This window comes from Rhinoraja longicauda, chromosome 23 (assembly GCF_053455715.1).
Source record: "Rhinoraja longicauda isolate Sanriku21f chromosome 23, sRhiLon1.1, whole genome shotgun sequence".
Classification (NCBI taxonomy): domain Eukaryota; kingdom Metazoa; phylum Chordata; class Chondrichthyes; order Rajiformes; family Arhynchobatidae; genus Rhinoraja; species Rhinoraja longicauda.
The window spans coordinates 37,279,077-37,350,672 of record NC_135975.1 but is presented as its reverse complement, the minus strand read 5'-3'; the positions used below and the strand labels follow the sequence as shown (position 1 = coordinate 37,350,672).

General features: G+C 49.7%; 2 protein-coding genes across 2 annotated transcripts in view; one reads left to right on the top strand and one right to left on the bottom strand.

Moving 5' to 3' along the window:
* Window positions 1-8,982, bottom strand: part of LOC144605047 (putative G-protein coupled receptor 139) — a 29,911-nt gene extending 20,929 nt beyond the window's left edge. Inside the window, exon 1 of the mRNA XM_078420089.1 lies at window positions 8,825-8,982. Coding sequence (XP_078276215.1) covers window positions 8,825-8,982 — 158 coding nt within the window. The remainder of the gene's footprint in view (window positions 1-8,824) is intronic.
* A 6,808-nt stretch (window positions 8,983-15,790) lies between these two features.
* Window positions 15,791-64,997, top strand: dld (deltaD). Its single transcript, XM_078420068.1, has 14 exons — window positions 15,791-15,898; window positions 19,083-19,155; window positions 25,037-25,116; window positions 28,795-28,863; window positions 31,015-31,084; window positions 34,041-34,141; window positions 40,909-41,052; window positions 42,686-42,787; window positions 45,408-45,598; window positions 51,924-52,094; window positions 58,048-58,237; window positions 62,109-62,246; window positions 62,333-62,422; window positions 64,741-64,997. The coding sequence occupies exons 1-14, from the start codon at window positions 15,878-15,880 to the stop codon at window positions 64,804-64,806; spliced, it is 1,506 nt and encodes a 501-aa protein (XP_078276194.1). The 5' UTR covers window positions 15,791-15,877; the 3' UTR covers window positions 64,807-64,997.
* The last annotated feature ends 6,599 nt before the right edge of the window (window positions 64,998-71,596 follow it).

Below are 71,596 nucleotides of genomic sequence, written 5' to 3'. Positions count from 1 at the left end.
TCTAGATACACTACATCCACTGGCTCCCCTTTCATCCATTTTACTTGTCACATCCTCGCTATTACCTCTTTAATAATTGACTCCAGCATCTTCCCCACCACCGAAGTCAGATTAACTGGTCTGTAATTCCCCATTTTCTCTCTCGCTCCTTTCTTGAAAAGTGGGATAACATTAGCTATCCTCCAATCCACGGGAACTGATCCTGAATCTATTGAACATTGGAAAATGATCACCAATGTGTCAACTATTTCTAGAGCCACCTCCCTGAGGACCCTGGGATGCAGACCATCAGGCCCAGGGGATTTATCATCCTTCAGTCCCATTAGTCTACCCAATACTATTTCTCGCCTAATGAAAATTTCTTTCAGTTCCTCTACCCCCCTAGATCCTCTGTCCTCCAATACATCTGGGAGATTGTTTGTGTCTTCCTTAGTGAAGACAGATCCGAAGTACCTGTTCAACTCTTCTGCCATTTCCTTGTTACCCATAATAATTTCACCCGTGTCTGCCTTCAAGGGACCCACATTTGATTTTGCTACTCTTTTTCTCTTAACATATCTAAAGAAGCTTTTACTGTCCTTCTTTATATTCTTGGCCAGCTTCCCCTCGTACTTCATCTTTTCAGTCCCTATTGCCCGTTTTGTTACCTTCCGGATTATGCCCAGAAATTCCTGCCATTGCTGTTGCACCGTCATTCCTGCTAGGATCCCTTCCCAGTCGACCTTGGCCAGCTCCTCTCTCATGCCTTCATAGTCCCCTTTGTTCAACTGGAACACTGACACTTCCAATTTAACCTTCTCCTTCTCAAGTTGCAGATTAGAACTAATCATATTATGGTCACTACCTCCAAGCGGTTCCTTTACCTTGAGTTCACTTATCAAATCTGGATCATTGGACAACAGTAAATCCAGAATTGCCTTTTCTCTGGTAGGCTCCATTTCAAGCTGCTCCAAGAATCCATCTCGGAGGCACTCTACAAACTCTCTTTCTTGGGGTCCAGAACCAACCCGATTTTCCCAGTCTACCTGCATATTGAAATCCCCCATCACCACATTCTTACATGCCAGTTTTAACTCCTGCTGCAACTTACACCCTATATCCGGGCTACTATTTGGTGGTCTGTAGATAACACCAATTAGTGTCTTCTTGCCTTTACAATTCCTCAACTCAATCCACAGTGCCTCTACCTCGTCAGTCACTATGTCTTCCCTCACAAGGGACTGAATTTCATCCCTCACCAGCAGAACTACCCCACCGCCTCTGCCCACCTGCCTGTCCTTTCTATAGGATGTATAACCTTGAATATTAAGTTCCCAGGCCCGATCCTCCTGCAGCCACGTCTCTGTAATCCCCACAATGTCGTATCTACCAACCTCTAACTGAGCCTCAAGCTCATCTACTTTACTTCTTATACTTCACGCATTCATATACAATACTTTCAATTCCTTACTCATCTCACCCTTCACATCGATCCCTATTACACTTGGCCAAACTCTCCTATCCGTTTGTGACCTTTCTTTCCCGTTAATTCTGGGGTCATTAACTATCCCTTTACTCTCTTTCTCTTTAACTCCATCCTTGACTATCCCACTTGACACCCCCCTCATATTTAGTTTAAAACCACCCGTGTAGCAGTGGCAAACCTGCCTGCCAGAATGCTGGTCCCTTTTGTACAATTCCCCCTTACCCCAAAACAGATCCCAGTGATCTAAGAATCTAAATTCCTGCCCCCTGCACCAGTTCCTCAGTCACGCATTCAGGTCCTGTATCTTGTAGCGACCATAGGGATTGGTCCTGAGAGTCGAACCCTCGGATTGGCCAGCAAGGTCACGTGGTGGTTTTGGCGCCCAAAACCAGTCAGCGGGAAGAGAACTTCAATGTGAATAGTTTGAGTTAATGGTCGTCTCGCATCTCGGTTGTTATCCTTTGTAATTGAATATTGCTACCGCAATAAACTTCTTTAACAAAGAACAAGCCTTCAGACTCGCCATATTGGTGACCCCGACGTGATCTAGCCGATCACCTACCATGCAGGGACAAGACGCCCCTGCTCCGGTTCCAACGCCCGGCGTACCGCAGCTAAACGCGGTCAGCTTTCATCTTCCTCCGTTTTGGGCGCATCAACCACACCTTTGGTTTGCCCATGCTGAACTGAAGCGCAGTTCCATCTGAGAGGCATCTCGGTGGATGAGACGAAGTATTATTACCTGGTTAGTGCCCTACCGCCTGAGACGTCCGCGCGGGTGATGCAGTTCATCACCTCCCCTCCAGCAGATGGCAAGTACGAGGCGCTGAAGGTAATCATGCTTCGAACCTTCGGATTCAGTAGGCATGAGCGAGCCGAGAGGCTTATGCATCTACCAGATCTCGGAGATCGGCTGCCGTCCGTCCCCATGGCCGAAATGTTGGCGCTGGCAGGCGGGCACAAGGATTGCCTCATGTTTGAGCAGGCATTCCGGGAGCAACTTCCAGAAAACGTTAGGCTTATGCTCACGGATTGTTCTTTCAAGGACCCCGTGGCATACGCGGAGAAAGCCGATGCCCTCATGGCGTCGAAATCGCGAAAGTACAGTTCCATCAACAGAGTCTCGGCACCATTAGGCAGCCCGCCGCGACACCAAGATGGCGCCGCGACTCCCTCCATTTCTCCGAAACCCCGCCAAAAGGATCCTCACAAGCGCGGCTGGTGTTATTATCATCTGCGATGGGGTGGAGAAGCCCGCAACTGCCGCTCACCTTGCACTTCCTCGGGAAATGCCTCGGCCGATCGTACATAGAGGCAGTTGCGATTGGCCAGAACCGACGCCTCTACGTTGTGGATCGATTCACATACACAGAGTTCTTAGTCGATACAGGAGCCATAGTCAGCATCGTGCCGCCGACCGATCTCGAAGCTCGATCGGGTAAGAGAGGGCCTACCCTCATCGCGGTCAACGGTAGCCCCAACCGCACGTCTGGTACGCGGGCAATGTCTCTGGCTTTCGGCACCTGCACGTACGAATGGTCGTTTATCATCGCGGAAGTCGTTCAGGTGATCCTGGGCGCAGATTTCCTCTGGGCCTTTTCACTTGTAGCCGATGTCTGAGGTAAAGGCCTTCGACCCTCCGCTAGCAGCGATGAGCCCGCTGCTCCACCGCCGGCCCGTATGCTGCGGTCCTGGCTGAGTTTCCGGAGCTGCTCATTCAGCGTTTTGACGCTCCTTCTGCAAAGCACGGAGTTGTCCATTACATTTCCACCGAGGGCCCCCCCCCCATTTTCGCTCGGGCCGGAGGTTGCCGCCGGACAAACTGATGGTAGCGCGTGAAGAATTTCAGAAGATGGAACGAATGGGCATTGTCCGTCGTTCCGACAGCCCGTGGGCCTCTCCGTTGCATATGGTCTCCAAAGCATCTGGGGGGTGGAGACCATGTGGAGATTACCGGGGCCTTAACGCCGTCACCACTGCAGACCGCTACCCCATACCGCACATCCAGGACTTCTCGTCTGGGCTGGAAGGTGCTATGGTATTCTCCAAAATTGATTTGGTGCGGGGCTACCACCAGATTCCTGTGCATCCAGAAGACGTGCCAAAGACTGCCACGATCACTCCGTTCGGGTTGTTCGAATGGTTGCGTATGCCTTTCGGTTTGAAAAACGCGGCGCAGGCTTTCCAGAGGCTTATGGACCATGTTGGTCGGGAATTGTCTTTTGTTTTTATTTATTTGGATGATATCCTGGTCGCCAGTCGCTCGGAGCAAGAACATCTGGTCCATTTACGGACCGTGTTCCAGCGGCTTCAAAACCACGGGCCAATCATTCACCCCTCAAAGTGTCAATTTGGTCTCTCCTTTATTGATTTCCTAGGTCACCGGATCACCTCGGCCGGTGCCACCCCTTTTCCGGACAAAGTGGAAGCAGTTCGTGCCTTTCCGCGGCCCACCACGGTGAAGGGGTTGCAGGAGTTTGTAGGGATGGTGAATTTCTACCACAGGTTCGTGCCGGCAGCAGCACGGATCATGCGTCCGCTCTTCCAGTGTCTTGCGGGCAAACCTGTCGAGTTAGAGTGGTCCGCTGCAGCCGAGACGGCCTTTGAGGCAGCTAAAGTGGCTCTGGCAGATGCCACCATGCTCGTCCACCCGAGCTCCTCCGCCCCCACGGCCCTGACGGTCGATACGTTGGACGTGGCGGTGGGAGGGGTCTTGGAACAGCATGTTGATAGCAGTTGGCAGCCCTTGGCGTTTTTCAGCCGACAGCTTAATCCGGCTGAGCTGAAATATAGCGCCTTTGACCGGGAGCTTCTGGCTCTCTGTTTAGCTGTCCGCCACTTTAGGTATTTCCTAGAAGGCTGCCCATTCGTGGTCTTTACTGATCACAAACCGCCGATTTTTGCTTTTTCAAAAGTGTCGGACCCATGGTCAGCCCGCCAGCAGCGGCACCTGACTGCCATCTCCGAGTTTACTACCGAAGTCCGCCACGTCGCGGGTAAGCTTAATGCAATTGCTGATGCCCTGTCCAGGCCAGCCGTTTCCCCAATTTCAGCGGTGGAATGCGAGGTGGATTTCCAGGAGCTTGCGGAGGCACAGCGCCTGGCAGACACTGCCTCAGCATACCAGTCCACCACTTCGGGGTTGAAGTTGGCCCAGGTGGCTTGTGGGCCCTTGGGTACAAAAGTCTGGTGTGATGTTTCCCTTCCCCGCCCTAGGCCGGTGGTGCCGGCCGCCCTTCAGCGCCGGGTGTTTGATGCCATTCATGGGCTGGCGCACCCGTCCATTCGCTCCACCTCTGCCTTAGTAGCCGCTAGGTTTGTGTGGCATGGCCTGCGGAAGCAAGTAGCCGCTTGGGCCCGTTCCTGTGTTCCCTGCCAGACCTCTAAAGTTCACCAGCATGTCCAACCTCTGGTGCAGGAGTTTGCGGTCCCTGCAGTCCGATTTTTCCATATTCATGTTGATTTAGTTGGGCCTTTACCTTCCTCTAGGGGCTACACTCACCTACTCACGGTGGTTGACCGATTTACCCGTTGGCCGGAGGCCTTCCCGTTGTCCGACACCTCCGCCGCCTCTTGTGCCCGGGCCCTGGTCCTGCATTGGGTGGCCCGTTTCGGTGTTCCGTCCGTCATTATCACCGACCGGGGGTCCCAGTTCACCTCTATCCTTTGGGCTACGCTAGCGGAGCTGTACGGTTCCAGGTTGCAGCAGACCACGGCGTATCATCCACAGGCTAATGGGCTCGTGGAGAGGTTTCACAGGCAACTTAAGGCTGCCCTCAGTGCGCGGCTGGACGGCCCTGATTGGGTGGGTCAGCTGCCCTGGGTCCTTTTGGGCATCCGTACTGCTCCTAAGCAGGATCTCGGAACTTCGTCCGCGGAGCTGGTATATGGTTCGCCACTCAGAGTGCCCGGGGATTTCCTGCCGGAGCCCTCTGGTCAGCAGCCCTCGGTTCCGTCGGTTTTAGCATCACTCCGGGCGCGAGTGGGTTCCCTAGCTCTGGTTCCTACTTCACGTCACGGGTGTTCCATGGTGCATGAACCGCCTGCCTTGAAGGACTGTGAATTTGTGTTTCTGCGTAGGGATGCCCATCGTTCCCCGTTGCAGAGGGTCTATGATGCGTAAAGGAACGGTCACTTCCTTGATGCATGTTGCGTAAAGGAACGGTCACTTTCACCTTAGATGTTGGGGGCAGGAGTGAGCTCGTCTCTGTGTCCAGACTCAAACCTGCCCACTTGGATCAGGACCGCCCTGTCCTGGTCGGTCAACCCCCTCGACGGGGCCGTCCTCCTGCAATTCCCTCCGACCCGGGGGTTCCTGCTCTTGTGGTTCCTGCAGCCCCTCTCCTTACTCGTTCTGGTCCCTAAATCCGGCTCCCTGCTAGATTCCGTACCTCGGGTTCTGGGGGGGTCATGTAGCGACCATAGGGATTGGTCCTGAGAGTCGAACCCTCGGATTGGCCAGCAAGGTCACGTGGTGGTTTTGGCGCCCAAAACCAGTCAGTGGGAAGAGAACTTCGATGTGAATAGTTTGAGTTAATGGTCGTCTGCGATCTCGGTTGTTATCCTTTGTAATTGAATATTGCTGCCGCAATAAACTTCTTTAACAAAGTACAAGCCTTCAGATTCACCATAATCTCCCTGTTCCTGCTCTCACCAGCACGAGGAACTGGAAGCAAACCGGAGATAACCACCCTGGAGGTCCTGCTTTTCAGCATTTTTCCGAGCTCTCTAAAGTCACGTTGCAAAATATTCATCCCCTTTTATCCAACATCGTTTGTGCCAACATGCACCACCACTTCCATCTGTTCACCTTCGCCCTTGAGGATTTCCTGCACTCTGTCCATGATATCCTGGCACCAGGGAGGCAGCACACCATCCTCGAATTCCGCCTGTTGCTGCAGAAACCCCTGTCCGTACCTCTCACAATGGAGTCTCCTACTACCATGGCGTTCCTGACGTCGGCCTCTTTGGTTTTGGCTCAACAGCACTTTTTACTTCGCAAGCCAGTCTGCCGCTCAGTGTGGCAACGTCTTCTTCCCTGACAGCTTCCAAGTGGGTGAATCTGTTCTCAAGAGGTACAACACCCAGGGACCTTTGCATTGCATGTTTCCTTCCCTTTCTCACCGTCACCCACCTTCTCTCTTCCAGTACCTTCGGTGTAACAATCTCACTGTAGGACTTGTCGTGGAACGATTCAGTTTCTCGGACGAACCTGAGGTCGTCCACTTGCTTCTCCAGTTCCCCAACACGGTCCTTCAGGATCTGTACCTGGATACACTTCTCACACTTGTAGCAGCCAGAGGCACCAACAGTGTCCTTAACCTCCCACATCCTGCAAGCATCACACTGAATCAACCTGCATGACATTTTGTTCTTGCGTCTCGCCCTCTCCAGCGTTTGGTGTGGCGTCCTCCCTGAAGACTCACAGCCAAAGATTCGCACTTTACTCACTCCTGACCTTCCTTTCTCTGATGAGCTTGAAGGTATGTGCTTTGCCAGACCTCCACTCAAAGACTGCTAACCTGCTGTTTGCCCTCTTTTTAAACCTGCACTCAAGACTCACCAAGTCCAGCCAATGGCCATTCTCGCTGCTGCTTTGCCTGACCTGCACTCAAAGACCTCTCTCTCTCTCTTTCTTCCTTCTTCACTCATTCTCTCCTGCTTCTTCTTTTTCCCTTCTCCGCTCTGGCTGCAATGCCTGGGTTTATAAGGAGGTGCAAGTGGGTCAATCTGATGTTAGCTACTTAGACCCGGCTGTTACTCGTGATGCTGGGGTTTGGCCTCTCCTGGGCTGTCAGCCAGTGATGGGGATCAGAGCAGCATCTGAGAGTGGGGGTTGCTATCACATTCCCCTCCCTCCCCCCCCCCCCCCCCCCATATCTTTAGCGCCAATCCCAGGACATGAGAGAAAAAAAACGTCAGTGCACATTTACAACAACATTTGCCTAGTTAGTTAAACATCTTTAGTTTAGTTTAGTTTAGAGACACCACATGTGAACGGGCTCGTAGGCCCACCGAGTCCACGAGACCAGCGATCCCCCCCATACCTATGGTGGTGCAGCGGTAGAGTTACTGCCTCACAGCGCCAGAGACCCGGGTTCGATCCCGACTACAGGTGCTGTCTGTACGGAGTTTGTACGTTCTCCCCGTGACCTGCGTGGGTGTTCTCAGAGATCTTCAGTTTCCTCCCACGCTCCAAAGACATACAGGTTTGTAGGTTAACTGGCTTGGGTTTGTGTACGTGGTACAAGTGTAAATTTTCCCTCGTGTGTGTGTAGGCTTGTGTTGATGTGCAGGGATCACTGGTCAGTGCAGACCTAACATTATCCTACGCACACAAGGAACAATTTACAATTATACCAAGCCAATTAACCTACAAACCTGTATGTCTTTGGAGCATGGGAGGAAACCGGAGCACCCGGAAAAAACCCCACACTAGTCACAGGTAGAACGTATAAATACCGTACAGACAGCACCCGTAATCAGGATTGAACCTGAGTCTCTGGCGCTGTAAGGCAGCAACTCTACCGCTGCACCACCGTGCCTCTCTAAAAGCAAAAACGATTACATGGAGACCTGTGAAGATGCACCTGTGGGCGGCACGGTAGCGCAGCGGTAGAGTTGCTGCTTTACAGCGAATGCAGCGCCGGAGACTCAGGTTCGATCCTGACTACGGGTGCTGCACTGTAAGGAGTTTGTACGTTCTCCCCGTGACCTGCGTGGGTTTACTCCGAGATCTTCGGTTTCCTCCCACACTCCAAAGACGTACAGGTATGTAGGTTAATTGGCTGGGTAAATGTAAAAATTGTCCCTAGTGGGTGTAGGATAGTGTTAATGTATGGGGATCACTGGGCGGCACGGACTTGGAGGGCCGAAAAGGCCTGTTTCCGGCTGTATGTATATGATATGATATGATATGATGCAGAGTTCTACTGTACGCAGCCATGGTAGTGCACTTGCTCAGCGGTAGAAAGGTGGTGTCATTCAGTCTCAGTGATTTAATGTCCAGTTTTTCTTTTCAAGAGAAGTCCTTCTGAATGATGCTCCGGCTACAAGATGAGGGAAGGTGTACGGAGTGGCTCATCCAGAAGAAGGAGCCCAATCCATATCAACAAAAGTTTGGGAACAGTAGCAATCCTCCATTTAGATTTCTTCTCCATGGTGTGAGTAGCCAGTGTGGTCTTGCCACTGATGGCTGTACGGAAGAAGCTGTTCCTGAACTTGGGCATAACAGTGGTGTCAGGGTCAATGCTGGGTTGGGCAGTGCCCGCACCCACATTCAGAGTAGGATGAACTCAGGTGATATTTTATTTACAGTGGTCAGAAAGTCCAGGACCACATGGGGGCGCTGTCCCTCACCGTCGCGGTGCATTGGTGGGGTCGCTGGTAATCTTGGGCTTGTCCCAGCAGCTCAGTCCTGGTCTCAAAGGAGAAGGTGTGGTGATCTCAGACTTCTCCCTGCAGTTCACCCTCACCTTGAGAGGAGGCGCTGGCGGTCTCTGGATTATCCTGGTCATCTCAAGAGACAGTGTTTTATCACCATATGTCCCAGATTGAACAATGAAATTCTTACTTGCAGCAGCACAACAGAATATGTAAACACAGTACACTGTAAACAATAAATTATTTTTAGGTTGTAGTGTTTAATAGCCTGATGGATGTGGGCAGTGGGCAGGTTTCATAGACCTGCACCGGAAGGTAAACACTACCGCCCCCACGAGTTTCAGACAGATGAGGCTCGTCTGCCTGGGGAGGCAGTCCATCTAGGAGAGGGAAAACTCTGATCTAAAACCTCCACTGCCTTGTGGCCATATCCAGTCATGGAAAAGGCTCCAGGAGTAAACCTCAAGAAAATCCGGAGTCGGAGTCCCGAAGGCAGTTGGTCGTTGTCTACAACCTCGTTCTGGCAGCTCCTGCGACGGTGCTGGTGCCAAACTGTAACGGCTCTGCTGTTCCTTTGGATCAATCAGTGACGTGGAGAGGGGGACGTACTGCATGGGCAACAGCCTGTCCTTCATGTGACATTGCCCAGGCTTGCATCCGACCACACATCACTGCAACCTACACCTACAACCTGGAGAGGACACTCCAGCTTTGCCTGCGGTGTCGACACAACACGGGGAGCAACAGTTACCAGTTATAAGTCATCGCTAGATCGGTGTAAAGCGAGGTGCCAGGGGTTGCTCCCGACGGTGGGAGGGATTTTCAGATCTCACTGGACAGCTACCGCCTGCCTCAAGCTGGGCAGCCCCCAGCCAATAAGGTGCTGTCGTGCCATGGTCTGCTATCCTCACTGGGTGCACGGGGATTAGGAACCATCCGAACAGCACATTGCAACCATCGCACCTGCAAACAAAAGAACACATCAAAAGAGACCAGCTCTTAAACTGGGAACTTGGAATGTCCGGACAATGATGACCGTCCTCTCTGGAAACCCACAGGACATCAGCGATTCCAGGAAAACAGCTGTCATAAACAACGAGCTCAAGAGACTCAACGTAGACATAGCCACCCTTCAGGAAACAAGGCTGGCAGACTCGGGCACATTGAAGGAGAAGGACTACACGTTCTACTGGCAGGGGAAGGACTCTGACGAGCCCAGATAGCACGGAGTAGGCTTTGCAGTAAGGAACAGCCTGCTGAACATGGTGGAACGACTCCTGAGTCTCCGCCTCAACACCACCGCAGGCCCGGTCACCCTTGTCAGCGTGTATGCCCCGACACTGTCCTCCACATCAGACACAAAGGACCAGTTCTACGAGAACCTCGCTGTAGGGAAGAAGCTGTTCCTGAACCTGGCCGTTACAATTTTCAGGCTCCTGTACCTTTTTCCCAATGGCAGGGGTGTGTGGCCAGGATGGTGTGGGTCTCTGATACTGGCTGCCTTGTTGTGTTTCATCCTGGCGGTCTCAGGTTTACCCTGGCAGCTCAGCTTTGGACTTGAATCCCGACGGTCTCTGGATTATCCTGTCGGCTCAGTCTTTGCCTCTGTGTGTGGGCACAGCCCATCATTGTCCGTGTGCAGGAAGAGGCACTGGCTTCCATCGACTCAGTATTAGGAGGTGCAAGTGAACCTCTGACCAACCTGAAAGGACTGTTGAGGTCCCTGGACAGAGTCGAGGGAGGAGGTATAGGGACAGGTGTTACATCTTCTGCGGTTGCAGGGGAAGATACCTGGGGAGGGGGTGGTTTGCGTGGAGCAGGATGAGTTAACCAAGGAGTTGCGGAGGGAATGGTCTCAGTGGAAGGCGGAAAGGGATGGAGATGGGAAAATGTGACTAGTGTTAGGGTCCCGTTGGAGGTGGCAGAAATTTCAGAGGATTATGTGTTGTATGTGACGGCTGATGGGGTGGAAGGTAAGGACTAGGGGGACTCTGTCCCTGTTGTGATTAGGGGGAGGGGTCTCCCACAACTATCTCGATGACACTTTTTCCCACCCTGCTTCCTGTAAAGACTATCACCTACTCCCAATTCCTCTGTCTACTCAGCATCTGTGCCCAAGATGAGGTGTTCCATACCAAGAGATCCGAGATGCCCTCATTCTTTAGGGAAAGGGGGTTTACCTCTCCCATCATAGATGAGGCCCTCACTCGTGTCTCCTCAGTACCCGCCCCTAGTCTGTCCATCCCTCCCCCACCCAAGGAGGATGAGAGGAGATCTTAATAATAATAATAATAATAATATTCATTTATTGTCATTGCAATGAGTACAACAAAATTAAAAAATAGCCAATCCTGACGGTGCGTAAAAACATATATGCAATAAATGCAAAAACAAATAAATACAATTATATTAAGTACAAAAGATTTTTTAACAGTGTTGCCTATTGCAGAAGGTAGTGTTCAGTTCTCGTATGGCCCTGCCGTAAAAACTGTTCTTAAGTCTGTTTGTTCGGGATTTGATCAACCTGAAACGTCGACCAGAGGGCAGATGAACAAACAGACGGTGGCCGGGGTGGGATGGATCTTTTATTATTTTGCCTGCTCTACTGAAGCAGCGTAGGCTGAACAGGTGCTCCAGGGAGGGCAGTGAGCAGCCGATGATCTTCTGGGCCGTCGTGATGACCCTCTGAATGGCCTTCCTGTCCTTTTCTGAGCAGCTGGCATACCATGTGGTTATACAGTATGCCAGCACACTCTCGATGGAGCAGCGATAGAAGGACATCATGAGCTTCTCCTGCAGGTTGGTTTTCCTGAGGATCCTCAGGAAGGAGTCTCTGCTGTGCCTTCTTCACTGTGGTGATGGTGTTGGTAGACCAGGTAAGATCCTCTGCGATGTGCGTACCCAGGAACCTGAAAGCGGGTACCCTTTCCACACAGACCCCATTGATGTAGAGTGGGTCGTATTCTACACTGGTTTTCCTGAAGTCAATTATAAGTTCCTTTGTTTTGGAGGAGTTCAGGACAAGATTGTTCACTGAACACCATGCTGCCAGCCTTTGCATTTCATCCCTGTAGGCTGTCTCATCTCCTCCTGAGATGAGTCCAACCACAGTCGTGTCATCCGCGAACTTGATGATGGTGTTGGTGGGATGGGTGGGGGCGCAGTCGTGAGTGTAGAGGGAGTAAAGGATGGGGCTCAACACACAGCCCTGTGGTGAGCCGGTGCTCAGTGTAATGGTGGAGGAGAGGTGAGGGCCTATTTTGACGGTCTGGGGGCGGTTGGTCAGGAAGTCCTTGTTCCATTGGCAGATGGTTTGGGAAAATCCAAGGTCAGAAAGTTTGGTGACCAGTCTGCTCGGGATGACCGTGTTAAAGGCAGAGCTGAAGTCGAGGAAGAGCATCCTCACATAGCTCCCCTGGTGTTCAAGGTGGGTCAGTGCAGTGTGAAGAGCAGTGTCGATGGCATCCCCTGTAGACCTATTTGCTCTGTAGGCAAACTGGTATGGGTCGAAGGTGGGTGGGAGGCTGGCTTTGATGTGCTGCAGGACCAGTCTCTCGAAGCACTTTGTGAATGCTACCGGACGGTAGTCGTTAAGGCCGCTGATGACAGACTTTTTCGGCAGTGGGATGATTGTGGCGGACTTCAGGCAGGGAGGGATGGTGGATTTTAAAAGGGACAGGTTGAAGATTTTTGTGAAGACCTCAGATAATTGGTCTGCACATTCCCTCAGCACTCTGCCCGTCACACCATCGGGGCCTGCAGCTTTCCTGGGATTCACTGCTCTGAGCACGCGCTTAACATCATACTCCTGCACAGTGAAGGTGTTGCTGTCAGGTGCTGGAGAGGGTGTTATGTCTGCTACTGCAGCTTTCACCTCGAAACGAGCAAAGAAACAGTTAGGTTCCTCTGCCAGCGAGGCGTCGCCGTCGGCAGTCGTGCGGTTGCTGGTCTTGTAGTTGGTGATGTGCTGGATGCCTTGCAATACCCGCCGTGGGTCATTGTTGGTAAAGTGGTCCTCAATCTTCCTCTTGTAGGAGGCTTTGGCATCCTTGATGCCTCTCTTCAGGTTGGTTCTAGCAGCACTGTATAGAGCTCTATCACTAGACCTGAAGGCGGTGTTACGGTCCTTGAGGAGAGACCTGACATCCTTTGTCATCCAGGGCTTCTGATTGGGATACAACCGGATACGTTTGTCGACGGTGACATTGTCAACACAGTTTTGGATGTAGCAGAGTACAGTTGATGTATACTCCTCCAAGTCCTGATCCTCAAAAATATCCCAGTTGGTCCTTTCGAAGCAATCCTGCAGCTGCGAGGAAGCTCCTTCAGGCCATGTCTTAACAGTCTTTATGGTGACTGGAGCTTTCCTCCTGAGTGGGGTGTATGCTGGAGTTAAGAATATGGACAGGTGATCTGACTGCCCCAGGTGTGGTAGTGGTGCTGACCTGAAACCCTTCTTAATATTTGAATAAACCTTGTCTAGTGTGTTTTTCCCCCTGGTAACACATCTTATGTGTTGTTCAAGTTTCGGGAGAACTGACTTTAGGTCTGCATGATTGAAGTCCCCGGCTATGATGTGGGCTGCTTCTGGATATGTGCTCTGTTGTGAGTTTATTGCAACGAGCAGGTAGCCTAAAGCTGTGCTAGCATTAGCATTCGGTGGGATGTAGACTGCTGTTACTATAACCCCTGTAAATTCACGAGGAAGGTAAAAAGGCCTGCATTTAACTGTCAGGAACTCCAGATCAGGAGAACAATGGCTATCCATGATTTGGATGTTAGTGCACCAGTTGTTGTGCACGTAAATGCATAACCCCCCCCCCCCCCCCCCCTGCTCTTACCGGAGTCGATGTTTCTGTCCCAGCGAAACGCTGTACGCCCGGCTAGCTCAATGGCTCCGTCTGGGATAAGTGGATGAAGCCATGTCTCTGTTACTAAGAGAATGCAACAGTCCTCCACGAGTTTGTTTGCTGATATCTGTAGTTTTAATTCGTCCATTTTGTTGATGATGGATCTGGCGTTGGTGAGAAACATGCTAGGTAGCAGTGGTTTGTGTGGCTGTCTCTTTAGCTTGGCAAGTATACCGGACCGGCGTCCTCGCTTTTGCTTCCTGTTTCTGCGACGCCTGCGACGCCTGTTCGCGCCGACAACTATCCACGGAGAGCCCGGTGTCCTGGCTATCTCTTCCGGTATATTTCATGGGTGTAGCAATTCGCTCGTAAGGTCCCGATTGCACTGGAATCCTATGATCAGAAGATCCTTGCGGTTGTAAGTAGGATTTGCCTGATTTGCATGACTAAAATTGACTAACAGACATAACACAGATAACACACTTAAAAAGCACCGAAAGGGAGAGCGGTGAGCCGCTGCGTCCGTGCGCGCCGCCATCGAAACGTATAAGATTATTAAGGGGTTGGACACGCTAGAGGCAGGAAACATGTTCCCAATGTTGGGGGAGTCCAGAACAAGGGGCCACAATCTAAGAATAAGGGGTAGGCCATTTAGAACTGAGATGAGGAAAAACTTTTTCAGTGAGAGAGTTGTGAATCTGTGGAATTCTCTGCCGCAGAAGGCAGTGGAGGCCAATTCTCTGAATGCATTCAAGAGAGAGCTAGATAGAGCTCTTAAGGATAGTGGAGTCAGGGGGTATGGGGAGAGGCAGGAACGGGGTACTGATTGTGGATGATCAGCCATGATCATATTGAATGGCGGTGCTGGCTCGAAGGGCCTCCTCCTGCACCTATTGTCTATTGTCTCTTGTCTATAAGTCGCACCAGCTTCTCGTTTTCACCCAATAAACCACTTGTTTCCTTTATTATCGTTACTTTTTTGAATATCTTTTATTCATTGTTCTCTATCTTTCCACATCACCATCTAAATTTCTCATTTCCCTTCTCCCTAACCAGTCTGAAGAAGGGTCTCAACCCGAAACATCACCCATTCCTTCTCTCCACAGATGCTGCCTGACCCGCTGAGTTACTCCAGCGCAGCTGCGGCTTGCCTGCAGTCCGTTGTCTTTTGTGTTTTTTGTTGTTTTTGTCTTAATTGTAGTTTAAATATGAAGTAGTGTTTGCGGTTGTGTGTTATGTGGGGGGGGGGTGGGAACTGTAAAAGTCTCTTCCGAACGGAGACGCGACCTTTGTTTCTGTGTCGTGTCTCCGTTCCCGCTGCGGCCTACCACCGGCCATGCACCTGGAGCTGGCGGCCTCCGGCTGGGACCACCTGGGCTCTGGTTCACAGAGCCCGCGGCCCGGACTCACCACTTGCGGCGCTGGCTGCCTTCGGATGCTGCGGGAGCGGCTGCGATTCGTCTCCGGAGGCACCGGCGCAGGCTGCCTGGACGTCGGAAGCCCGCAGGCCCCTGGGTGGGGGCCAACATCGGGAGCTCCGGCAGCAGCAGAGGCAGCGTGTTCGCCCGCCCCGAATCGCGGGGCTTGGGTCGGCCTGCCGCGGACCTTTCACCATCCGGCGCGGTCTGAAATAGGCCACGGGATTTTCTCCGCCCGGCGGGGGCTTCAATGTCGGGAGTCCCGACCGCCCCGACGTGGCAACTCCAACAGCCTGACGGCAGGGAAGAGAAAGAGACATTCTGGCCTTCCATCACGGTGAGGAGGTGACTGGAGGAGACTCACTGTGATGGATGTTTCTTTTGTTTGGTGTTGGTTTATGATTGTATGTGTTATTGCATTTTTATTGATTATTCTTATTGGTCTTATTGTTGAACTGCGGGTAATTTTTCATTTCACTGCACATTTATGTGTATGTGACAAATATATGACTATTGACACTTTGTGTCCATGAGAGGGAAGTGTCCACTTGCGGCAGTGACATCATTCTTGTTGCTGGGTGACGCGCCTCAACCACGTGATGCACGCTTTTTCCCCCCACGTCACGCACGCCCCTCCCCATCCAAGTGACGTACGCTCCTCCCCCTCACGCACGCCTCTCCCCCTCCACGTGACGGGCGCGGTGACGTAACCGCCTGCGCAGCGCGCTGAGGTGGTGCCGAGGTAGAGCCGGGCGGCCGCGATGATCCACAGCTTGTTCAAGGTCAGCGGGCCCGGGGACAGGCCATCGGTCCAGGGAGCGGACGGACGGCCGGCCGGCGGGCGGGCGGGCGGGCGGACGCTGCACGGCGGGGTGTGGGTGTCGTCGGGCCGCACCCGCTCCTGCAGCCTCTTCCCTTCACAGGCCCCGGCCCCGGCCCGCGGCTCCAGGCCGAGCCGCCGCCGCCGCCGCCGCCGCACCACACCCGCTCCCCCCATACCCGCTCCCCCCATACCCGCTCCCCCCATACCCGCTCCCCCCATACCCGCTCCCACACCCTCTCCGTCCCCTGTCCGTACCCCCTCCCCCCCATACCCGCTCCCCCCATAACCGCTCCCCCCATACCCGCTCCCCCCCCATACCCGCTCCCCCCATACCCGCTCCCCCCCCATACCCGCTCCCCCCCCACACCCGCTCCCCCCCATACCCGCTCCCCCCCCATACCCGCTCCCACACCCTCTCCGTCCCCTGTCCGTACCCCCTCCCCCCCATACCCGCTCCCCCCATACCCGCTCCCCCCATACCCGCTCCCCCCATACCCGCTCCCCCCCCATACCCGCTCCCCCCCATACCCGCTCCCACACCCTCTCCGTCCCCTGTCCGTACCCCCTCCCCCCCATACCCGCTCCCCGCTCCCCCCCCATACCCGCTCCCCCCCCATACCCGCTCCCACACCCGCTCCCACACCCTCTCCGTCCCCTGTCCGTACCCCCTCCCCCCCATACCCGCTCCCCCCATACCCGCTCCCCCTATACCCGCTCCCACACCCTCTCCGTCCCCTGTCCGTACCCCCCCCCATACCCGCTCCCCCCATACCCGCTCCCCCCATACCCGCTCCCCCCATACCCGCTCCCCCCCCATACCCGCTCCCCCCATACCCGCTCCCCCCCCCATACCCGCTCCCCCCCATACCCGCTCCCCCCCCATACCCGCTCCCCCCCCATACCCGCTCCCCCCCCATACCCGCTCCCCCCATACCCGCTCCCCCCATACCCGCTCCCCCCCCATACCCGCTCCCCCCATACCCGCTCCCCCCCCATACCCGCTCCCACACCCGCTCCCACACCCTCTCCGTCCCCTGTCCGTACCCCCTCCCCCCCATACCCGCTCCCCCCCCATACCCGCTCCCCCTATACCCGCTCCCACACCCTCTCCGTCCTCTGTCCGTACCCCCCCCCATACCCGCTCCCCCCATACCCGCTCCCCCCCCATACCCGCTCCCCCTATACCCGCTCCCACACCCTCTCCGTCCCCTGTCCGTACCCCCCCCCATACCCGCTCCCCCCATACCCGCTCCCCCCCCTACCCGCTCCCCCCCTATACCCGCTCCCACACCCTCTCCGTCCCCTGTCCGTACCCCCCCCATACCCGCTCCCCCCATACCCGCTCCCCCCATACCCGCTCCCCCTATACCCGCTCCCACACCCTCTCCGTCCCCTGTCCGTACCCCCCCCATACCCGCACCACACCCGCTCCCACACCCGCTCCGTCCCCTGTCCGTACCCCCCCCCCATACCCGCACCACACCCGCTCCGTCCCCGTCCGCTCCTCCTGTACCCCCCCCCATACCCGCTCCCCCAATATCCGTTCCATATCCTCTCCATACGCTCCTCCTTTACCCGCTCCATACGCTCCTGTACCCCCCCCCATACCCGCTCCCCCTATTCCCGCTCCATACCCTCCCTATACCCTCTCCATACGCTCCTCCTTTACCCGCACCACACGCTCCTCCTGTACCCCCCCCATACCCGCTCCCCCAATATCCGTTCCATATCCTCTCCATACGCTCCTCCTTTACCCGCTCCATACGCTCCTGTACCCCCCCCATACCCGCTCCCCCTATACCCGCTCCATACCCTCCCTATACCCTCTCCATACCCGCTCCTCCTTTACCCGTTCCATACCCGCTCCCCCTATATCCGCTCCATACCCTCCCTATACCCTCTGTATACCCTCCCTATACCCTCTCCATACCCTCCCTATACCCTCTCCATACCCTCCCTTTACCCGCTCCATACGCTCCTGTGTCCTCTCCATACCCGCTCTTCCTATACCCTCTCCTTGTACACCATATCTGTTTCCTGTACCACCTCCTCTACCCTTTCCTAAACCTGCACGCCGGCCTCCTCTCCCACATCTGACTTGCATGGTTTTGCTCTGTCCTGCCAAGTGACCCCAGACCTTGCTCAGAAGGTCATGCGTTCATAAGTGATAGGAGCAGAATTAGGCCATTCGGCCCATCTAGTCTACTGTGCCATTCAATCATGGCTGATCTATCTTTCCCTAACTCCAGCCTTCTCCCCATAACCCCTGACACCTTGCCCTTGCTTCTTTTCTCCCTCCTGTAATTATAAAGTGATACAGTGTGGCAACAGGCCCTTTGGCCGAATTTCTCCACACCAGCCAACATGCCCCAGCTACACTCGTCCCACCTGCCTGTGCCTGATCTATATCCCTCCAAACCAGTCCTATCCATGTACCTGTCCAACTGCTTCTTAAACTGTGGGATAGTCCCAGCCTCCATTACCTCTGGCAGCTTCATCCATACAAAAAGTTTCCCTTTGGATTCTAAATATTTCCTATGTCCTCTGGTCCTCGATTCCCCTACTCTGGGCAAGAGACTCTATGCATCTACCCGATCTATTCCTCTCATGATTTTGTACACCTCTATAAGATCACCCCTCATCCTCCTGCGCTCCAAGGAACCAGCCTATTCAACCTCTCCATGTAGCTCACACCCTATAGTCCTGGCAACATCCTGCCAGCTCATAGTTCTCTGTCCATTTTGTCTCTTCCTTTTGTGCAAGGTTTGTGTCAGTTTCCTACAATGGGACACTGATGGATTACTGTCTTTGATTTTATATAGTCCGCAAATATTCAACAATTATAAATTTCTCCATTGTGCAATATTATCGTATCTGGTATGTGCCCTCAGAAAGGTTTAAACAATCATCTTCTGACTGCTTCTGGTTTAAAAAGTCTGAGCTGCTGCAGGGATTTTGCACCACAGCAGTGACTGCAGCTTGAGTACTGTCTGTCCAATGAGGGTCGGCAGTGGTTCAGTGGATTTAAACAGCACTTGTGCAAGAGGCAGTCTCCTCCATCCTGGGTGGTATTTTGAGGAGTCTATCAGAGCTCTGAATAGATATGTGTAATACATTGTTTCTAATTGTGTTCTGTTATGCAGAGTGGAAATGTTTGCCGCAGATTCCAGGGTCTTCCAGCTGTCAGGTTGCGGACGTATACAGATGCCGCACCAGGTATGGAACGTACCCTCGGAGCCAGGCCGCACGTGTTTAACCATTGCTATTTCAAGTGCTGATTATGTACCCGAGACTTGGTGGGCTGAGGAATGGTTGATGCAATTTAATACAGATAAATGTGAGGTGATGCATTTTGGGATGTCTAACCTACACAGGGCCTACACAGTGAATGGTGGGCCTCTGGGAAGTGTAGAGCAGAGGGATCTAGTAGTGCAGGTGCATGGTTCTTTGAAGGTCGAGTCGCGGGTAGGTCACAAAGGCTTTTGGCACATTGGCCTTCATCAGTCAGAGTATTGAGTATAGAAATTGGGAGTATTTAGAGTATTGTGTTCATTTCTGGGCACCAAGTTATAGGAAAGATATTATCAAGCTTGAAAGAGTCCAGAGAAGATTTACGAGGATGTTGCCAGGACTAGAGGTTGAGTAGGTTGGGTCTCTATTCCTTTTTCACACAAAGGGACAAGCTGCCAGAGGAAACATAGAAAATATGTGCAGGAGTAGGCCATTCGGCCCTTCGAGCCAGCACCGCCATTCAATATGATCATGGCTGATCATCCAGCTCAGTAGCCTGTACCTGCCTTCTCTCCATACCCCCTGATCCCTTTAGCCACAAGGGCCACATCTAACTCCCTCTTAAATATAGCCAATGAACTGGCCTCAACTACCTTCTGTGGCAGAGAATTCCACAGACTCACCACTCTCTGTGTGAAGAAATGTTTTCTCATCTCGGTCCTAAAAGACTTCCCCCTTATCCTTAAGCTGTGACCCCTGGTTCTGGACTTCCCCAACGTTGGGAACAATCTTCCCGCATCTAGCCTCTCCAACCCCTTAAGAATTTTATATGTTTCTATAAGATCCCCCCTCAGTCTTCTAAATTCCAGCGAGTATAAGCCTAGTCTATCCAGTCTTTCTTCATATGAAAGTCCTGCCATCCCAGGGATCAATCTGGTGAACCTTCTCTGTACTCACTCTAAGGCTAGAATGTCTTTCCTCAGATTAGGAGACCAAAACTGTACACAATACTCCAGGTGCGGTCTCACCAAGGCCCTGTACAACTGCAGCAGAACCTCCCTGCTCCTATACTCAAATCCTCTTGCTATGAATGCTAACATACCATTCGCTTTCTTCACTGCCTGCTGCACCTGCACGCGTGCTTTCAATGACTGGTGCACCAGGTCACGTTGCATCTCCCCTTTTCCTAATCGGTCACCATTCAGGTAATACTCTGCTTTCCTGTTCTTGCTGCCAAAGTGGATAACCTTACATTTATCCACATTATATTGCATCTGCCATGCATTTGCCCACTCGCCTAATCTATCCAAGTCACTGCAGCCTCCTAGCATCCTCCTCGCAGCTAACACTGCCACCCAGCTTCATGTCATCCGTAAACTTAGAGATGTTGCATTCAATTCCCTCGTCCAAATCATTAATATATATTGTAAATAACTGGGGTCCCAGCACTGAGCCTTGCGGTACCCCACTAGTCACTGCCTGCCATTCCGAAAAGGACCCGTTTATTCCTACTCTTTGCTTCCTGTCCGCCAACGAATTCTCTATCCACCTCAACACTGAATCCCCCAATACCGTGTGCTTTACGTTTGTACACCAATCTCCTAAGTGGGACCTTGTCGAAGGCCTTCTGAAAGTCCAGATATAACATAACATAACATAACAACACTTTATTGTCACTCGGCACAACACCGAACGAAATTTCAGCAGTCACAGCAAAAAAAGAAAAGAACACAGGACACACGACCCCAACACAAACATCCATCACAGTGACTCCAAACACCCCCTCACTGTGATGGAGGCAACAAAACTTCCCCTCTCCTCCCCCCGCACCCACGGACAGACAACTCGACCCCTACCGAGGCAACCGACACGCACAGCCCCCGCAAGGGGATGGAAGACCCCCCCGGCCGAGCCGCCCCGGGCACCGAAACGTCCCGCGGCCGCACCGGGCGATGTTAAGTCCAGCGGCCGAGCCGCGCCGGGCACTGAAACGTCCCGCAGCCGAGCCGCGCCGGGCACTGAAACGTCCCGCAGCCGAGCCACGCCGGCGATGTTAAGTCCCGCAGCCGAGCCGCACCGGGCACTGAAACGTCCCGCAGCCGAGCCGCACCGGGCACTGAAACGTCCTGCGGCCGAGCCGCACGGGCACTGAAACGTCCCGCAGCCGAGCCGCGCCGGCGATGTTAAGTCCAGCGGCCAAGCCGCGCCGGGCGATGGAAGGCCCCGCGGGCGAGCTGCGCCCCGGGGAAGAGACCTAATAAAAGAAAGGTTTCCCCCGCCCCACCCGCCCCCAACACATCCACCCCCCCAACACACCCACCCCCCCCCCCCCCCCACACATACACAGCCAAAAACAGAAACAAAAACCATCCCAGCACCGACACAAACAAAAAAAAAAGAAAAAAAGACAAACAGACTGCCAGAGAGCCGCAGCCGTTAGGCGCAGCCAACTCCTCCCATCGACTGGTTCTCCCTTATCCGCTCTACTAGTTACATCCTCGAAAAATTCTATATGATTCGTCAGACATGATTTGCCTTTCATAAATCCATGCTGACTTTGTCCGATGATTTCACCACTTTCCAAATGTGATGCTATCCCATCTTTAATAACTGACTCTAGCATTTTCCCCACTACCGATGTTAGACTAACTGGTCTATAGTTCCCCGTTTTCTCTCTCCCTCCCTTTTTAAAAAGTGGGGTTACATTAGCTACCCTCCAATCCTCAGGAACTACTCCAGAATCTAAAGAGTTTTGAAATATTATCACTAATGCAGCCACTATTTCTGGGGCTACTTCCTTAAGCACTCTGGGATGCAGCCTAACTGGCCCTGGGATTTATCTGCCTTTATTCCATTTAATTTACCTAACACTACTTCCCGACTAACCTGGATTTCCCTCAGTTCCTCCATCTCATTAGACCCCCGGTCCCCTGCTATTTCCGGCAGATTGTTTATGTCTTCCTTAGTGAAGACAGAACCAAAGTAGTTGTTCAATTGGTCTGCCATCTCCTTGTTCCCTATGATCAATTCACCTGTTTCCGACTGCAAGGGACCTACATTTGTCTTAACTAGTCTTTTTCTCTTCACATATCTATAAAAGCTTTTGCAGTCAGTTTTTATGTTCCCTACCAGTTTTCTCTCATAATCTATTTTCCCTTTCCTAATTAAGCCCTTTGTCCTCCTCTGCTGGACTCTGAATTTCTCCCAGTCCTTTGGTATGCTACTTTTTCTGGCTAATTTATATGCTTCATCTTTTGTTTTAATACTATCCTTGATTTCCCTTGTTAGCCACGGATGCACTACCTTTCCTGGTTTGTTCTTTTGCCAAACTGGGATGAACAATTGTTGTAGTTCATCCATGCGATCTTTAAATACCTTCCATTGCATGTCCACCATCAACCCTTTAAGTATCAATTGCCAGTCTATCTTGGACAATTCACGTCTCATACCCTCAAAGTTACCTTTCTTTAAGTTCAGAACACTTGTTTCTGAATTGACTTTGTCACTCTCCATCCTAATGAAGAACTCCACCATATTATGGTCACTCTTGCCCAAGGGGCCTCGCACAACAAGACTTCTAACTAACCCTTCCTCATTACTCAATACCCAGTCTAGAATGGCCTGCTCTCTCGTTAGTTCCTCGACATGTTGGTTTAGAAAACCATCTCGCAAACATTCCAAGAAATCCTCTTCTTCAGCACCCCTGCCAATTTGGTTCACCCAATCTATATGTAGATTGAAGCCTTTGGTGCACGCATTTCTAATTTCCTGTTGAGGCAGCGACTATCCCAACGATTACGAAACAGTTAGACAGGTACATGGATAGGATATGTTTGGAGGGATATGGATCAAACGCACGCAGGTGGGACTAGTGTAGCTGGAACATGTTGGCCGGTGTGCGCGAGATGTCCACACTGTATCACTCAATGACTATTTACAGAGGATCTGTGGTAGCTTTTTCACCCAGAGACTGGTGAGCGCCTGGAACATGAGAGTTTTGGAAGCAAGAGTTGTTGACAGCATTTTTTCAGAAGTGTTTGGATGAGCACTTAAATCACCTAGTTGTAGAAGGTCATCGGCCAAGCGCTGGAGGGCTGGTTAATGCGGGTGGGTGATTACGGGTGGCATGGATGTGGTGGGCCTGTTTCCATGCTGTGTGACTCTCAAGTATTTTAATTATCGATTAAGCAAACTTTGTGTTTACATTTGAAATGAAAAATATGATTGGTTTGGTGAAAAGTAATTTTTGTTATGAATTTGCATTCAACAGAACAGATTTAAAATCAGATCCTAGTTCACTTATTAAACATTTTTTTGTTCATTGTGTTACAAAGTTCCTACTTGTGTGCTGGATCCCACATTCCCTCTGACAATGTCTCCTTTTATCCTTTGGCCTTGACATTCTACTGGAGCTACAGATTGGTTTTGCAGGAGAAGGACATTTGGTGCATCATACCTTTCTACCAGACAACTGTTCAGTTTAGTTTAGAGAAACAGCTAGGAAACAGGCTCACGGTCCAACGAGTCCACGCCGACTAGCGATCCCTGCACACTAACGCTATCCTTCACACGCTAGGGGCAATTTTTCAATTAAACCAAGCCAATTAGCCTACAAACCTGCATGTCTTTGTAGTGTGGAAGGAAACTGGAGATCCCGGAGAAAGCCCACGCAGGGAAAAACCCATGGGGAGAACGTGCATGGGTTCTCACAGACAGCACCCGTAGTCAGGATGGAACCCAGGTCTCTGGCGCTGTAAGGCAACGACTCTACCGCAGCGTCACCGTGCTGCCACTCTGTAGTTCCAACTCCTAGCCCATTCCACGGGGCCTTGCCACTATATTTCCTCACTATATATTTATATAGTTTCTTCAAGGCCACAATGGAATCTACCTCCACCACATTCCACAGGCATTGCACACCAGATTCCAAACATGCTGCTTTGAAGCAAAAAGTTGCCCCACAACTCATTTTTAATTCTCTTTTGTCTGAAGGGTCCCGACCCAAAACATCGCCTGTCCGTTCCTTCCACAGGTGCTCGCTCATGTTCGTCCAGCACTTTGTGCTGAGTCCTCTTCCCTGCCTTATTTTTGTACCTCTAGAGCTGGCGACCTCCACCAACAGGGATTTCTAGTCTCTATCACAGAAACCTTTTAGACTTTGGAATACAGCAGGGAAACAGGCCCACCCAGTCCGCGCTGACCAGCGATCACCCATGCACTATCCGACATACTAGGGACAATTTACAATTTAACCAAAGCTAATTAACCTACAAACCTGCACGTCTTAGGAGTGTGGATGGAAACCACAGCATCCGGAGCGAACCCACGCACGCGGTCACGGGGAGAACGTACAAACTCCGTACAGACAGCACCCATAGTCAGGATGGAACTCGGGTCTCTGGCGCTGTGAGGCAACAACTCTACCGCTGGGGTGCTGCTCCACTGCGTGTTTGTGGAAACCTTTTCTGGGTCATCTGTAATGCCTTCATGTCATTCCTATAATGAAGCAAACCATAAATGAACCGTTTTCCAGTTGAGGTCAGACAGTTTCCGTATAATATTCCTGTGTTTATATTCTGTTGATAGAGCCCGGAATTGTGCATGTTTCAACTGGAGCTTTCCAACCTGCCCATCCCCTTTTTATAATTTGTGCACATGTATTCTTGGGTCTTTCTCCGCCTTCCCTGCTTTTGTATCGCATCTCTTCAGTCTGTTATGGAAATGCACCAACTCGCGTTTGTCTGCACTGACTGCTATTTCTCAAACACTCTGCCCTGTATTTTTTGCTCCCGATAATGTGATAACTTTCCTTCAAAAATGGTTGTGATGCAGACTTACTTTAAGGGTATTTTCTTTTTTGTTACAGTTGATGCAGATGTCACAGTTGTGGGCTCAGGCCCTGGCGGTTATGTTGCTGCTATTAAGGCTGCACAGTTGGGGTTTAAGGTAGGTAAGAGATTGTCTAATTCTAAGTTGACATCACGTTTATAGAGAGCCACGTACCCATGTTTTCCTATGACATAGATGTGCAGTGTTGAGATATTTGTAGATGTGAATGGGTGAAGTGATCAGAATTGTGGCACAACAAAAAAGATTTTCACTGTACTTCGGTACTAGTATGTACTGGGGCAGCACAGTGGCGCAGCAGTAGAGTTGCTGCCTTACAGCGCCAGAGACCTGGGTTGCAATAGACAATAGACAATAGACAATAGGTGCAGGAGTAGGCCATTCAGCCCTTCGAGCCAGCACCACCATTCAATGCGATCATGGCTGATCACTCTCAATCAGTACCCCGTTCCTGCCTTCTCCCCATACCCCCTCAGTCCGCTATCCTTAAGAGCTCTATCCAGCTCTCTCTTGAAAGCATCCAACGAACTGGCCTCCACTGCCTTCTGAGGCAGAGAATTCCACACCTTCACCACTCTCTGACTGAAAAAGTTCTTCCTCATCTCTGTTCTAAATGGCCTACCCCTTATTCTTAAACTGTGGCCCCTTGTTCTGGACTCCCCCAACATTGGGAACATGTTTCCTGCCTCTAATGTGTCCAATCCCCTAATTATCTTATATGTTTCAATAAGATCCCCCCTCATCCTTCTAAATTCCAGTGTATACAAGCCCAATCGCTCCAGCCTTTCAACATACGACAGTCCCGCCATTCCGGGAATTAACCTAGTGAACCTACGCTGCACGCCCTCCATAGCAAGAATATCCTTCCTCAAATTTGAAGACCAAAACTGCACACAGTACTCCAGGTGCGGTCTCATCAGGGTCCGGTACAACTGTAGAAGGACCTCTTTGCTCCTATACTCAACTCCTCTTGTTACGAAGGCCAACATTCCATTGGCTTTCTTCACTGCCTGCTGTACCTGCATGCTTCCTTTCATTGACTGATGCACTAGGACACCCAGATCTCGTTGAACTCCCCCTCCTCCTAACTTGACACCATTCAGATAATAATCTGCCTTTCTATTCTTACTTCCAAAGTGAATAACCTCACACTTATCTACATTAAACTGCATCTCCCATGTATCCATCCGCCCACTCACACAACCTGTCCAAGTCATCCTGCAGCCTTATTGCATCTTCCTCACAATTTACACTACCCCCCAGCTTAGTATCATCTGCAAATTTGCTAATGGTACTTTTAATCCCTTCGTCTAAGTCATTAATGTATATCGTAAATAGCTGGGGTCCCAGCACCGAACCTTGCGGTACCCCACTGGTCACTGCCTGCCATTCCGAAAGGGACCCATTTATCCCCACTCTTTGTGGGTCTGTCAACCAATTTTCTATCCATGTCAGTACCCTACCCCCAATACCATGTGCCCTAATTTTGCCCACTAATCTCCTATGTGGGACCTTGTCGAAGGCTTTCTGAAAGTCGAGGTACACCACATCCACTGACTCTCCCCTGTCCATTTTCCTAGTTACATCCTCAAAAAATTCCAGTAGATTTGTCGAGCATGATTTCCCCTTCGTAAATCCATGCTGACTCGGAATGATCCCGTTACTGCTATCCAAATGCTCAGCAATTTCGTCTTTTATAATTGACTCCAGCATCTTCCCCACCACTGATGTCAGACTAACTGGTCTATAGTTACCCGTTTTCTCTCTCCCTCCTTTCTTAAAAAGTGGGATAACATTTGCTATCCTCCAATCCACAGGAACTGATCCTGAATCTATAGAACATTGAAAAATGATCTCCAATGCTTCCACGATTTCTAGAGCCACCTCCTTAAGTACCCTGGGATGCAGACCATCAGGCCCTGGGGATTTATCAGCCTTCAGTCCCATCAGTCTACCCAAAACCATTTCCTGCCTAATGTGGATTTCCTTCAGTTCCTCCATCACCCTAGGTTCTCCGGCCCCTAGAACATTTGGGAGATTGTGTGTATCTTCCTCAGTGAAGACAGATCCAAAGTAACGGTTTAACTCGTCTGCCATTTCTTTGTTCCCCATAATAAATTCCCCTGCTTCTGTCTTCAAGGGACCCACATTTGCCTTGACTATTTTTTTCCTCTTCACGTACCTAAAAAAACTTTTGCTATCCTCCTTTATATTATTGGCTAGTTTACCCTCGTACCTCATCTTTTCTCCCCGTATATGCATCCTGACCTGTCCATACCGTCCATCCTCGCCTGTGCCCTCTTCCCTCCCCGCCTGTGCCCTCTCCCTCCCCGCCTGTGCCCTCTCCCTCCCCGCTTGCATCCTCTCCCTCCCCGCCTGCACCCTCTCCCTCCCCGCTTGCATCCTCTCCCTCCCCGCCTGCATCCTCTCCCTCCCTGCCTGTGCCCTCTCCCTCCCCGCCTGCATCCTCTCCATCCCTGCCTGTGCCCTCTCCCTCCCCGCTTCCATCCTCTCCCTCCCCGCCTGACCCTCCCTCCCCGCCTGACCCTCTCTCCCCGCCTGATCCTCCCTCCCGCCTGCGCCCTCTCCCTCACCGCCTGCGCCCCCTCCCTCCCGCCTGCGCCCCCTCCCCCTCCCTCCTGCCTGTGCCCCTCCCCCCCGCCTGTACCCCTCCCCGCTTGTCCCTCCCTCTTCCACCCCACCTGTACACCCCCCTCCCCGCCTGCGCCCCTCCCCGCCCGCGCCCCTCCCCCTCCCTGCCCGCGCCCCTCGACGCCCGCCTGCGCCCTCTCTCTGCACTCCCCCTGCAAACCCTGCAGCGCCCCTCCCTGCTGCCGCCCCTCCCACAACCCTCCCAGCCGCCGCGTCCCCCTGCAGCATGCCCCACACCCTACTCCTACATTAACTTCCCAAGATGAATCACTTCATCCTATTTCCATCTGTCATTTCATGGCTCATTTTCAGTTGTGACCTTCAGTAACCTTTTTCATTGCCTGCTCTGCCAACAAAATTTGGAGTCATGTGCAAACATACTAACCCAGCTAACTAAATTCTCATCCAAATTGTTAATATAGTTATTAATATAGTTGTCAATTATTAATTGGTAATATGTCCATATAGATAACGAACAACAGTGGGCACACCATTGACCCATGTGACACATGGCAGGCCACAGCCCTGTCCCAAAAAAGTATCTCCTGTTATCCAATCTACCAGTGGTTCAGCGGTAGAGTTGCTGCCTCACAGTGCCAGAGACCCACCTGGGTTCCATCCTGACTACGGGTGCTGTCTGTAAGAAGTTTGTTCTTCTCTTTCCCTGACCTGCGTGGGGTTTCTCCGGGTGCTCCTGTTTCCTCCCACATTCCAAAGACGTTGGTTAATTGGCTTGGTAAAATTGTAAATTTTCCCTAGTGTGTTGGATGGTGTTAGTGTGCAAGGATAGCTGGCCAGCGCAACCTCGCAGGGCCGAAGGGCCTGTTTCCGTGCTGTATCTCTAAACTAAAACGAACATGGCAGGACCACCGTACCCGAGCATCTCTCGGCTCTCCACCCAGCCATGGTGAAGTAGTTGTGCGGTGATATTTGAAGTACGAACACCATCCAATATGATGGAATTACAGCATTTTATTTCAACCTTAATAACTGTCAAAAACAACAATATCAATCAAAAAAAGGGAATGGTCATCAAAATATTTTCCACATATTGCAGGTGTGTGATAATCCAGCTGACCTTTTTAAACCATGTAAAATATGTTGCTTCATTTTAAAATCCCTCAGGCCGTCTGTGTGGAAAAGAATGAAACATTGGGTGGGACATGTTTGAACGTGGGCTGTATCCCATCCAAAGTAAGTACGCGTTCAATGTGCATCCATGCATAATTTTTATTCACTGTGTGATTGGATTGCAGCACATATTGATGCTTTGTTATATAAGTCTGTACATTAACATGTTGTAATGGTCCATGTATACTGTGCAGGTCTGTGTGTGGATATGCAGTTGCTGTTGATTTGCCTTTGTGTTAGCTTGTGTGAAGAGAAATTGAACCAGTAGGAACATCTTCATGTGATTGTAGATCCTCTTGACATTGGGCAGGTTAGACACAGGAATAAGGGGGGGAAGTCCAGGGAGGTCTAAGGATAAGGGATAAGCAATTTAAGACCGAGATAAACATTTTCTTCTCCCAGCAAGGTGTGCAAGATCATGAGAGGAATAGATTGGTAAATGTACAGAACCTCTTGTCGGAAGTAGGGGAACTGAGAACCAAAGGAGTTAGGTTTAGGTTGAGTGGGGAAACATTTAATAGAAACCTGAAGGGCTAGATTTTTTACACAGTGGGTGGTAGGTACAGTGCTCTCCATAATGTTTGAGACCCATCATTTGTTTATTTGCCTCGGTACTCCACAATTTGAGATTTGTAATAGAAAAAAATCACATGTGGTTAAAGTGCACACTCAGATTTTGTTAAAAGCCATTTTTATATATTTTGGTTTCATCATATAGAAATTACAGCCGTGTTTATACATAGTCCCCCCATTTCAGGGCACCATAATGCTTAGGACACATGGCTTCACAGGTGTTTGTATTTGCTCAGGTGCGTAATAATTGCCTCCTTAATGCAGGTATAAGAGAGCTCTCAGCACCTAGTCTTTCCTCCAGTCTTTCCATCACCGTTGGAAATTTTTATTGCTGTTTATCAACATGAGGACCTAAGTTGTATCAATGAAAGTTAAAGAAGCCATTATGAGACTGAGAAACAAGAATAAAACTGTTAGAGACATCAGCCAAACCTTAGGTTTACAAAAATCAACTGTTTGGGACATCCTTAAGAAGAAAGAGAGCACTGATGAGCTAACTAACCGCAAAGGGACTGGCAGACCAAGGAAGACCTCCACAGCTGATGACAGATTTCTCCCTATAATAAAGAAAAATCCCCAAACACCTGTCCGACAGATCAGAAACACTCTTCAGGAGTCACGTGCAGATTTGTCAATGACCACTGTCTGCCATGTATCCTAAACATTATGGTGCCCTGAAATGGGGGGACTATGTGTAAACACAGCTGTAATTTCTATATGATGAAACCAAAATATATAAAAATGGCCTTTAACAAAATCTGACAATGTGCACTTTAACCACATGTGATTTTTTTCTATTACAAATCTCAAATTGTGGAGTACAGAGGCAAATAAATAAATGATGGGTCTCAAACATTATGGAGGGCACTGTATATGAAAATATGGAATATGGGGAGAAAGCAGGAACGGAGTACTGGTTTTGGATGATCAGCCATGATCATATTGAATGGTAGTGCTGGCTTGAAGGGCAGATGGCCTACTCCTGCACCTGTTTTCTATGTTTCTATGAAAGAGCTGCCGGAGGTGGTAGTTGAGGCAGGTACCATCATAACATTTCAGAGATATTTGGACAGGTACATGTATAGGACAGGTTTAGAGGGTTATGGGCCAAGCGCGAGGCTGGTGGGACTTGTGTAGTTGGGGCATGTTGGCTGGCGTGGGCAAATTAGGTCGACGGGCCTGGTTCCACGCTGTATGAATCTGACTAAAGAGTTAGATATAGGACTGAGGGTTAAAGGGATTAAGGAATATGGGGCGGAAAACTGGAAAAAGAGTGCATTAAATTGAGGTGATCAACTCTGAATATATTGAATGGTGACGGCTGGAAAAGTCGAATGGTCTAACCCTGTGTTAATGTTACTCTGTTCCAATACACTTTTATAGACAATAGGTGTAGGAGTAGGCCATTCGGCCCTTCGAGCCAGCACCGCCATTCAATGTGATCATCCACAATCAGTACCCTGTTCCTGCCCTCTCCCCATACCCCTGACTCCGCTATCATTAAGAGCTATATCTAACTCTCTCTTGATAGCATCCAAAGAATTGACCTCCACTGCCTTCTGAGGCAGAGAATTCCACAGGGTTTTAAAGTTTAATGCATTGCCTGTAAACTGTAATCCGAGTGGTGGTTATTGTTCTCAGGCTTTGTTGAACAACTCCTATCTCTATCACCTAGCCCATGGAAAAGACTTTGCTAGCAGGGGAATTGAAAGTAAGTAGATCTTCAATTTGTCTTTCCCTCATTGTGTGAAGTTTTACAACAAGATTTGACTAATAATTGAAAAAGAATAGATGGAATTTAACATTCTCAGATGTTTCTCTTTTCACATTAACGTGTTCTATGAGGAGGAAAAAAATGAATAAACCGATTTTTACAAGAAAGCCAATTTTATTTTGTGACTGTATATAGAGATTTTCATTCATAGAGCCTAAAACAGCACAAGAACAGGCCCTTTGGCCCACAATGCCCATGTTGAACATGATGCCAAGATCATCTCTTACCTACATGCGCATGATCCATATACCACCATTCCTTGCATATCCATATGCCTGTCCAAAGGCCTAAATGCTACTCGTGTATCTGCCTCAACCACCAACCCAGGCTCTCTCACTCACCACTATCTGTGTATGTAAGAACTTGCCCCACACATCTCCTTTAAACTTTGCCCCTCTTGACTTAATGCTATGCCCTCTAGTATTTGATTTTTCCATCCTGGGAGTAAGGTTCAAACTATTTACCCCATCTATGCCCCTCATAGCTTTATATACTTGGAGTATTGTGTGGCTCAACAGTAGAGTTGCTGCCTTGCAATGCCAGAGACTCGGGTTTGATCCTGACTACAGATGATATTTGTACCTTCTACCTGTGACCATGTGGGTTTTCTCTGGGTTTCCTCCCACGTTCCAAAGATGTGCAGGTTTGTAGGTTAATCAGTTTTAACCTGTGAGCCTAACATCAGCAGTAGCAAAGTCACCAGAAAACATTCTGAAGGACAGGACCGTACTAATGATCCCTCGTTGTAGGATAGATTTAGTATATGGGAGATTGCTGGTCGGTTCAGGTGAGGTTGATTGGCAAATAAAAGTTAGATGGGGGAGAGGAAAGGTTGAGGTAAAGAATGGAAGACAAAAACTCATACCTGCAACATCCACATCCAAATCACAAACAACAGGAGTCCTAGTACCAATCCCAGTGGAGCACCAGTCCCAGGCAATTAATTATAAAAAGACCCTGCTAAAATGTTGTCATCAATACACTCTTTTGCTTCCTCAAAAAATTCAGTTGGATTGGTAGACAAGATCTATCGCTGGCAAAGCAATACTGGCTAACACTGATCAATCACAGTCTTTCTAAATGAACATTAGTAAGGTCCTGCCCTTCAGAATGTTTTCTGGTGACTTTGCTACTGCTGATGTTAGGCTCACGGGTTAGAAGTTTCCTTGATTTTCCCTGCTGCCCTTCTTGAGAAGGGGCGCCACATTTACCATCCTGTTGCCACCTCATTTATGACCAGTGAAGATTTAATAATCTCACAGAAATCTCTGATCTGGCCTTCCATAGCTGTCTGAGATCAATCTCATCTGGTCCTGGGGATTTGTCCAGATTTAGGTCCATTAAGCATTGGTCATAAGTGATCAGAGCAAAATTAGACCATTCGGCCCACCAATACTACGTCATTCAATCATGGCTGATCTATCCCTCCCCTCTAAACCCATTCTCCTGCCTTCTCCCCATAATCCCTTACACCAGATGTACAGCCTCCTCTTTAGTTGAGTACCACATACTCATTTGCTGAATCATCCAACTACAACTATAGTATTTTAGAATACTGATCAAAATCATTATTTTAGGACCTCACATTCCTTTTGGCTCCATGCGCAAATTGCCTTCTGGTCCAGAATTGATTCCATTCTTTCCCTGGTTATTTTTTTCACCTTTAAAATGTCATCCTTAATCCTGCCAGTGATATTTTATGACCCCCTCTTTGCCTTCCTAATTTTCCTTTTTCAGTGTCTCAACATTTTTTTGACTGGGCTCCCATGTTTTTTGTTCTCTGTACTTACTACATGCTTCCCTCTGTATCTGACCCTTGATATCCCTCGACATCCCTCTGCATGTTATTGCTGGTTTTCATTCTTGCAGGAATATGTTAGCCCGATACGCTCGCTATTTCTCCTTTGAACACTTAAGTTCATAAGTGATAGGAGCAGAAGTGGGCCATTCAGCCCATCAAGTCTACTCTGCCATTCAAACCATGGCTAATCTATCTTTCCCTCCTAACCCCATTCTCCTGCCTTTTCCCCATAACCTCTGACACCTGTACTAATCAAGAATCTCACTATCTCTGCCTTAAAAATATTATTGACGGCCTCCACAGCCTTCTGTGGCAATGAATTCCACAGATTCACCACCCTCTGATGAAAGAAATTCCTCCTCATCCATCTTCCTTTAATTACCTCTGGTCCTAGACTCTCCCATTAGTGGAAACATCCTTTCCACATGCACTCTATCCAAGCCTTGCACTATTCAGTAACTTTCAGTAACCCCTCTTATCCTTCTAAACTCCAGTAAGTAGAGGTCCAGTGCTGTCAAAAGCTCATCATATGTTAATGCACTCATTCCTGGGATCATACTCGTAAAACCTCTGGATCTCTCCAGTGCTAGCACATACTTCCTCGGATATGGGGCCCAAAATTATTCTCAATACTCCAAATTTACTTACTTGATCTGTCTCCATGATAACCCAGACTATGCTTTCCTAACTGTACAATTGCTGCATAAAACACTGTTGGATCCTTTGCTAAACACTTCCATTTCATATTCTTTGGATCTTGACCATCGGCAGTTTGCCAGTGAGTACAGTTTCCCTCTTGGCCACATTCTTCCTAATTTTAAGTATTGCTATATTCAAGTGATTTAGCCTGATGCACCACTCTACCATCCTCTTGACCATTTGCCATTGCTTCATTTTCAATCCTTTTCTCTTTATCCAATACAGCAGATACAGACATTTGCCTCCCTTAAAAATAATAATTCATGAGTGAAATAAAGAATGGCTCGCTACTACAATTATGTGACATAAACTATGAGAAGAAAATAATTGCTCAGTGCTGAAGGTATGAGAAAAATATCTCCATCTTTTAAATGACTAAATGTTATTCTAAAGTCACAGGAATGAATCTTAATCTGGAGAAGATGATGGAACAAAAGAGCAGTGCAGTGAAGTCGTTGACTGGTGGAATTGCCCATTTATTTAAGCAAAATAAGGTTGGTTTTGTATATTGATATAGGTCCTTGAACTGATGAGGGCTATTGCAGATGCTATGCACAAAATGCTGGAGTATCTCAGCAGGACAGACAGCATCTCTCGGGAGTAGGAATAGTTGGTGTTTTTGGTTCCTAAGAAGGGTCTCAACCCGAAACGTCACCCATTCCTTCTTTCCAGAGATGCTGCCTGTCCCTCTGAGTCACTGCAGCATTTTGTGTCTATCTTCAGTGTAAGCCAGCACCTGCAGTTCCTTCCTACATTTTACAGATGCTGTTGGGGTGAGAGATCACACTGTTTTATCTCTTGGTTGGGTAATATAGACAATAGACAATAGGTGCAGGAGTAGGCCATTCAGCCCTTCGAGCCAGCACCGCCATTCAATGCGATCATGGCTGATCACTATCAATCAGTACCCCGTTCCTGCCTTCTCCCCATACCCCCTCACTCCGCTATCCTTAAGAGCTCTATCCAGCTCTCTCTTGAAAGCATCCAACGAACTGGCCTCCACTGCCTTCTGAGGCAGAGAATTCCACACCTTCACCACCCTCTGACTGAAAAAGTTCTTCCTCATCTCCGTTCTAAATGGCCTACCCCTTATTCTCAAACTGTGGCCCCTTGTTCTGGACTCCCCCAACATTGGGAACATGTTATCTGCCTCTAATGTGTCCAATCCCCTAATTATCTTATATGTTTCAATAAGATCCCCCCTCATCCTTCTAAATTCCAGTGTATACAAGCCCAATCGCTCCAGCCTTTCAACATACGACAGTCCCGCCATTCCGGGAATTAATCTAGTGAACCTACGCTGCACGCCCTCCATAGCAAGAATATCCTTCCTCAAATTTGGAGACCAAAACTGCACACAGTACTCCAGGTGCGGTCTCACCAGGGCCCGGTACAACTGTAGAAGGACCTCTTTGCTCCTATACTCAACTCCTCTTGTTACGAAGGCCAACATTCCATTGGCTTTCTTCACTGCCTGCTGAACCTGCATGCTTCCTTTCATTGACTGATGCACTAGGACACCCAGATCTCGTTGAACGCCCCCTCCTCCTAACTTGACACCATTCAGATAATAATCTGCCTTTCTATTCTTACTTCCAAAGTGAATAACCTCACACTTATCTACATTAAACTGCATCTGCCATGTATCCGCCCACTCACACAACCTGTCCAGGTCACCCTGCAGCCTTATTGCATCTTCCTCACAATTCACACTACCCCCCAACTTAGTATCATCTGCAAATTTGCTAATGGTACTTTTAATCCCTTCGTCTAAGTCATTAATGTATATCGTAAATAGCTGGGGTCCCAGCACCGAACCTTGCGGTACCCCACTGGTCACTGCCTGCCATTCCGAAAGGGACCCATTTATCCCCACTCTTTGCTTTCTGTCTGTTAACCAATTTTCTATCCATGTCAGTACCCTACCCCCAATACCATGTGCCCTAATTTTGCCCACTAATCTCCTATGTGGGACCTTGTCGAAGGCTTTCTGAAAGTCGAGGTACACCACATCCACTGACTCTCCCTTGTCAATTTTCCTAGTTACATCCTCAAAAAATTCCAGTAGATTTGTCAAGCATGATTTCCCCTTCGTAAATCCATGCTGACTCGGAACGATCCCGTTACTGCTATCCAAATGCTCAGCAATTTCGTCTTTTATAATTGACTCCAGCATTTTCCCCACCACTGATGTCAGACTAACTGGTCTATAATTACCCGTTTTCTCTCTCCCTCCTTTCTTAAAAAGTGGGATAACATTTGCTATTCTCCAATCCACAGGAACTGATCCTGAATCTATAGAACATTGAAAAATGATCTCCAATGCTTCCACTATTTCTAGAGCCACCTCCTTAAGTACTCTGGGATGCAGACCATCAGGCCCTGGGGATTTATCAGCCTTCAGTCCCATCAGTCTACCCAAAACCATTTCCTGCCTAATGTGGATTTCCTTCAGTTCCTCCATCACCCTAGGTTCTCCAGCCCCTAGAACATTTGGGAGATTGTGTGTATCTTCCTCAGTGAAGACAGATCCAAAGTAACGGTTTAACTCGTCTGCCATTTCTTTGTTCCCCATAATAAATTCCCCTGCTTCTGTCTTCAAGGGACCCACATTTGCCTTGACTATTTTTTTCCTCTTCACGTACCTAAAAAAACTTTTGCTATCCTCCTTTATATTATTGGCTAGTTTACCCTCGTACCTCATCTTTTCTCCTCGTATTGCCTTTTTAGTTAACTTTTGTTGCTCTTTAAAAGAGTCCCAATCCTCTGTCTTCCCACTCTTCTTTGCTATGTTATACTTCCTCTCCTTAATTTTTATGCTGTCCCTGACTTCCCTTGTCAGCCACAGGTGTCTCTTACTCCCCTTAGAGTCTTTCCACCTCTTTGGAATAAATTGATCCTGCAACCTCTGCATTATTCCCAGGAATACCTGCCATTGCTGTTCTACCGTCTTCCCTGCTAGGGCCTCCTTCCAATCAATTTTGGCCAGCTCCCGCCTCATGCCTCTGTAATCCCCTTTGCTATACTGCAATACCGACACTTCCGATTTTCCCTTCTGCCTTTCCATTTGCAGAGTAAAACTTATCATGTTGTGATCACTGCCTCCTAATGGCTCTTTTACCTCTAGTCCCCTTATCAGATCAGGATCATTACACAACACTAAATCCAGAATTGCCTTCTCCCTGGTAGGCTCCAGTACAAGCTGTTCTAAGAATCCATCTCGAAGGCACTCTACAAACTCTCTTTCCTGGGGTCCATTTCCAACCTGATTTTCCCAGTCTACCTGCATGTTGAAATCTCCCATAACCACCGTAGCATTACATTTTTGACACGCCAATTTTATCTCCTGATTTAACTTGCACCCTAAGTCGAGGCTACTGTTTGGGGGCCTATAGATAACTCCCATTAGGGTCTTTTTACCCTTACAATTTCTCATTTCTATCCATACTGATTCAACATCTCCTGATTCTATGTCACCCCTTGCAAGGGAATGAATATCATTCCTTACCATCAGAGCAACCCCACCCCCTCTGCCCACCTGTCTGTCTTTTCTATACGTTGTGTACCCCTGAATATTCAGTTCCCAGCCCTGGTCCTCTTGTAGCCATGTCTCAGTGATCCCTACAACATCATACTTGCCCATGACTAACTGAGCCTCAAGCTCATCCACTTTATTTTTTATACTACGCGCATTTAAGTACAACACTTTAACTTCTGTATTTACCTCCCCTCTCACATCGTTCACAATTGGCCCTGCCCTTAATTTCTTTTCCGCTCTAGAACTTCTGTTCCCATTCTTCCGAGAGTCTTTTGCAATATCTCCTGTATTCCCTTTTACCTCATCTTCATATTCACAATTTGTTAACCCCTCCCCCCCACTACTTAGTTTAAAGCCACAGGTGTCACACTAGCAAACCTGCCTGCCAGAATGTTTGTCCCCCTGCTGTTAAGATGCAACCCGTCCCTTTTGTACAAGTCACCCCTAGCCCAGAAGAGATCCCAGTGGTCCAGAAATCTAAATCCCTGCTCTCTGCACCAGTCCCTCAGCCATAAATTCATACCCTCTATCTCTCTGTTCCTGGCCTCACCAGCACGAGGTACCGGTAGCAGTCCAGAGATAACTACCTTCGACGTCCTACTTCTCAGCGTTTTTCCCAACTCTCTAAACTCCCGCTGTAGCACCTCCTTCCTCTTCCGCCCGACGTCATTCGTGCCCACGTGCACAACGACTTCAGGTTGATCGCCTTCCCTCGCTAGGATTTTCTGAAGCCGGTCTGTGATGTGTTGAACCCTGGCACCAGGGAGGCAACAGACCATCCTCAAGTCCCTCCTGCTGCCACGAACGTAACGGATAGAACGTAACGGATGTGATAGGACCTTCCCAAATATTAATAGCATTATATATATGTTCATTGGCTTTGTATCATTAGAATATTGCTCTAAATATTCCATCCAAAATGAGAATTGATTTAAAAAAATATTTTTTACGGCATTTTTAAAGATTGCACATTTTGTAAATGGGAGAAATCTCTCAAATTAAGCAAGACTGCACATTCAAAATGTTAAACATGCATGGTAGAAAACCTCAAAAAGGACATTTTGCACTACTCAGAGACTGGCTGGAGTTTGCAAAGACTGGCCCTTTCTCCATTCCCCCCCATCCCTCTGCAATCACCAATTTGCACATCCTCACAGAATGACTCCATTTAGAACGGAGATGAGGAAGAACTTTTTCAGTCAGAGAGTGGTGAAGGTGTGGAATTCTCTGCCTCAGAAGGCAGTGGAGGCCAGTTCGTTGGATGCTTTCAAGAGAGAGCTGGATAGAGCTCTTAAGGATAGCGGAGTGAGGGGGTATGGGGAGAAGGCAGGAACGGGGTACTGATTGAGAGTGATCAGCCATGATCGCATTGAATGGCGGTGCTGGCTCAAAGGGCTGAATGGCCTACTCCTGCACCTATTGCCTATTGTCTATTGACTCCAGTTTAACAATAGAATTTGCGGAGGTGGAGAGGCTATTCAGAAAACAGATAAACAGGAAATCTCCAGGACCGGACAATGTTTCCCCCTCTACCCACAACTGGCACCGATCTACAAAGACATTTTCAACCAGTCCCTGCAAACCTGCACTGTCCCAGCCTGCTTCAAGGTCTCCACTATTGGCCCTGTACCCAAAAAGAGAAGGATCACTAGTCTTAATGACTACACTTACCTCTGTCGTCGTGAAGACCTTTGAAAGACTTGTGCTGGCCCAGCTGAAAAACATCACAAACCCCCTGCAGTTTGCATACAGGGCCAATAGATCGGTGGATGACGCAGTCAACGTAGGCCTGTACTTCATCCTCCAGCACCTAGACAGTAAGAGGACCAATGCCAGGATTCTGTTTGTGGACTTTAGCTCTGCATTTAATACCAGTAGCCAGAGCTACTACACTACAAACTCTCCCAGCTGACTGTGCCTGAACCCCTCTGTCAGTGGATCATCAACTTCCTGACAGACAGGAAGCAGCATGTGAGGCTGGGAAAGCACATCGCAGACCCTCAGCATAGGAACACCGCAAGGCTGCGTACTCTCCCCTCTCCTTTACTCTCTCTACACCAACGACTGCACCTCCACAGACTCCTCTGTCAAGCTTCTCAAGTTTGTGGATGACACTACCCTGATTGGACTGATCCAGGATGAGGAGGGATCTGCCTACAGACAGAAAGTGACACAGCTGGCGTCCTGGTGCCATCGCAACAACCTGGAGCTCAATGCTCTCAAGACATTGGAACTAATTGTAGACTTTCGAAGAGCTCCCCCTCCCGTCCCCCCACTCACTATCAAAAACACCATAGTCACATCTGTGGAGTCATTTAAGTTCCTTGGAACCATCATCTCCATGGACCTTAAATGGGGGGGGGGGGCACCATCGACTCCACAGTCAAAAAGGCCCAACAGAGGATGTACTTCCTGCAGCAACTGAGGAAACACAATCTGCCACAGGCAATGATGGTCCAATTCTATACTGCTATCGTTCGCACAGCTGAGAAGGTTGTTGCCTGCAACCTTCCCCCCATTGACGAACTGTACACTGCAAGGGCCAGGAAGCGAGCGGGCAAGATCATCTCTCACCCTGGCCACAAACTCTTTGAAGCGCTTCCCTCTGGAAGGCGACTCCGGGCTGTCAAAGCAGCCACATCCAGACATAAAAACAGCTTTTTTCCATGAGTGATAGTTCTACTCAATAACCAAAGTCTGTAGTCTTTTTTTGCTCTGGTTTATTTTCACCCACATGTTTAGACCTTAATGGGTATCCTTATTGTTTTGATGTGTTTATGCTTTATTCCTAATTGTTAACTGTATGTTTGTGTTGTCATTTGTGAGCGGTGCACATTCCTTGTATATGAACATACTTGGCCAATAAACATTCATTCATTCATTCATTCATTCATTCATACTTCATGCCTACTCTGTATTGTACTCAATCTTGTTTTCGCTTTGTTTCCTCTCACTTGGTCACCACCACTTTGCTTTTTTTCTGTGATCTTACCAAAGGGAGAAGGCTTTGTGTCCAAATGAGATGCTTAATATTCTGACCGCTAACAGTTCAGTTTATTGTCATGTGTGCCGAGGTACAGTGAAAAGCCTTTGTTGCGTGCTAACTAGCTAGCGTAAAAACAATACATGATTACAATTGAGCTGTCCACAGTGTACAGATACATGATAAGGGAATAACATTTAGTGCAAGGAAAAGCCAGTAAAATCCGATCAAAGATTGTCTGAGGGTAAATAGTAGTTTAGCACTGCTCTCTGGTTGTGGAAGGACGGTTTAGTTGCCTGATAACAGCTGGGAAGAAACTGTCCCTGAATCTGGAGGTGTGCATTTTTACACTTTTGCCCAAGAGGAGAGAAGAGGGAGTGGCCAGGGCACGACTCATCCTTGATTATGCTGCTGGCCTTGCCGAGGCAGCGTGAGGTGTAGATGAAGTCAATGGAAGGGAGGTTGGTTTGTGTGATGGTCTGGGCTGCATCCACAATTCGCTGCAGTTTCTTGCAATCTTGGATGGAACTGTGATGCATCCTGATTAAATGCTTTCTACGGCACATCTATAGAAGTTGATTTGAGTTGTTGGGGACATGCCGAACAGTTTAACTTGGATTATAAAATGTGCAATCTTTGTTTTATTCTCTCCCTCACCTTTCCAAATTCGACTATGTTTGAAGAGTTTTGACATGTCTTTGGATAAAAGAATCCTGATATTTACATCTTTTCTCCATAAGGTAACCCATGTCCAAGGCTATGGTAAAATTACTGGCAAAAACCAGGTCACAGCTCTCTGCAATGATGGCAGCACACAGGTCATCAACTCCAAGAATATAATCATCGCCACTGGATCAGAAATCACTCCGTTCCCTGGGATTCAGGTACATCCATTGACACAAAAGAACTCATAAGTTTAGAGGCTCAAGACACTGGAATTTTAAGCAAATCACAAAGTGTTGGGGAAACTTGGTGAGTATGGGAGCATGTGTGGAGGTATTGGACAGGTGACCTTTCTGTTGGGACCCTTCTTCAGCCTGACTCAACAGGCAATGTTTCGGGTTGACTAATCCCAATCCCGGGTCCCCACCCAAAATGTTGTCTGTCCATTCCTCCACAAATGCTGCCTGACCCACTTTCCTCCAGCAGTTTGTTTTTATACTTGACCTGACTTTAGCCAATTACTGTGTTGATGGTAAGTGCGCAATGGCAAGTTGTCCATAACTACCCTCTAACTGGGCGGCACGGTAGCGCAGCGGTAGAGTTGCTGCTTTACAGCGAATGCAGCGCCGGAGACTCAGGTTCGATCCTGACTACGGGTGCTGCACTGTAAGGAGTTTGTACGTTCTCCCCGTGACCTGCGTGGGTTTTCTCCGAGATCTTCGGTTTCCTCCCACACTCCAAAGACGTGCAGGTATGTAGGTTAATTGGCTGGGTAAATGTAAAAATTATCCCTAGTGGGTGTAGGATAGTGTTCATGTACGGGGATCGTTGGGCGGCACGGACTTGGAGGGCCGAAAAGGCCTGTTTCCGGCTGTATATATACGATGATATGATGAACTCCATCTACCAAGCTACCTCACTCTGGATCCCGTTTGATCAAATCTTCCAGACCAGCCTCCATTGCAAGACTTTGTTTAAACTCTTTGCTAAAGTAAATTTAGACAAGTTCCCTTCAATCTTCTTCAAAAACTCTTGGTCAAATTCATGAACCCATGTAGTTTAGTTTAGAGATACAATGTAGAAACAGGCCCTTTGGCCCACTGAGTCCTTGCCGACCAGCGATCACCCATACACTAGTTCTATCCTACGCACTAGGGTCAATTCCCAGAAGCCAATTAATCTTCAAACCTGCTGTCTTTGGAATGTGGGAAGAAGCCAGAGTACCCAAAGGAAATCCACTCGATCATAGGTAAAACATACAGCACCCGTAGTCAGGATCGAACCCGGGCCTCTGATGCTGCAAGGTATATATATATATAATATGTGCTCTATGATGTGCTCTATGATATGTGCTCTAGGCCATCAACTCACCTGGATTTCAGCCCCAGTTGCAGGCCGAGAGTCTGAAGAAGGGTCTTGAGCCAAAATGTCCCTTATCCATGTTCTCTAAAGATACTACCTGACTTGCAGAGTCCAGCGCTTTGTGTCTTTTTGTGTATTAACCAGCACCCGCAGTTCTTAGTTTCTACTACTTGTACAATGATAGCCTATTACTCGGTAATCCCATGCTTAATTATGGAGAACAATCGGCAATGACAGATGCCATGGACCTTCATAATGAGGATTTACAATACTCATCACCTGAACTGTCTTAGCCTCTTTGAGCATGGTCATTTTATCTCATACCCCCACCCACCTCCCCTCCCAATCTCTGCTTAGTAAACTGCCCCTCCTCTCTTTCCCCCAGTTCTGTGCAAGGGTCCCTGACCCTTTGATTTCTCTTCCCACAGATACGGCCTGACCTGAGTATTTCCAGCGTTTTCCAAATTAACAACATTTTTGTGGTATTTTCAGATTGATGAAGAGGCTGTCGTATCCTCGACAGGGGCCTTATCTTTGAAGCATGTTCCTGAAAAGATGATAGTTATTGGTGCTGGTGTCATCGGTGTTGAATTGGTAAGAAACTAAAGTGTGGATGAAAAGTCTTCTTTCCATTATGTCAAAGGCCCAGACCCAAGGACCATCGTGGTGATGATGGGATGAATGAATGAAACTTTATTATCACTTGTGACATGTTACAGTGAGGTTTTTTGTTTTGCATCTCATACTCAAAGTAAGCAAAGAGTTGCTATGTATAGGGTGCCGACAGTTACAAAGTGTTCAATGTAGTCCCAACATTGTAGTCTGTTCTCGGCAGCCCCTCCGTGCCCGGCCCCTCTTTGTCCTCGCTGGCCCCTCCGTGCCCGGTCCCTCTGTTCTCGGCAGCCCCTCCGTGCCCGGCCCCTCTTTGTCCTCGCTGGCCCCTCCGTGCCCGGTCCCTCTGTTCTCGGCAGCCCCTCCGTGCCCGGCCCCTCTTTGTCCTCGCTGGCCCCTCCATGCCCGGTCCCTCTGTTCTCGGCAGCCCCTCCATGCCCGGTCCCTCTGTTCTCGGCAGCCCCTCCATGCCCGGTCCCTCTGTTCTCGGCAGCCCCTCCATGCCCGGTCCCTCTGTTCTCGGCAGCCCCTCCATGCCCGGTCCCTCTGTTCTCGGCAGCCCCTCCATGCCCGGTCCCTCTGTTCTCGGCAGCCCCTCCATGCCCGGTCCCTCTGTTCTCGGCGGCCCCTCCATGCCCGGTCCCTCTGTTCTCGGCAGCCCCTCCATGCCCGGTCCCTCTATTCTCGGCAGCCCCTCCGTGCCCGGCCCCTCTTTGTCCTCGCTGGCCCCTCCATGCCCGGTCCCTCTGTTCTCGGCGGCCCCTCCATGCCCGGTCCCTCTGTTCTCGGCGGCCCCTCCATGCCCATCCCTCTTTGTTCTTTCGGGATAGTGCAGAAGAAAGCTATTGGCTTTGTGAAATTGGGAAACTCGCTGATGCATTTTTCCTTTAGCATTTTTACCCATATGCCTTGTTGAAAGTGCTTCTCAGCAATGAATTGTAGATTATAACAACATACTAGTATAAGAAAATAACTGCAGATGCTGGTACAAATCGATTTATTCACAAAATGCTGGAGTAACTCAGCAGGTCAGGCAGCATCTCGGGAGAGCAGGAATGGGTGACGTTTCGGGTCGAGACCCTTCTTCACCCATTCCTGCTCTCCCGAGATGCTGCCTGACCTGCTGAGTTACTCCAGCATTTTGTGAATATAACAACATACTATTTTTTTTTGCAAAAATCCCTTTGCCAATTATTTGCCTCCATAAACAGTTAGTGATAGAAAATAAAGCACTGATCCTGGCCCTTCAACCCACCTGTCTATAATAATCCTACGTACCAACACCTGATCTAAAGCCTTAATTTGGTTTAGAGATACAGCAAAGAAACAGGCTATTCTGCCCACCGAGGCCGTGCCAACCAATGATCCCATATTCCAGGACTATCTGACACCCAAGGGACAATTACAATTTTACAGAATCCAATTAACCTACAAACCTGTACATCTTTGGAGTGTGTCTACACCCTGGTGATTAAATTGCATATCCAGAAGCTTCCTAAATTTCTCTGCCTCCACCACTCTCTCGGGCATCTGTACGTCTGCTGAATTGTGAAAAACATTCAGCGGGACAGCCAGCATCTCTGGACAGAAGGAATGGGTGATGTTTCACATCGAGACTCTTCTTCGGACAGAGTCAGGGGAGAGGGTGTTAGATGTGAAAACAAGACATCAAAGAGGACAAAGCTCGACGAAAATGTGGAACAGATCATTGTTAACTTGGCGAATGTGACAACGAAGCAAACAAAGATAAATTTTAATTGGAGACCGTCAGACTGGTTGGAGAACTAGGATGGGAGAGGGATAGAGAGAGAGGGAAAGCAAGGGTTACTTGAAGTTAGAGAAGTCGATATTCATACCGCTGGGGTGTAAGCTGCCCAAGTGAAATATGAGGTGCTTTTCCTCCAGTTTGCATTGGGCCTCACTGATAATGAAGGAGGCCCAGGACAGAAAGGCAAGTATGGGAATGGGGAGTTAAAATGTTTTGCGACTGGGTGATCATGTAGGTTTAGGCGGACTGAGCAGAGGTGTTCAGCGAAATGATCGCCGAACCTATGCTTGGTCCACACCTGGAACAGCGGATACAGTAGATGAGGTGGAGGAGGTGCAGGCGAGCTTCTGCTTCACCTGAAAGGACTGTTTGAGTCCTTGGACGGAGTCGAGGGAGGAGGTATAGGGACCTATCGGTTGCAGGCGAAGGTACCTGGGGAGGGGGTGGTGTGGGTGGGAAGGCATGAGTTAACCGGGGAGTTACGGAGGGAATGGTCTCAATGGAAAGCAGAAAGGGGTGGAGATGGGAAGATGTGGCTAGTGGTGGGATAATTTTCTGAAAGCTTGGACTATTTGAACAGGAGCACCATTGCCAATTTGGGGACACACATTAGCAATTTGTTCCTTACCTATTTTCTTCTGCCTCCAAGTCTATGAGCGGTAATGTGGTTTAATGTACATTCAGCCCAAGCATTCCATTCTCTCGTCTAGAAGTTGAGTTTGCGTTTGAGATGCCCCTGAACATTTTAGAGATTAGACAACTAAACATGAAGTGGACCAGTGTTGTGGATGTGTTGGTAACACCGTGCAGAGCTGTGATCTTGCTTGTCCGTAGGGCTCGGTTTGGCAGCGGCTTGGTTCTGAAGTGACGGCTATTGAATTCCTGGGACATGTTGGAGGAATTGGGATCGACATGGAGATTGCAAAGAATTTTCAACGGATTCTTCAGAAGCAGGGTCTCAAGTTCAAACTCAACACCAAAGTCACTGCAGCAACAAAAAGACCTGATGGGAAGATTGATGTGAGGTGAGTACGACAGGACCACTTGTGTGGATCGGGTTGGGGTCGTGCGGGCGGGCTGGGGTCGTGCGGGGATCGGGTGGGCGGGGGTGGGTTCGGGTCATGCGGGGGTGGGTTGGGGTGGTGAGGGGGTCAGGTGGGTTAGGGTCGTGCGGGGGTTGGGTGGGTTAGGGTCGTGCGGGGGTTGGGTGGGTTAGGGTCATGCAGGTTAGTCGGGTGGGTTAGGGTTGGGTGGGTTGGGGTTGTGCGGGCTGGGGTTGTGCGGGGGTCGGGTGGGTTAGGGTCGTGCGGGTTGGGGTGGGGTTGGGTGGGTTGGGGTTGGGGTTGGGGTCGTGCGGGGATAGGGTGGGCGGGGGTGGGTTCGGGTCGTGCGTGGAACGGGCTGGCGGGGGTCGTGCGAGTTGGGGCCTTGCGGGGGTCGGGTGGGTTGGGGGTCGGGTGGGTTGGGGGTCGGGTGGGTTGGGGGTCGGGTGGGTTGGGGTCGTACGGGGGTCGGGTGGGTTAGGGTCGTGCGGGGTCGGGTGGGTTGGGGTCGTGCGGAGATAGGGTGGGCGGGTGTGGATTCGGGTTGGTGGGGGTCAAGTCAAGTCAATTTATTTGTATAGCACATTTAAAAACAACCCACGTTGACCAAAGTGCTGCACATCTGACTAGGAAAAAAAAGAAACATACAGTGGCAGGCAGCCAAACACAACGGCGCGGCCATCTTGAACAAAATGTTAATTCAATCACCCACAGTCCAACAACAAAAGCATTAAATAAGCATCAAAATTACACCCCCAAAAAACCCCCAAAAACACAGTCCAACAATAAAAGCACTAAACAGGCACCCAAATTACCCAACCCCAAAAACCCCCAAAACACAGTCCAACAATAAAAGCATTAAATAGGCATTCAAATCACACAACCCCAAAACCCCCAAAAACACAGTCCAACAATAAAAGCGCTATACAGGCATTCAAATTACACAACCCCAAAACCCCCAAAAACACAGTCCAACAATAAAAGCATCAAACAGGCACTCAAACCACCCAACCCCAAAAACACACAAAAAAAAAGAAACATCCATCAAAGAAACATCCATCACAGTGAGTCTCCTCCAGTCCTCTCCTCACTGTGATGGAAGGCCACAATGTCTTTCCCTTCTCCCGCTGTCCTCGCCCGCAGTCAGGTTGTTGTGGTTGCAGGCCGCACCGGACGGTCCACAGCGGGCCAAGCCTAAGGCACGTCGCAGCCGCTCCCGCAGCCTCCGAAGACGGCCGGCTCCGCCGATGATAAGTCCGATCCGGGGCGGGCGAACACGCTGCTGCCGCTGTTGCTGCATGTCGGGGCGGTCGTGGCTCCCGACATTGAAGCCCCCGCCCAGCAGAGAAATATCCCGCGGCATATCTTAGGCCGCGCCGGACGGTGAAATGTCCGCGACCCAAGCCCCGCGATCCGGGGCGGGCGAACCCGCTGCCGCTGCCGGAGCTCCCGATGTCGGCATCCACGCGGCCCGAGCCTAAGGCGAGTCGCAGCCGCTCCTGCAGCCTCCGAAGACGGCCGGCTCCGGTGGTGGTAAGTCCGATCCGCGGGCTCTGCGAACCAGAGCCCTGGAGGCCGACAGCTCCAGGAGTTGGGCAGATGGTAGGCCGCAGCTGGAACGGAGACACGGCCCAGAAAACAAAGGTCGGGTCTCCGTTCGGAAGGGACACATATTTACAATGTTACAGTTTCCCCCTCCCCCCCCACATACACACATAGTACACAAACACAAAAACACCACATCACAACTACAATTAAGACCAAAAAAAACAACAAAAACACAAAGACAAATGGACCGCAGGTGAGCCGCAGCTGCTAGGGCAGTGCCGCCATTTTGTTGAGTTGGGGTCGTGTGGGTTGGGGTCTTGCGGGGGTCGGGTGGGTTGGGGTCGTGCGGGTTGGGGTCGTGCGGGTTGGGGTCGTGCGTGGATCGGGTTAGCGGTGGTCGGGTCGGTTGGGGTCGTGCGTGGGTTGGGTGGGTTGGGGTCGTGCGGGGGTTGGGTGGGTTGGGGTCGTGCGGGGGTTGGGTGGGTTGGGGTCGTGGGTGGGTTGGGGTCGTGGGTGGGTTGGGGTCGTGGGTGGGTTGGGGTCGTGGGTGGGTTGGGTGGGTTGGGGTCGTGCGGGAGTCGGGTGGGTTGGAGTCGTGCAGGTGTTGGGTGGGTTGGGGTCGTGCAGGGGTCAAGTGGGTTGGGGTCGGGGGTGGGTGGGCGGGGTCGGATGGGTTGGGGTCGTGCGGGTTGGGGTCGTGCGTGGAACGGGTTGGCGGGGGTCGTGCGGGTTGGGGTCGTGGGTGGGCGGGCGGGGGTCGTGGGTGGGCGGGCGGGGGTCGTGGGTGGGCGGGGGTCGGATGGGTTGGGGTCGTGCGGGGGTCGGATGGGTTGGGGTGGGATGGGTTGGGGTGGGATGGGATGGGGTGTGATGGGATGGGTTGGGGTGGGCGGGGGTCGGGTGGGTTGGGGTCGTGGGTGGGCGGGGGGATTAGGGTCGTTCGTGGGTCGGGTTGGCCGGGGTCTGTTGAGTTGGGGTTCGGGTGGGATAAGGTCGTGCGGGGGTCGGGTGGGTTGGGGTCGCAAGTGAGTCGGGGTCGTGCGTGGATCGGGTTAGCGGTGGTCGGGTGGGTTGGGGTCGTGCGGGTGGGGTCGTTGGTGGGTTGGGGTCGTGGGTGGGTTGGGGTCGTGCGGGAGTCGGGTGGGTTGGGGTCGGGTGGGTTGGGGTCGGGTGGGTTGGGGTCGTGCGGGGGTCGGGTGGGTTGGGGTCGTGCGGGGGTCGGGTGGGTTGGGGTCGTGCGGGGGTCGGGTGGGTTGGGGTCGTAGGTGGGCGGGGGTCGTGGGTGGGCGGGGGTCGGATGGGTTGGGGTCGTGCGGGGGTCGGATGGGTTGGGGTGGGATGGGTTGGGGTGGGCGGGGGTCGGGTGGGTTGGGGTCGTGGGTGGGCGGGGGGATTAGGGTTGTTCGTGGGTCGGGTGGGCGGGGGTCGGGTGAGGGTCGTGTGGGTCAGGGTCGTGCCGGGATCGGGCGGGTTAGGGTCGTACATGGGTCAGGTTGGCCGGGGTCTGTTGAGTTGGGGTTCGGGTGGGATAAGGTCGTGCGGGGGTCGGGTGGGTTGGGGTCGGGTGGGTTGTGGTCGTGCGTGAGTCGGGGTCGTGCGTGGATCGGGTTAGCGGTGGTCGGGTGGGTTGGGGTCGTGCGGGTGGGGTCGTTGGTGGGTTGGGGTCGTGGGTGGGTTGGGGTCGTGGGTGGGTCGGGTGGGTTGGAGTCATGCGGGGGTCGGGTGGGTTGGGGTCGTGCGGGGGTCGGGTGGGTTGGGGTCGTGCGGGGGTCGGGTGGGTTGGGGTCGTGCGGGGTCGGGTGGGTTGGGGTCGTGGGTGGGTTGGGGTCGTGGGTGGGCGGGGGTCGGATGGGTTGGGGTCGTGCGTGGAACGGGTTGGCGGGGGTCGTGCGGGGGTCGGGTGGGTTGGGGTCGGGTGGGTTGGGGTCGTGGGTGGGCGGGGGTCGGATGGGTTGGGGTCATGCGGAGGTCGGGTGGGTTGGGGGATTAAGGTCGTTCGTGGGTCGGGTGGGCGGGGGTCGGGTGAGGGTCGTGTGGGTTAGGGTCGTGCTGGGATCGGGCGGCCGGGGTCTGTTGAGTTGGGGTCGGGTGGGATAAGGTCGTGCAGGGGTCGGGTGGGTTGGGGTTGGGGTCGTTGGTGGGTTGGGGTCGTGTGTGGGTTGGGGTCGTGGGTGGGTTGGGGTCGTGGGTGGGTTGGGGTCGGGTGGGTTGGGGTCGTGCGTGGAACGGGTTGGCGGGGGTCGTGCGGGGGTCGGGTGGGTTGGTGTGCGGGGGTCGGGTGGGTTGGGATCGTGGGTGTGCGGGGGTCGGGTGGGCGGGGGTCGGATGGGTTGGGGTCATGCGGGGGTCGGGTGGGTTGGGGTCGTGGGTGGGCGGGGGGATTAGGGTCGTTCGTGGGTCGGGTGGGCGGGGGTCGGGTGAGGGTCGTGTGGGTTAGGGTCGTGCCGGGGTCTGTTGAGTTGGGGTCGGGTGGGTTGGGGTCAGGTGGGTTGGGGTCGGGTGGGTTGGGGTCGTGCGGGTTGGGGTCGTGCGGGTGTCGGGTGGGTTGGGGCCGTGCTTGGGTCGGTTGGCGGGGATCGGGCGGGTTATGGGCGTACGTGGGTTGGTTGGGTTAAGGTCGTGCGTGGGTCGGGTTGGCCGGGGTCTGTTGAGTTGGGGTCGGGTGGGTTAGGGTCGTGCGTGGGTCGGGTGGGATAAGGTCGTCCGGGTGTCGGGTGGGTTGGGGTCGTGCGGGCCGGGTGGGTTGGGGCCGTGCTTGGGTCGGATTGGCGACAGGTGGATTGGGGTCGGGTGGGTTGGGGTCGGGTGGGTTAAGGTCGTGCGGGTTAAGGTCGTGCGGGGGTCTTGGATTAGGGTCGTGCGTGGATCGGGTGGGCGGGGGGTCAGGTGGGTTGGGGTCGTGCGGGGGTCGGGTGGGTTAGGGTCGTGCGGTGATCTGGTGGGTTAGGGTCATGCAGGGGTAGGGTCTTGCGTAGATCGGGTGGGTTAGGGTAAAATAAGAAAATAACTGCAGATGCTGGTACAAATCGAAGGTATTTATTCACAAAATGTTGGAGTAACTCAGCAGGTCAGGCAGCATCTCAGGAGAGAAGGAATGGGTGATGTTTTGGGTCGAGACCCTTCTTCAGACTGATGTCAGGGGGGCGGGCCAAAGGAAGGATATAGGTGGAGACAGGAAGATAGAGGGAGATCTGGGAAGGGGGAGGGGAAGAGAGGGACAGAGGAACTATCTAAAGTTGGAGAAGTCAATGTTCATACCACTGGGCTGCAAGCTGCCCAGGTGAAATATGAGGTGCTGTTCCTCCAATTTCCGGTGGGCCTCACTATGGCACTGGAGGAGGCCCATGACAGAAAGGTCAGACTGGGAATGGGAGGGGGAGTTGACGTGCTCGGCCACCGGGAGATCAGATTGGCCAACGCAGACCGAGCGCAGGTGTTGAGCGAAGCGATCGCCGAGCCTGCGTTTGGTTTCGCCGATGTAAATAAGTTGACATCTGGAGCAGCGGATGCAATGGATGAGGTTGGAGGAGGTGCAGGTGAACCTCTGTCTCACCTGGAAAGACTGTTTGGGTCCTTAGATGGAGTTGAGGGGGGAGGTAAAGGGACAGGTGTTGCATCTCCTGCGGTTGCAGGGGAAAGTGCCCGGGGATGGGGTGGTTTGGGTAGGAAGGGACGAGTGGACCAGGGAGTTACGGAGGGAACGGTCTCTGCGGAACGCAGAAAGGGGAGGGGATGGGAAGATGTGGCCAGTAGTGGGGTCCCGTTGTAGGTGACGGAAATGTTGGCAGATGATTTGTTGGATACGCTGGCTGATGGGGTGGAAGGTGAGAACATGGGGGATTCTGTCCTTGTTACGTGGGTCGGGTGGGTTAAGGTCGTGCGGGGGTCGGGTGAGTTAGGGTTGTGCGGGGGTCGGGTGGGTTAAGGTCGTGTGTTGGTCGGGTGGGTTGGGTTGGCGGGGGTCGGTTGAGTTGGGGTCGTGCGGTGGTCGGGTGGGTTAGGGTCGTGCGGGGGTCGGGTGAGTTAGGGTCGTGCGTGGGTCGGGTGGGTTAGGGTCGTGCGGGGGTCGGGTGTGTTAGGGTCGTGCGTGGGTCGGGTGGGTTAAGGTCGTGCGGGGTCGGGTGGGTTGGGTTGGTGGGGGTCGGGTGGGTTAGGGTCGTGCGTGGGTCGGGTGAGTTAGGGTCGTGCGTGGGTCGGGTGGGTTAAGGTCGTGCGTGGGTCGGGTGGGTTAGGGTCGTGCGGGGGTCGGGTGAGTTAGGGTCGTGCGGGGGTCAGGTGGGTTAGGGTCGTGCGTGGGTCGGGTGGGTTAAGGTCGTGCGGGGGTCAGGTGGGTTAGGGTCGTGCGTGGGTCGGGTGGGTTAGGGTCGTGCAGGGGTCAGGTGGGTTAGGGTCGTGCGGGGGTCAGGTGGGTTAGGGTCGTGCGTGGGTCGGGTGGGTTAGGGTCGTGCGGGGGTCGGGTGGGTTAAGGTCGTGCGGGGGTCAGGTGGGTTAGGGTCGTGCGGGGGTCAGGTGGGATAGGGTCGGGTGGGTTAGGGTCGTGCAGGGGTCGGGTGAGTTAGGGTCGTGCGGTGGTCAGGTGGGTTAGGGTCGTGTGTGGGTCGGGTGAGTTAGGGTCGTGCGGGGGTCGGGTGGGTTAGGGTCGTGCGGGGGTCAGGTGGGTTAGGGTCGTGCGTAGGTCGGGTGGGTTAAGGTCGTGCGGGGATCACTATTTTCTGTTTGCATTGACAGACTCCATGTAACATGTGACATCTCTCTCTAGTTTTGAGACTGTGGCTGGGGGAAAGGCTGATGTGCTGACTTGTGACGTGTTGCTGGTCTGTGTTGGACGCCGTCCCTTCACAGAAAACCTGGGATTGCAGGAGTTTGGAATTGAGCTGGATAAGAGAGGCCGGATCCAGGTCAACAACCGATTCCAAACCAAAATCCCAAGGTAAGTTCTAATGGGACAAACGGCTGGAGTATTATTAACACAATAGCAACACACCCTTAACCTAGAGATATTGCCATGATTTGATGCTTCAATGTTTTCCTGGGTTTTTGAGCTTGATCGGCTGGGCGCATTGCCCTGGCGCCAGACATTGGAGCAGGTGGGCAAATATTCCCCAGAGTTTAGTTTAGCATGGAAACAGGCCCCTCAGCCCACCAAGTCTGCACTAACCAGTAATCCCCGTACACTAACACTATCCTACACATGCTAGGGACAATTTACCATTATACCAAGCTAATTAGCCTACAAACCTGTAATTCTTTGTAGTGTGGGAGGAAACCGGAGATCCTGGAGAAAACGCAAGCAGGTCACAGGCAGAACGTTAATGCCCATAATCTTTTTTCCAGGGAAGAGGAATCATGAACTAGCGGGAATAGGTTTAAGGTGAGAGGGGAAAGATTTAATTGGAACCTGAGGGCAACTTTTCACACAGTGGGTGGTAGGAAATGAATGAGCTGCCAAAGGAAGTAGTGAAAATCGTTTGGACATATGGATAGGAAAGGTTTAGAGGGATTTGGACCATTTGTGGGCTTATGGGACTAGGTTAGAAGCGCAACTTGGTTGGCATGGACGGGTCAGTGATCCATTGGTCTGAGTGTTGGGCAGCCTGCTGCCACTTATTGACCACTACCCAAACATGCATTGTGAGTACTATTGTGAGCAATTTTGGGCACCATCTCTGAGGAGGATTGTGCAGGCCCTGGAGAGGGTCCAGAGTAGGTTTACAAGAATAATCCCACAAATGAGTGGGTTAACATATGATGAGCGTTTGACAGCACTGAGCGTGTTCTTGCTGGAGTTGCCTTAGTGGATGTGGAGAGGATGTTTCCACAATGATGGTAATGATGACAATGATAGTCCAGGACTAGAGGACAGGCCTCATAATTAAAGGACGTTCATTAAGGAAGGAGATGAGGAGGAATTTCTTTAGCCACAGGGTGGTGAATTTGTGGAATTCTTTGCCACAGACGGCTGTGGAGGCCAAGTTAATGGATATTTTTATGGCAAAGATGGATTCTTGATTAGTACGGGTGTCAGTGGTTACGGGGAGAAGGCAGAATTAAGTTAGGAGGGTTAGATCACCCATGATTGAATGGCGGGGTAGACTTGATGTGCCGAATGGCCTAATTCTACTATCATTTATGACCTTGTGCAGTGCCAGTGTTTATTGTCCATTCCTGTCAATAAGACTCACATTTATTGCTCAATCTGCATTTAATTTCTTTAGAGTTAAATCCTCTCCACCAATGCCGTGCCATCTCTTCACCTATACATCAGAACTATTCATCTGAACATTCCTATTCTCATTAGAGAATAACACCAGAAGAATTTGAAGATCGCAACCTTGGCGGTCCTGCTTTTTAGTTTGCTGCCTTGCTCCCTAAATTGTGTGCCTATGTTACTAAGCTATGGGCAATTTCTTTTGTGTTACTAACCCAGAAGTGGACAGTTCATTTTGTGTGATTTTTGTTTCAAACAGAAAATGCTGGAAACACTCAGTTGATCAGGCAGAAAGAGAAACTGGCGTCGAAGACCACGTTAGAACTGGGAGAGAGAAACCGAAGATAGACACAAAAAGCTGGAGTAACTCAGCGGGTCAGGCAGCATCTTTGGAGGAAAGGAATAGATGAAGTTTCAGGTCAAGACCCTTCTTTAGACTGAATCGGGGGAGAGGGAAACGAGAGAAATAGACGGTGATATAGAGAGATATAGAACAAATGAATGAAAGATATGCAAAAAAGTAACCACAACAAAGGAAACCGGCCATTTTTCGCTGTGGGCTCGGTGAAAATGAGTGGCATTTTCTCCGGTGCTCTGTTTCTCTCCCACATTCCAAAGATGTGTGGGTTTGTAGGTTAATTGATTTATTTAAATTAAATTGCCCTAATGTGTTGGGAGTAGATAAGAAAGTGGCATAACCATTGTAATTGATCAATGGTTGGCATCGACAAAGGAGTTTGATGAAGGAGATTGGCCAGTGGTGGTGGATGTTGTATACATGGATTTTAGTCACGCTTTTGATAAAGTCGCTCGTGGTATTCTGATCAAAAAGATGAAGATGTATGGGATTCACGATGACTTGGCCGTATGGATTCAGAACTGTCCTATTCATAGATGACAGGGTTGTGGTGGAAAGGTTGATATTCTGGCTGGAAGTCTGTGACCGATGGAGTTCCGCAAGGACCTGTGCTGGGACCGTTGCTGTTTGTGATATATACAAATGACTTGGTCGTAAATGTTGGTGAGTAGGTATCCTGACGATCCCAACACTGGAGGAGCTGCAGACAGTGAGGAATGCTGTCAGGATACAGCGGGATATAGATCAGCTGCAGAAATGGGCAGAGAAATGGCAGGTGCCATTTAACCCGAGCGAGTTTGAGGTGTTGCACTTTGGGAGGTTGAATGTAAGGGGAGAGGCTATGGTTAATGGCAAGACCCTTAACAGCATTGATGTGCAGAGAGATTTTGGAGTTCTTTGCTCACTGAAGGTGGCAGCACAAGTAGATAGGGTGGTTAATGGTGGGCTTGCCTTTCTTGCTAGCGACATTGAATGTGAGAACATGGAAGTCATGATGCAGCTCTAGAAGACTGGTTAGGCCACATTTGGAGTATTGCATGCAGTTCATTGCCCAATTCCAGGAAAGATATGGAGGCTTTGGAGAGGGTGCCAACAGGATTTATCAGAATGCTTCCTGGATTAGAGGGTTTCAGGTACAAGGAGGGGTTGGATAAACTTGAATTGTTTTCTGTGGAACATCGGAGGTTGAGTGGAGATTATGGAATTATATAAAATTATGGGAGGCATAGACAGGGTTTAGTTTAGAGATACAGTGGGGAAACCGGCCCTTCAGCCCACCGGGTCCGCACCAACCAACTGCACATTAACACTATCCTGCACACCAGAGGGATAATTTACTCATACACCAAGCCAACTGACGTACATACCTGTTCATCTTTGGAGTGTGGGAGGAAACCAAAGATCTCGGAGAAAACCCACGATGAGAATGTACGAAGTGTAGAGACAACACCCGTAGTCGGGATCAGACCTGGGTGGCCGGCATTCCAAGCGCTGTAAGGCATCAACTCTACCGCTGCGCCACCGTGCTGCCCAGACACTAAAGGTCATAGCTATCTTGTGAGTGGGGGAAGGTTTAACGGAGATGTGCGGACAAGGTTTTTACACAGAAAGTGACTGGGGCGTGGAATGCATTGCCAGGGGTGGTGTTGGAAGCAGATATGGTGGTGGCATTTAGATAGGCATATGGAAGTGCAGGGAATAGTGGGATATGGATCGTATATACGCAGATGAGATCAGTTTAACATGGCATCATGTTTGGCATAGACATCGTTGTCCCTGTGTGGTACTGTTCTACGTCGATGTTCTACTTGTCCCCAAGTTACTTGGACTTGTGGGCTGGAGTTAGAGGGAGAAGTGGATAGGCTGAGGCTTTACATTTTGAGCATAGGAGGGTGTGGTCACCTTATTGAAGTGTACCTTCAATGTGCAGCCTGGATAAAGTGAATGCTCAGAATCTTTTTTGCAGGATATAAGAAAATCGAATTTCAGGGCATAGACAATAGACAAGAGATGCAGTAGTAGGCCATTCGGCCCTTCGAGCCAGCACCGCCATTCAATGTGATCATGGCTGAACATTCACAATCAGTACCCCGTTCCTGCCTTCTCCCCATATTCCTTGACTCCTCTATCTTTCAGAGCTCTATCTAGCTCTCTCTTGAATGCATCCAGAGAATTGGCCTCCACTGCCTTCTGAGGCAGAGAATTCCACAGATTTACAACTCTGACTGAAAATGTTTTTCCTCAACTTCGTTCTAAATGGCCTACCCATTCTTAAACTGTGGCCCCTGGTTCTGGACTTCCTCCAACATTGGGAACATGTTTCCTGCCTTAACAAGTCCAATCCCTTAATAATCTTATATGTTTGAATAAGATCCCCTTTCATCCTTCTAAATTCCAGTGTATACAAGCCTAGTCACTCCAGTCTTTCAACATACGACAGTCCCGCCATTCCGGGAATTAACCTAGTGAACCTACGCTGCACGCCCTCAATAGCAAGAATGTCCTTCCTCAAATTTGGAGACCAAAACTGCACACAGTTACGGTCTCACTAGGGCCCTGTACAACTGTAGAAGGACCACTCTTCTTGTCATAAAGGCCAACATGCCATTAGCTTTCTTCACTGTCTGCTGTACCTGCATGCTAACTTGAAGTGACTGATGAACAAGGACATCCAGATCTCTTTATACTTCCCCATTTCCTAACTTGACACCATTCAGATAATATTTGGTGGTAAGAACATTTCTGTTCTTACCTCCAAAGTGGATAACCTCACATTTATCCATATTAAACTGCATCTGCCATGCATCTGCCCACTCACAAGACCTGTCCAAGGCACCCTGCATCCTCATAGCATCCTCCTCACAGTTCACAATGCCACCCAGCTTTGTGTCATTCGCAAATTTTAATCCCTTCATCTAAGTCATTAATGTATATTGTAAATAGCTGCGGTCCCAGCACCGAGCCTTGCGGTACCCCACTAGTCACTGCCTGCCATTCTGAAAGGGACCCGTTAATCCCTACTCTTTGTTTCCTGTCTGCCAACCAATTTTCTATCCATGTCAGCACCCTACCCCCAATACCATGTGCTCTAATCCTGCCCACTAATCTCCTATGTGGGACCTTATCAAAGGCTTTCTGAAAGTCCGGGTACACCACATCCACCAGCTCTCCCTTGTCCATTTTCCTAGATTCATCCTCAAAAAATTCCAGAAGATTAGTCAAGCATGATTTCCCCGTCGTAAATCCATGCTGACTCGGAACGATCCTGTTACTACTATCCAAATGTTCTGCAATTTCTTCTTTTATAATTGACTCCAGCATCTTCCCCACCACTAATGTCAGGCTAACTGGTCTATAATTTCCCATTTTCTCTCTTCCCTCCTTTCTTAAAAAGTGGGATAACATTAGCTACCCTCCAATCCACAGGAACTGATTCTGAATCTATAGAACATTGGAAAATGATCACCAACGCGTCCACGGTATTTATTCACAAAATGCTGGAGTAACTCAGCAGGTCAAGCAGCATCTCGGGAGAGAAGGAATGGGGGACGTTTCGGGTTGACACCCTTCTTCAGTCTGAAGAAGGGTCTTGACCCAAAACGTCACCTATTCCTTCTCTCCTGAGATGCTGCCTGACCTGCTGAGTTACTCTAGCATTTTGTGAATAAATACCTTCGATTTGTACCAGCATCTGCTGTTATGTTCTTACACCAATGCATCCACGATTTCTAGAGCCACTTCCTTAAGTACCCTGGGATGCAGACCATCAGGCCCTGGGGATTTATCAGCCTTCAGTCCCATCAGTCTACCCAACACCATTTCCTGCCTAATGTGAATTTCCTTCAGTTCCTCTGTCAGCCTAGGACCTCTGTCCACTAGTACATCTGGGAGATTGTTTGTGTCTTCCTTTGTGAAGACTGATCCAAAGTACCTGTTCAACTCATCTGCCATTTCCTTGTTCCCCAAAATAAATTTGCCTGCTTCTTTCTTCAAGGGACCCACATTTGTTTTAATTTGGCATAGGCTTGAGGTGAAAAGAGATATTTAAGAGGAATCTTGAGAAACTTTTTCACTTGGAGGTAGACTATCTGGAATGAGCTGCCAAAGGAAACTAGAAGTGTAAACAATGTGGACTTTCAAAGATGTTTGGGCAGCTAGCTATATGAACAGGAAAGGTCTATGGCCTCTGATCCTAGACTCTGCCACTAGTGGAAACATCCTCTCCACATCCACTCTATTTACTGTACCTCGGTGCACATGACAATAAACTAATATAGACCATGACAGGAAAGTGAATCTCACTCTTGCTTTGCACAGCATCTTTGCCATTGGAGATGTGATCCCTGGCCCCATGCTGGCCCACAAGGCTGAAGATGAGGGCATCATCTGTGTGGAGGGCATGGCGGGAGGAGCAGTTCACCTCGACTACAACTGTGTTCCTTCTGTTGTCTACACTCACCCAGAGGTTGCATGGGTCGGGAAAACTGAAGAGCAGCTGAAGGAGGAGGTAATTGCCAATCAGTCCTAATCTTCATGCGCTTCCATGCTGCTCTGTCATTTATATCATTTAATTATATTTTGAAAAACGTAATAATTTAAATCAATTTCAGTTGCTCGGACGTGCCTCTGATAATTAGATTTAGACGCAGCTGTGAGTGTCTTTTAACAAAGGGCCATAGTATGGAACATCAGGAGAACTAATCCCACTGAATGGTGGCGGAGCAGCATCAATCTCATAGGTTCTCGGAGCAGAATCCACAAGTCTACTTCGCCATTCAATCATGGCTGATCGATCTATCCCTCCTAACCCCATTCCCCTGCCTTCTCCCCATAGCCCCCGACACCTGAATCTATCTCTAGTCTTAAAATTATCCATGTGGCATTGAATTTTACAGATTCACCACCCTCTGGCTAAAGAAATTCCTCCTCGTCTCCTTCCTAAAGGAATGTCCTTTAATTCTGAGGCTATGGCCTCTGGTCCTAGACTCTCCCATTAGTTGAAACATTCTATCCAGGCCTTTCACTATTCGGTAAGTTTCAATGAGGCCCCCCACCCCTCAATCTTCTAAACTCCAGCGAGTACAGGCCCAGTGCCATCAAAATGCTCATCATCGGTTAGCCCAATCATTGCTGGGATCATTCTCGTAAACCTCCTCTGCACCTTCTCCAATGCCAGTACATTCTTCCTCAGATATGGGGCCCAAAACTGCTCGCATTCGGTTGACTTGTGCATCTTTTAAAATGATTTCATCTATCTGAGCACCACTGACAGCTCCAGCATTTATTACCGATCCCTATTCCACCTGGAGAAGATGATGGTGAGCCACTGCAGTCCTGCCAAGGTTGCATCCATGGTGTTGGGAAGGCAGTTTCAGAGTTACGCTCAATAATGAAGCATCGATAATACGTTTCCAACTCAGGAAGGGGTGTCACTTGAAGGGGAAACCATTCCCTTGCCTTCCTTGGTGGAAGAGGGAGGGTATTGGGGAGCCTGGGTGAGTAAGTACATTGAATTTTGTGGGAGGTCCACACTGCAGCAACCGTGCACTGCTGGTGCAGGCAGTGAATATTTTGGGTGTGGTTGAGGTGCCAGTCAAGCTGGCTGCTTTGTTCATCTCCATCCCTTTCCGCCTTCCACAGAGACAGTTCCCCCCCGCAACTCCCTGGTTAACTCATCCTTCCCACCAAACCACCCCTACAACCACAGGAGATGCAACACCTGCCCCTGTACTTCCTACCTCGACTCCGTAGAGGGACCCCGACAGTCCTTTCAGGTTAGGCAGGAGTACACTTGGACCTCCTCCAACCTCGTATACTGTTTCCGTTGTTCAAGGTGTGGACTCTTATACATCAGCAAGACTGTGCGATCGTTTCGCTGAACACCTTCGCTCAGGCCACTAGTCCTTCCTGATCTCCCAGTAGCCAAACACTTTAATTCCCCTTCCCATTCCCTCAATGACCTTTCTGTCCCTGGCCTCCTTCATTGTCAGAGTGAGGTCAAAGACAAATTGGAGGAACAGCTCCTCATATTTCACTGAGGCTGCCTACAACCTAACGGCATGAATATTCATTTCTCTAACTACAAGTAACCCTTGCATCCCCTCTCTTTCAGTCCCTCCCCCACCCTAGTCGTTGTACTCCTGGTGAGCTTTCATTGTAACTCGTTTTCATGTAGCCCACCACTAACAATGGCCTGTTTTCTTTTATCATTGTTACTTTTTTGAATATTTTTCATTCATTTGTTCTATATCTCTCTATTTCACTGTCTATATCTCTCATTTCCCTTTCCCCTGACTCTCAGTCTGAAGAAAGGTCTCGACCCAAAACGTCACCTATACCTTTTCTTTAGTAATGCTGTTGACCTGCTGTTACTCCAGCTTTTTGTGTCTATCTGCTGTTCCTTCCTACACATTTGAAGTATCCTTCCAATTTAGAGAGTGCCTTCAAAATTTTCAATTCTATTCAAGCTTCCTTCCCCTCATTCTCTTTCCATTGGATAACATCTCTGGATTGACCCATTCTCTACCTCAGTGACAGACCATCTCTATCCTCTTGAAAAAGACAATTCTCCTCCCCTTCAGCCATACACCTAATTTTTGGATCACTTGCAAACTTTAATGTGCTCCCTCAATCAGCCAAAGTCATTTTTACACACTACAAAATGTAGATTAGGGACAGGGCTTGGTGAAGTTCCACGGAGATTGCTCTGGTCTGATATCCACTATATCAGTTGCAGCGCCAGCCTCCCAAGTTCAACATTGACCTCTGTGTGGAGTTGCCACTTCTTAACCTACAAACCTGCACGTCTTTGGAGTGTGGGAGGAAACCGAAGATCTCAGAGAAAACCCACGTGGTCACGGGAAGAATGTGTATGCTCCGTATGGACAAGCACCTGTAGTCGGGATTGAACCCAGGTCTCTGGCGCTGTAAGGCAGCAGCTCTATTGCTGCACCACCGCGCCGCCCTTGTGTGATTGATTGATTGATGGGTGACATGCACTGATTATGCCAAAGTGCCTTTTTCCATGTTGTTTCTCAAACCCCGGCTTGTTGCTCTCACACCGATCTTGTCCATCAAAAGCCTGGTTGTGCATCCTGCTCAATGCATCCAAATACAATTGCTCTCTTGTGTAAGATGTGATGGGAGAGAGCCCAGAAATAAAGAGCCTGGGAAATGGATCAGGTCTGGGTTTGACTGCTGGCTATTGATGGATACCTGACTGGAGAGCTAGCTGCTGGGTGGGGGGGCAGAGTGAGTGGGAGCCATCCCTCTTCCATATCGGCAAAGGCACCAAGCTGGAGCTGAACACATTTACCCTGTCACGCTGGCAGAATGCGGAGACTCCACTCCTTGCGGTCTAGGTGCTGGAGGATAAAATGCAAGCCTAGGTTGACTGCAGGGGGTCCAGCAGGGGGTTTGTGATGTTTTTCAGCTGGGTCAGCACATCTTTCAACGGTCTTCATGACTACAGAGGTCAGTGCGACAGGCCTGTAGTCATTAAGACCGGTGATCCTTGTCTTTTTGGGTACAGGAACAATAGTGGAGACTTTGAAGCAGGCAGGGACAGTGCAGGTTTGCAGGGACTGGTTGAAAATGTCTGTGTAGATTGGTGCCAGTTGTTCGGCACAGAGCTTGAGGGTAGAGGGGGAAACATTGTCCGGTCCTGGAGATTTCCGGCTTTTCTGTTTCCTGAATAGCCTCTCCACCTCTGCAATTTCTATTGTTGGAGATGCAGATTTGGCCAGTCTGCTGTTGGGAATGGACCAGGGCCCAGTCTGGAGTCAGGCTGTGAGTATGTGCAAATTGGTGATTGCAGAAGGGTGGGGGGGTGTAGTCTTTGCAAACTGGAGTCCGTCTGTGTAGGTGTGAATTGCTGCTTGGGAAGGAGTGGGTTGGGAAGGGTCCAGTCTTTTCAGAACGGAGTTCGGCTGTGAGTGTGTGTGAATTGCTGCTTGGGGAGGAGTGGGTGGGGAAGGGTCCAGTCTATCTTTGGTGATGTTCTGCTTAGTCTGGCATGTTATAAAATGCGTGTGAAAGAAGAGATGCTGTCTTACAAACTTATGCTGAGCTTCATTCCAACTGTATAAAAATTGAAGACTAAAAGCAAATGGGATGTAAGATTAAACAGCAAGCATTGTAACCTTAGAATTATTTGCATGACCTGAATGACAGTGGCTTGCAAAGCTATCGCCAAAGCTGCTCATACCAAGGCAAAAAAAAACAAGGGCTTTGTCCAATGTGTGTCCCACTCATTTTAACTATGGATTCATTGTGCTTGTAGTTCATATTCTACAAGTTCAGGACTACTGCACAGGCACAGTTGAAATTAAAAGTGTGTATGACCCTGTTATAAGATGTAAGGCTTTCTGTTCCCATAGGGAGTTCCATACAAAATTGGGAAATTTCCATTTGCTGCCAACAGCAGAGCCAAAACCAACAATGATACAGACGGTCTGGTAAAGATTCTCAGTCATAAAGAAACAGACAGGATGTTAGGAGCGCACATCCTTGGAGCCGTAAGTACTAAAACTTGCATATCAAGAGAATGTAGATGGTGGATCCTCTTTATTGAGTTGTTTCACAAGTGTCTCTTCTTTGTCAGAGTGCTGGGGAAATGATCAATGAGGCAGCGCTCGCTATGGAATATGGAGCGTCGTGTGAAGATGTTGCTCGGGTTTGTCATGCCCATCCGGTGAGTGGCACTGGTGGAGTACACAGTATTGGGATGACAGTTAGAGATTACTGGTCCCAGAGTTGTGCAACTTGGGAATGTTGGCCCACCAATCCCATACCCTTCATTATCTACCCAATTACACTAATCCTGCTCTCATCCCGTTCAATTTTCCCCACTTTCCCATCAGCTCTCCCACATTCTACCTTCTGTCCATGCTCAATGGCCAATTAACCGAAAGGCCAGCACGTCTTTGGGTTGTGGAAGGAAACGGAAGGACATGGGGGAAATCCATGCAGTCGTAGGAAAAATAGGCTCCACACAGACTTGGCAGAGGTGAGGATTGAACCCAGGTCACTAGAAATGTGAGGATATCACTGTCACACCCTCCCTTCCAGAGAAAAGATCACATGATGCTGAGAAGTGTCATGCAGAGTCCCATATCTCTACTTTTTCTTCAACTGGACCTTGAAATTACATGACATTAGCTTTGCAAGCGCAGATATAGTGCAATTGAATAGTGAAAGGCTTGGATAATAGATGTGGAGAGGATGGTTCCACTAGAGGGAGAGTCTAGGACCAGAGGTCATAGCCTCAAGAATTAAACAAAATTCCTTTAGGAAGGAGAAGAGGAGGAATTTGTTTAGTCAGCGGGTGATGAATCTGTGGAATTCTGCTGTGGAGGCCAAGACAATGGATATTTTTACGGCAGAGATAGATGGATTCTTGATTAGTACGGGCTTCAGGGGTAATGTGGAGAAGGCAGGAGAATGGGATTAGGAGGGAGAGATTGATCAGCCATGATTGAATGGCGTAGACTTGATGGGCCGAATGGCCTAATTCTGCTCTTATCACATGACCTTATGACCTTGTATCCCATGCGGACAATACAACTTTATTCACTGGTTTTTGTTTTTGAAGAGGTAAGCACAGAGATTAAAGGTTAGATGTTGCGCATTTGGACTATAAGGCATTTGACAATATGGGAGGCTGGTCCAGAAGCTTAGAGCCCCTGGGATCCAGGATGAGCGAGCTCATTGAATCGACAATTGGCTTCGCAATGGGAGGAAGAGTAGTCTGACCAATATTATACTGATAGATCAGTACTGGGATCTTTACTGTTTGTGATTTATACCAACAACTTGAATGTGAATGTCGGAAGTATGATTAAGTTTGTGGATGAGAAAAAAATTGGTGGTGATGTCAATAGCAGGCAAGATTGTCTAAGGCTACAGCAGAGTTGTTGTGAAATTGGGCAGAGCATTGGCAGGTGGGTTAATCCAACGAGTGCATGGCAATGCATTTTGGGAAGCCAAATAGAGTAGGACACACACACAATGAATGGTAGGCCACCAAGGAATATTGATGAACAGAGAGATCCAGAGATGCAAGTCCACAGTTCCCTCAAGTTGCAATGCCGGTAGATAGGATGATGGTGTTCCTGCATTCTTGCCTTTATAAATGGCACGGAATATAAGAGTTGGAATGTCACTTTCCAACTTTATATAACACTGGCTAAACCACAATTGGAGTACTGCGTGCAGTTCTGGGCGCCACACGACAGGAAGGTTGTGTTGGGGAGAATGTAGCACAGATTCATCAAGATGTTGCTTGGTTTGGACGACTTGAGTTATGGAGAGAGACTGGATAGGCTGTGCTTGTTTTCCTGGAGTGAAGAAGGCTAGAGTAACTAGACAGAAGTATACAAGATTATGAGAGGCACAGATAGGGTAGATGATCAAAATCTTTTGCCCAACATTGAAGTATCGGAAACAAGATAACATAGGAGTTTTGCGGCGGGTCTAGGGGGTAAGGTTTTTAGTGGTTCATGCTCAATTTTAGGTTTCTCTTCCACATTTTCCATTTTCCATGTGCTGAAATCTATCAGCTGCAAAGATATGCCCTGTGGCTTGCCTGCCTCTTCCAACACCAACCAAGCTCCACTTCCAAACCCTATATTATCAACTTAGGGCGGCACAGTGGTAGAGCTACTGCCTTAGCGCCAGAGACCCGGGTTCCATCATGGCTATGGATACTTGTCTGCACGGAGTTTGTACGTTCTCCCCATGACCTGCGTGGGTTTTCTCCGAGATCTTTGGTTTCCTTCCACACTCTAAAGATGTATAGGTTTATAGGTTAATTGGCTAGGTATAAAAGGTAAAATTGTCCCTAGTGTGTGTCGGGTGGTGTTAATGTGCAGGGATTGCTGGTCGGCACGGACTTGGTGGGCCGAAGGGCCTGTTTCCACGCTGTATCTCTAAACTAAAACTAAACTAAACCATTTGTAATAATTGACTGAGCTGCTGTTTCCAACTAATAGTTTTTATTTTCTCTTTCAGACTGTCTCGGAAGCTTTCAGGGAGGCAAACTTAGCCGCATCCTTTGGCAAGGCCATTAACTTCTAAAGTGCCCAGTGATTTGTATATAGACTGTAACTTGGTGTTTGGCCTACCACAAGATGGACATTATGATAAAAATGAAGTTAACTGTTAGAATTTTACATAACTATTAAAGAGGGAATTATAGTGAATAATTTGTTGTGTAATGATGTCACATCACATGTATTTTAACAGGAAATAAAACTGAGGGAACGATGTACAGATTTCATTTTTAATAGTTGCGGCAATTTTTTCCACGTGCTTAACGTAACCAAGGGTGAGTGGGAGAATGGGAAGTTGCTTTGTTACAATCACCTCATGGCAGCCCCAAATGCTTCGGTGCCAATGATGCCGGTACTAGAAGAGTAGTTCCCGGTACTAGAAGAGTACTGGCAGATAATGTCCTCAGAAAGCACTCTCAAAAAACACTGACACAAATCAGATGGTGTGTTCTACAATGTCTGTTATATAACAAGTGCAACTTATAGTAGGTAAAAATAAAGGCAAGAGACCTTGAACACAGCAAGGTCCTCCCAGCCCAGTGGATCTTACTAAGGTGCTATCCAGGTTCTTGCAACTATTTACTGTGGACTCAATTGCATACATTAAGCACAGTTTACTAGTTAGTTTAGAGATACAGCGTGGAAGCAGGCCCTTCGGCCCACCGAGTCCTTGCCGACAAGCAATCCTCTCACGCTAACACTATCCTACACACTCTAGGGACAATGTACAATTTTATCAAAGCCAATTAACCTACAAATCTGTACGTCTTTGGAGTGTGGGAGGAAACCGAAGCTCCTGCAGAAAACCCACACCATCACAGGGAGAACGTACAAACTCCGTACAGACAGCAGTCGTCGTCAAGATCGAATCCGGGTCTCCGGCGCTGTGAGGCAACAACTCTACCGCTGCCCTACTGTGTGTCTTTAAAGACAAAGAAGATTCCTTGAAGGCCTCTGTGCTGCACTGTTCCATGCCTACATTTAAGAAAAGGCAGCATAAAGTCTACAGATATCTACATTGGGACAGTTCTTGCTCAGAGCAGTTGAGCAATAGCCTGATGAAGATATACTTGTGGAATGAGGCCTTGGAGACAATGTACCAGACTGCCCCATTGCAGTCTCTTAGTACTTTCCTTTGCCTCATCTGGCAAAGGTATCCCTTTCTGCCCTGCTGGTTTCCCTCTTAAGTGTAAAAAGATTCCATATTAATCGAGTAATGAGGGAAGGAATAGACCCACTGAGGTATCAATGTGGTCATCTATGTGTGGAGCCACAGGAGATGGGCACAGTTATGAACATTTCTCGTGGAGAAGGTCATGAAAGCTAAGGAATGAAGGGAAATAAATAGTGAAGCCTTGAAATATATCAAGATTACAAAAGGAGGTGGTGGCAGTGTTAAGGTACATTAAGGTGAATAAATCCCTGGGACCTGATCAAGTGCATCTGAGGGCACTGGGAAGCTACTGTAACAATACAAGGACAGATTAGAGCATGGCTTTCTGTGGGAAATTGTCTCACAGATGAGTCCTTTTATAGAGGTGGAGAAGCAGAGGGCTGTGCAGTGGACATTGACTTTAGCAAAGCCTTTGACAAGGTGATGGGCTAGTCCAGGTTAGATCTCATGGGATCCAGGATGAGCTAGTCAACTGGATGTAAAAGTGGCTTGGTGGAAGGAGTCAAGTTGTGGTAGATTATGAGATGAGAGGCGTGTGACCAGTGGTGTGACCCAGGGATCAATGCTGAGCCCCCTGTTTGTCATCTTGTTAATGATCTGGATGACAATGGTGTTAACACAGTCAGTAAATTTGCAGGCGAAACAAAGATTGAACAGGGAAGGTTATCTCAGGCCCTGAGATACAACAGGGTGTATTAAGGACTGGCAAGGTGGTGAAACTGGTAGAGTTGCTTCCTCACCTGTGTAGCTCTAGTAAACCTGCCTGCCAGAATGTTGGTCCGCTTCCAATTAAGGTGCAACCTGTCCCTTTTGTACAAGTCACCCCTGCCCCAGAAGAGATCCCAGTGATCTAGACATCTAAATCCCTGCCCCCTGCACCAACTCCTCAGCCACACATTCTACACAGCCCCTATCTCCCGGTTCCTGCCCTCAGGAGCACGAGGTACTGAAATACAGGAGATGGGCACAGTTATGAAACATAGAAAATAGGTGCAGGAGGAGGCTATTCGGCCCTTTGAGCCAGCACCGCCATTCATTGTGATCATGGCTGATCGTCCCCAATCAATAACCCGTGCCTGCCTTCTCCCCATATCCCTAGATTCAACTAACCCTAGAGCTCTATCTAACACTCTTAAATCCATCCAGTGATTTGGCTTCCACTGCCCTCTGTGGCAGAGAATTCCACAAATTCACAACTCTCTGGGTGAAAAGTTTCTTCTCACCTCAGTTTTAAATGGCCTCCCCTTTATTCTAAGACTGTGGCCAGTTCTGGACTCGCCCAACATTGGGAACATTTTTCCTGCATCTAGCTTGTCCAGTCCTTTTATAATTTTATATGTTTCTATAAGATCCCCTCTCATCCTTCTAAACGCCAGTGAATTCAAGCCTAGTCTTTTCAATCTTTCCTCATATGACACTCCCGCCATCTCAGGGATCAATCTCGTGAACCTACGCTGCACTGCCTCAATTACAAGGATGTCCTTCCTCAAATTAGGAGACCAAAACTGTACACAATACTCCAGATGTGTTCTTACCAGGGCCCTATACAACTGCAGAAGAACCTTTCTCGCCTAATGAAAATTTCTTTCAGTTCCTCTACCCCCCCTAGATCCTCTGTCCTCCAGTACATCTGGGAGATTCTTTGTGTCTTCCTTAGTGAAGACAGATCCAAAGTACCTGTTCAACTCTTCTGCCATTTCCTTATTACCCATAATAATTTCATCCGTGTCTGCCTTTGAGACCCACATTTGACTTTGCTACTCTTTTTCTCTTAACGTATCTAAAGAAGCTTTTACTGTCCTTCTTTATTTTCTTGGCCAGCTTCCCCTCGTACTTCATCTTTTCAGCCCGTATTGCCCGTTTTGTTACCTTCTGTTGTCCTATGAAAGATTCCCAATCCTCTGGCTTCCGGCTACTCTTTGCTGTGTTATACATCTTTTCTTTTAGTTTTATTCCATCCCTAACTTCTCTTGTCAGCCACGGTTGCCTCCTACTCCCCTTAGAATCTTTCTTCCTTTTTGGAATGAAATGATCCTGCGTCTTCTGGATTATGCCCAGAAATTCCTGCCATTGCTGTTCCACTCTCATTCCTGCTCGGATCCCTTTCCAGTCTACCTTGGCAAGCTCCTCTCTCTTGCCTTCATAGTCCCCTTTGTTCAACTGCATCACTGACACTTCCGATTTAACCTTCTTCTTCTCAAGTTGCAGATTAAAACTAATCATATTATGATCACTACCTCCAAGCGGTTCCTTTACCTCGAGCTCTCTTATCAAATCTGGTTCATTGGACAACACTAAATCCAGAATTGCCTTTTCTCTGGAAGGCTCCATTACAAGCTGCTCTAAGAATCCATCTTGGAGGCACTCTACAAACTCTCTTTCTTGGGGTCCAGAACCAACCTGATTTTCCCAGTCTACCTGCATATTGAAATCGCCCATCACCACAGTGGCATTACCTGCTGACGGGCTGCATTACAGTCTGGTACGGGAACTGTTCTGCCCACAGCTACAAATCACTACAGAGAGTGGTGAAGATGGCACAGCACATCACTGGCAACTGTCTCCCGGCCATTCAGGACATTTTCTACCGGCGGTGATCATCAAGGACCACAGCCACCCAGCACGCAGGCTGTTCTCCGTGTTACCGTTGGGCAGACGATACAGGAGTATGGCTGCGCGTACCACCAGACTTAAGAACAGTTTCTACCATCAGGCTTCTGAACTCATAAACACATTTCAAATCATATATGTTGATTATTTTTTAATATTGTCTTTTTACCTATTTTTAATATTGGCTTTTTACCTTACTAATGTAATTTTAAAAATCTTATTTATCCTTGGAATATTACTGCTGAGGTGACCCGTTGTCTTGTCAAATACATTTCATTGTACCGTTGACCCTGTGCCAACCTACATATGACAAATAAAAATTTATTATTACCTGTCTTTCATGCCAGTTTTAACTCCTGCTGCAACTTACACCCTATATCCAGGCTACTATTTGGGGGTCTGTAGATAACACCAATTAGTGTCTTGCCTTTACAATTCCTCAACTCAATCCACAGTGACTCTACCTCGTCAGTCCCTATGTCTTCCCTCGCAAGGAACTGAATTTCATCCCTCACCAGCAGAACTACCCCACCGTCTCTGCCCACCTGCCTGTCCTTTCTATAGGATGTATAACCCTGAATATTAAGTTTCCAGGCCCGATCCTCCTGCAGCCACGTCTCTGTAATCCCCACAGTGTCATATCTACCAACCTCTAAATGAGCCTCAAGGTCATCTACTTTACTTCTTATACTTCATGCATTCATATGCAAGACCTTTAATTCCTTACTCATCTTACCCTTCACATCGATCCCTATTACACTTGGCCAAACTCTCCTATCCCTTTGTGAGCATTCTTTCCTGTTAATTCTGGGGTCATTAATTATCCCTTTACTCTCTTTCCCTTTAACTCCATCTTTGACTATCCCATTTGACACCCATTTGAACATTTCTCATTTGTATTTTCTGTGACCGACCCAGTCAATAAATAAAAGGGACTGCAGCAACAAGGACAGAACGTTGACTCAGCAAAATGAAATTGGGAGAGGTGGAGGGAGATAGTTTTGTCGACTGGTGAAAGATGTTTTCACGTGGCGGCGCCTAACGGCAGCGGCTGACTAGCAGACTGTCCGTCTTTTTTTCCCTTTTTTTGTTGTGTGTCGGTGTTGGGATGGTTTTTATATATATTTTTTTGGTTGTGTATGTGTGGGAGGGGGTGGTGGTGTGGGAGGGGGTGGTGGTGTGGGTGGGTGGGTGTGGGGCGGGGGGGGGGGGTGGTGGGTGTGGGGGGGGGGGACTTTTCTCTTCCTCACGGCGCGGGGTGCGGCTCAGCTGCGGGGCCTAACATCGCCCGCTGCGGATCGGCCGTTGGACTTTACATCGCCCGGCTTGGCCGCTGGACTTAACATCGCCCGGTGCAGCTCGGCTGCGGGGCTTAACATCGCCCGGTGCAGCTCGGCTGCGGGGCTTTTCATCGCTGGTGCGGCTCGGCTGCGGGACTTTACATCGCCCGGTGCGGCTCGACCACGGGACTTAGCTGCGCAAGGCTTGGTCGCGGGCCTTTCATCGCCCGGTTCGGCCGCGGGACGTTTCAGCGCCCGGTGCGGGGACTGTGCGGGTCAGTTGGGGACGAGCTGTCTGTCCGTGGGCGTGGGGAAGAGAGGGGAAGTTTTGTTGCCTCCATCACAGTGAGGGGGTGTTTGGAGTCACTGTGATGGACATTTGTGTTGGGGTTATGTGTCTTGTGTTCTTTTTTTTTTTTCTATGACTGCTATGTAGTTTCGTTCGGTACTTCGGTACCGAACGACAAATAAAGCTCTGTTATACCTGTTATGTGCACAGGAGTTCCCCCTAGTGGTCTGTGCCAGGACCACTGCCTTCCCTGAAGCCTGATTTGGAATTGGGTGCACAACACACAATCTGGGATATGCAGATGAAAGAGAATCCTCAGTGGCCTGTGAGGAGGATGGTTATAAACTTCAAGCAGATGGAAAACAAAACCATCGCCTTCCCATTCCCACACTGACCTTTCTGTCCTGGGCCTCCTCCACTGTCAAGAGTGAGGCCACGCGCAAATTGGAGAAACAGCACCTCATATTTCACTTGAGCAGCTTACACCCCAGCGGTATGGATATTGATTTCTCTAATTTCAAGTAGCCCTTGCATCCCCTCTCTCTCCGTCCCTCCCCCACACAAGTCATCGTACTAGTTTCACTGTCACCCTGCTGAGTTTCACTGTCTGTATAACACGTTATCACCTTCCCCACAGCCAACAATAGACCATTGTGGGCTCTGCCTTTCCTTGATTATTATTGTTTTTTGAACATCCTCCATTCATTTGTCCTAAGTATTGTCTCGTTCCCCTCTCCCCTGAGTCTCAGTCTGATGAAGGGTCTCTACCTGAAACGTCTCCTATTCCTTTTCTCCAAAGCTGCTGCCTGAAGCACTGAGCTACTCCAGATTTTTGTGTCTGTCTCCAGTTTTAATTAGCATCCGTAGTTCCTCCCTACACCAAAAATACTCAGCAGGGACGAGAAATATAGTTAGCTTTGGGTCAGAGACCCTTCATGAGACTCACTCTCTGTATCTTAAAGAATTGATGGAGCTGTAGAGAGAGTGTGGAAGGGTAACTGGGTCCCATGTGTGGAGCCAGGAAGGCTCCCATGCTTTACTAACAATGGGATTCGAGGAATTGGTGCCCCACAGACGGTGGGTGGAAAGGCGTGGAGATGGGAAGATGTGACGTGGTGGGATTCAGTTGGAGCTGAGTGAAATGTCAGAGAATGATGTGTTGGGTGTGATGGCTGGTGGGGTGAAACGTAAGGACCAGGGGAACTTTATCCTTGTTCCATCTGGGGGGAGGGTAAGCAAGTGCAGAATTACAGGACACAGGAGATGCATGTGAGGGTCCCTCTGTGAGAGAAGGATGGAAGCCACATTTACTAAAGGAGGAGGAGATCTCGGATGTCCTAGAATGGAAAGTCTCATCTTGGGAGCAGATGCGGCGGAGGCAAAGGAATTGAGAGCAGGAAGTGGTATCTTTGCAAGAGGGAGGGTGGGAGAAAGTGTAGTCCAGATAACTGTTGGAGTCAGT

Coding starts and splice junctions, on each gene's coding strand:
- dld (XM_078420068.1), top strand. CDS start 15,878: ATGATCCACAGCTTGTTCAAG. Junction 34,142..40,908: donor ATTTATTTAAGCAAAATAAG/GTTGGTTTTGTA, acceptor TTTCTCCATAAG/GTAACCCATGTCCAAGGCTA. Junction 42,788..45,407: donor GTGTCATCGGTGTTGAATTG/GTAAGAAACTAA, acceptor GCTTGTCCGTAG/GGCTCGGTTTGGCAGCGGCT.